Genomic DNA, 72,089 nt, shown 5'->3' on the forward strand with positions numbered 1-72,089 from the left:
GGAGGAACTTCAACAGGACTTTGTTGAAAAAACAAAAAGCAAAACAAAACAAAATGCAAAAAATTGTAGCCAGTAAGCAACATTAATTGTAAATGTTTTTCTCTAAAAGTTTATCTGAGATCTAAAATCCTTAAAGTACTATGAAGTAATTTTAAAAGATTTTAAACATTTTAAAAGATCATCCAATAAAAAAAGTGTTAGATATAGCCTCATATTTGAAATAGCAGTGCCACCTTGTGACAAGATATTTCAGTATAATTCTATTCCATATTTCCTTATACTTAACCAATCCTCTTGACCTATATAACATATAAAGATATGATGAGAAAAATAAGGTACTTTGGTTCCTTTAGGACACTTTAAAATAATTTATTAATGAAAAAGAGTCAACTTTTCTTTATTTATTAACCATTAAACTAACAATCATCAACACTTTTAAGCAACCATTATATTCAAAACATTTTCCTAGGCTTTACAAAAACTTTTAAAAGAAATAGTAATTGGTTCTAACTATTGCTCACAGAAGCAAGTAGAAAGCCTGACAAAATAAGCTCAAGAAACAAAAAAAAAAAAGTAAATAAATTAAAAAGCAAAACACAGTATTTATCAGAGTACTTTAGATAAGAACGGTATTCTGGAGAGGAGAGAAAATTTCTTTTATCTCACAATCTTTTGCTTAGAATGAAACAAATATTTTAATAGAGGCCAGTTAGGAAGGACATTTCATTTACCTTATTTTAGTGTTTTTGTTTTGTTCTATATTTCTATTCCATTTCCCCAGGGATAAAAGATGCAAAAATATTCTGAAAATTTAAATTTATATATAAAAATGCAAAGACCCCAATACAGCGGTGTGTGTGTGTGTGTGTGTGTGTGCGTGCATCCACATGCTGGAGGCCTAAACTAATGGGCACCTTAAAAACTTTTTAATCTTTTCCAATGCATTTTTTCTCTCAGCATGTACTTGTTATATTCAAAAGGAGATATTTTAAAAATCTACATATTAAAAATAATATGTCCTAAGGTGACTTGAAAACTATAGTGAGGTTTAGTGCACATGATTCAATCCAAATCAACAACTAGATTGAACATTTAATAGACAATAAAAGGAATAACAAGTATATTTATCTTCCTGTTGTGCAAGTTACTTTGAGAAAATTCTAGCTAATAGCAAGGGAAATTGCCCATTCCTCTGTCTTAAATTCAAACTCTATTTTTCTCCCATCTGGAGGGCCAGACTAGATTATTAGGTATGATGAGGGAGCATGAGGCAGGCTGAGGGTTAAAGTAAAGCTAGCACTCCCCCACCCCAGGTGGGATCTGTATGATATTCCTTGGACACTCCTGGCAACAAGAACAAAGGAAAGGGGTTTAAATGCTTGCCATGGTGATGTGGGAAACTAAGACAAATGAAAAATTAAATTCCTTACTGCCTATAGCCCATTGGCAAGTCCTTGAAACTGACAAAGTGACCTCTCTCTAGGAGCTCAGCTTGATGATCACTTGCTAGAGTCAAAAGAGAACCTTAGCTTAACATTATACCAACTTCGAGGATCCTGGAAGTCAACTTCGCTTGTCTCCACTCCCCCAAGATATAGGCTGGCCATCATACTCCAAGCTTATGGCCCCCTGATATACATCTGAAGGGTCTCATGACTGAGGTTTCATTAAGTGGTAATAAATAGGGTTTCCCTAGCAACAGCTAGCCCCTCAAGGTCCTGGAAATCTTGCTTCCAAAATTCCTTAGAGACTTATTCTATCCTTGAGCCCCTCCCAACCTAAGGATTATAATGAGTTACCATCATGACCCCATGCAGCTCTTTCTGCCTATGGGTCCTGTCCCAGTGCTTTAATATAATCAACTTTTTGCACCAAAGATATCTTCAAGAATTTTTTCTTAGCTGTCAGCTCCAGACTCCATGAACCCCACCATCACCTCAAAACTTCATCAGCTAGACTAAAGAGCTCTAATTTTGGAGAGAAATAGGAAGCAATACCAATGAAAACTGTGTCTAGTTCTCTTCTTCATCCCAGTCAATAGCATTATAATTTAATCTTTTACTACAGTATCTAATTTGGCAACCAAAAAAGCAATCAACAAGAGTAAAAGGGTACGTAAATTGGGCAAAAACTGTTTCCTTAATTAAATTTTAAGCTTTGTGAAAACAGCATCTTGGTGTCTGTGACCCAGTGTAGGTTTAAACAGTAATAAATATTCATTAAATTAAAAATTTTAATTCCTTCATTAATGCTGTTAAGATAGTAATTTCAAAACTTTTGGAGTGGTTTTATTATGCTGGTGATAAGATATTTAGCTATCATTAGCCTTAAAAATAGTCTTATCCTCCAAATAATTTTTATAGCAAATAGGTATTTATTAGACACTGAGTTGCTTATAATTCATGTCTAATCATAATTTAAAAATAATCAGAGAGGGGGCTGCCTGGGTGGCTCAGTCAGTCAAGTGTCCAACTTTGGCTCAGGTCATGATCTCACTGTTTGTGGGTTTGAGACCTGTGTCAGGCTTTGTGGTGACAGCTCAGAGCCTGGAGCCTGCTTCAGATTCTGTGTCGTCTTCTCTCTCTGTCCTTCCCCTGCGCGCACTCTGTTTCTGTCGCTCTCAAAATATAAATAAACATTAAATTTTTTAAAAAATAATCTAAGAGGAACTTTCCCCCCTAAAGACTGCTAAATATAAATCCCTTCCTAAATCTACTGATATTTGAATACAGAAAATTAAAGAGAAGTACATTTTCCCCCTAGGCTAGATTAAGTGGAAATGAGAGAGATTAAAGAAATTCCTCATTACATAAGTTGTGAGAAAATAGAACATTTTCCTTTGGAAATTTGTACATTGATGAGCCACTTTCCCTCTTGGCAGTAAAAGACATTTATAAGTAAGCTGGAAGACAAAAAAAGAAACAGTATACAAACTAAGAAGACAAAGAATGAATCTAGAGGTGAAGATTTAGGGCTGGTTTTAATTATTTCAATTTGGATTTCTTCAATATTTTGTTTGTTTCTTTTTATTAGTATTCACTGATACCAAAAAACATATTTATTTAATATCTAGCTCTATATATGTCAATATAAAAATTCAAATGCAGGGCACCTGGGTGGCACAGTCAGTTAAATGTCCAACTCTTGATTTTGGCTCAGGTTATGATCTCACAGTTTGGGAGAAGGAGCCCCATGTCCTAGCTCCATGCTGGGTGTGTAGACTGCTTGGGATTCCTTCCCTCCCTCTCCTTCTGCCCCTTCCCTACTTGTGCACATGTGCATGTGTATGTGTGTGTGTGCATGTGCTTTCTCTCTCTCAAAAACATTAAAGATTCAAATGTAAAAAAACAGTATATACAATTTTTAAATTTAAAATTAATATTAAACTTTGGCTTATTTTTAATTTGCCTTAGGGAAAGAAGTGAAGAAATATTTATTTAGTAGTTGAAAATTAACAAGGATATTGAATTTCTATTTCAAAATTTAGTCATGAGCAATCATCTGTGTCACAAGTAATGCTTATTCATATTTTTAGGATGAAGTAATAACAGTAACAGAAAAAGAAAAAAATTGAACAAAAACAATACAACAGTGTTTTTAGTTTTGAGCTTTTTTCTTATGTGGCTACTTGGAAACATAAAAGAATACTGTGTTATATATATATCACATATGACTGGGTTATATAAATATATCCAGTGTAAGATTAAGTAAAATTAAAATAAATAATACTGGACATATTTATAATGCCAAAAACATTAATATAAAAATAGCATATAATAATGACTATAGTATCAATAATTTTTTATTAAATTATTTATTTTTCTATGAAATACATTATGTGCAGCATGGAATGGGATGTTTTGAAATTGGGAGAGTTAAATGATGAGATTGAGCCTCATATATGTCTGAACTATATACCTGCTGGAATCTATCTGGTTAGTTTTGTGCTCTATTTACACATTGCTGACTATCTGCTGTCCTCTAAAGTGATAATGTTATAAAAATGGAATCAAAAGATATCTCCTGCTCCTTGTTATTTCTGAATGTCAACATAACTTTAACCAGCTGAAAAAGATAGATGTTCACTATTGGCTTAACCTCCTGCATATGTTAATGGAATTATATTTTAGAGTCATGGGGGCATATTAAATAACTTTTATAAGTAGTCATTCATAAATTTCTTACATCTTCTGTCAGAAAATTAAAGCCACTTTCTAACATAATAAAGATGATGTTAAATAATGGTTAATAACTATATATTTACAATTTTCAGGTAGAGATGGTGAGGGTAAATTATTCAGAGAAAATATCTTTTGCAGTAGAGATGAGATTGTGCAAGAAGGTGTGAGAAACCAAAGGAAGAGAACAAATCAAACCTCTATGAAGAATCAAGTATTTTTCAATATGGACAAAAGGTCTGTGCAATTTTCACTAAATTTGTCAATTTTAGGAATTAACTAACAAGTTTTAACAAATTTTCAGAAATTAAGTAATAATTTTTAACCTAAATATTGAAATTTGTTATTAGTCCCACTGATATTATAATGACAAAACCCTGTGTCAATCATTTTATGACAATATCACTTCTCATACGAATGGCCCAATCTTACTTCTACACAACATATTTAAAATATGTTAACCTTAGTATTAATAGCTGAGAAGAGTACCAAGAAGATTTGCTAAATTTTACTTCCTTTTATATCACACTTCAGAACACACTTCTCACCTTTTCATATATCATTCACTTATTCCTTAAATTTGCAAATAAGTACAAAGCACTAATGACTTATGACACAAGGTGTCTAGGTTTGAATGATGCATCCAATTGGCTGGGACAGCAAAACGAAACAGCTAATTACGTAACTGTTTACTACTGTGAAGAGAGGAGAGAAACAGGAATGGGCTATATGGAGGACACATGAAGAACATGCTCGAGAAGCAAGTATAAAGGTCCTGAACTGGAAGACAAAAATATGACTTTTTAGGTACATACATTAAAGCCAATGCGACTGAAACATAAAAACTGACTGTGTCATGGAATGAAATATATGAGTAATCTGGTCAAGATTGTACAGAGCTGAACAGTTGTGCTATAGATTTGAGTCTTTATCCTCATAGCAAAGAGAAACTGTTGAAGACTTTTAAGCAGCGATTGGTATGACAGATTTGCATTTTGAAACACATCAATCCAGTGTTAATAAAGCCAACAGTCATCCACTACTTAATCTTAGACAGAGAATAGTCATGTCAATGTATGAATATATGAGGCACAAATTTGATGTCTCTACTAGACATTAACTTCAGATAATAGTTAAGACTGTGTAACCACAGGTTGTGTGCATTAATTAAAAATTATTTACAAAACACCGTAAGAATATAATTAAAAATGAAGTTTCTGGGGCACGTGGGTGGTTCAGTCAGTTATGTGTCCGACTTTTGGTTTTGGCTGAGGTCATGATCTCACAGTTTGTGAGTTCAAGACCTGTGTCAGCCTCTGTGCTGACAGTGAGAAGCCTGTTTGGGATTTTTCTCTCCCCTCTCTCTCTCTCTGCCCACCTTCTGAGACTCTTAGTTTCTCTTTAACTTTTTCAAGATATAATTTCTCCACCTTAGTAGTTTGAGGCTAACAAGATGACAGTCAACATATATTCCTGATATAATATAACATGATTCTAGATTCTGCCCTCCTTTGCAATCAATTTCTTACCAAAATTAAACATGAAATCACCTGAAATTCAATAGATAATATTTAGAACATTAATTGACCTTCCTGACACTTAATAAAAGTATCTGACTCTGAAATAAAAAATTTAATTCTAAAAACTTTCTTTTTAATTAAGTTGTATCTGTATAAATAGTTGCTGTAATTTTTCCTTTTTCTGTGCAGAAGGTTTTTTGAATATATCAAATGTTCAAATCTATATTAGCTTCCTATAGCAAGGCAAACCACTTCCTCTACACTAACTTGTCCAGGTAATAGCAAAAAGTAACTTTGAAAGTCATATTTGTATAATTGGATGTATTCATAACACAGCTGCAAATCTCTTAAAGTTGTTATAAACCATGCAACACCACTTCTTTCTGACAGTTTGTTGAGCATTTAAATGGAAATAAGAGAACCTAAGCTATCTATTTCAATTCAGCGAGCAATTCTGCAATGCTTAAAAATCTAAATGCCACAGTACTGTGAAAACACAAACTATCAAAAATTTATACAATTAAATTATCTTCTATAAAAATAACTGTTTTCAAGCATTTCGTAATCTCTTTATAAACATACATTTCTTTTATAAAATAATTTAAGCTCCATAATACCCATATTATGTGTATTGTCTTCAAATTACTTTTATGTTCTGATTGAATTTAAGCTTAAATTTCTAAACATGGTTATTTGAAACTGTTCCTCTTCCGCATAGGATTCTTATATAGGATGCTTCCAATGTGCCACTCTACAGTTACTGCCAAGGTCACCAGTGGCAAGGTAACCAGCTGTCTATTCAACTTTTCTGCTCCTGTGCCTCTTATTACCTTTTTCCCTATTTTAGCTCCTTTGTTTTTATTACATTAATAAGCCCTAATTCTGACCTCCAAACCCATTTCTTATCTCCTTTATTAACTCCTTTTTCCAATCATTCACTATTTCCCTTCCCATCTTTTCGACCCCCTTTTCTTCTCTTCCTTCCCTTTCTCTCCTCTTTTTACTCTATAAATATAAGTAAAACTCCACGTAAGACCACAACTACACTTATATATTGAAAACTCCTAAATACATATTTATAGCAAAGATTTTTGTCATAAAGCCTTAATCTGTATGTCCAGTTGTTCTCTGAACATCACTACCTGGAGACCCATGTGTTCAAAGCTGAATTAATTATTATCTTTATCCCATTTCATTCACCTCCAATTCTTCACCCTTTATTCAATTCTTTATTGACCACCAATTTTCCATTCATATTCATTATGCTTCCCATTTTAGTGATGGCACCATCTATCTCCTAAACTAAATCATAAATTTACTGATTATTCTTCTTTTTATTTTTTTTTATTTTTATTTATTTCTAGGAGAGAGAGAGAGACAGCGTGAGCAGGGGAGGGTCAGAGAGAGAGGGAGTCACAGACTGAAACAGGCTCCAGGCTTTGAGCTGGCAGTCAGCACAGAGCCCGACGCGGGGCTCGAACCCAGGAACCGTGAGATCATGACCCAAGCGAAAGTTGGACGCTTAACCGACTAAGCCACCCAGGCGCCCCTACTGATTATTCTTAAAGCATTTCTTCTTCACCATCCGTATTCCATTTCATTCTCTTAATTCCACTTCCTGAATACTTTTAAGATCATTTCCTTAACTTATATCCTCATGATACTGTCTATACTTAGGTTATCCCCATCCTTTACTAGCAACATCCTGACTAGTTTCCCAACTTCATCAAATCATCATCCTTACAAATAACACACTAACAATTCATTTTTTTCATTTTTTCTTTTTTTTTAATAATAGTTCTTGGTTATCTCCTTTATCAAATCATAGGTATTTAAATATACAGAAAACACAGTAGTCTTTGGAGAATGAACACTCGTGTGTTGCTAAACATTTGACAGTGAATCTATATACTTACTACCTAATCAGAGGTCATGCAATTGCTGACAGAAGCACAGACACTGGTTTCTCTGAGAACATGTCTGAGTTGTAGTGCTGGGCCATAACCATCTTCTATATTTATCCTTCACTTGCCATACTTCTAAGAATTCTCTTCTACACCATTTTGGTGGCATTCTTGCAATATGCCATTGCTAGCTGCATGTACACTGTCTTAGAATTTCAATGCTCAAGTATATCATAGGTACAGAATATGGATGGAACATGATGGGGGCTTTAAGCCATCAAACAAATCTGCTATGGATCACCTTTAAGCAAATCTCCAACCTTTTAAGAAAGTATGTGTTACATATGAAATTTAGGATCATCTTTCCATCTTTGTGAAAAATGCCATTGGAATTTTGATAGTGATAACACTGAGGTCTGTAAATTGCTTCAAGGAGATGGACATTTTAACAATATTAATTCTTCCAGTCCATGAACTTTCCATTTATTTGCTTCTTCATTTCTTTCACTGATGTCCTGTGGTTCTCAATATACAGGTCTTTCACTTGCTTGGTTAAATTTATTCCTAAGTGTTTTATTGGTTTTCATGCTATTGCAAATGGGATAGCTTTCTTAATTTCTCTTTCAGATAGTGCACTGTTAGTGTGTAGAAAATGCAACTGGTTTCTGTATACTGACTTTTGTATCTTTCGACTTTACTGAATTAGTTTATTAGGCTTAATAGTTTTCTGGTGGAACTACTATGATTTTCTATCTATAAGATCATGTCATATGCAAAAAAGAGACAATATTACTTCTTCCTTTCTAGTTTAGATGCCCTGTATTTCTTTGTCATGCCTAATTATCCCGGCCAGGACTTTCAGTACTGTGTTGAAAATAAGTGACAAAAGCAGGCATTATTGTCTTCTGGTCTTAGAGGAAAAGCTCACAGCTTTTCACCTTTGAATATGATGTTAGCTCTTTGCCTGACATGTATGACATTTATTTTGTGGAGGCACTTTTCTTTCTATATTTAATGTGTTGTATTATCGTAAAAGTCTATTGAGTGTTGCCCAATGTGTTTTTAATTTATTGAGATGATAATTTGTTTTTTTAAACTTTATTGTTTTTTAATGTTTTATTTATTTCTGGGAGAGAGAGAGAGACAGCGTGAGCAGGGGAGNGTAATTTGTTTTTTTAAACTTTATTGTTTTTTTAATGTTTTATTTATTTCTGGGAGAGAGAGAGAGACAGCGTGAGCAGGGGAGGCTCAGAGACAGAGGGAGACACAGAATCTGAAACAGGCTCCAGGCTCTGAGCTAGCTATCAGCACAGATACCGACATGGGGCTCAAACCCATGAACCGTGAGATCATGACCTAAGCCGAAGTCGGACGCTTAACTAACTGAGCCACCCAGGTGCCCCAATAATTTGTGGGGTTTTTTTACCCTTCACTGTGTTAATGTAGTGTGTCACATTTATTGATTTAGTATATTGAACCATCTCTGCATCACAGGTAGAAATCCCACTTGGTCAGAGTATGTGTTCCAAAAGGGTGCACTGTTAAATTCTGTTTGTTAGTATTTTGTTGAGGTTTTTGCATCTGTGTTCACCAGGGATAGTGTCCTGTAATTTTCATTGTTTTGTGCGGTACTACTGTCTGGCATTGATATCAGAGTAATCCTGGCTTCATAAAATGGGTCTGAAAGTGCTCCTTCCTCTTAGGTTTTTTGGAAGAGCTTGAGAAGGATTGATGGTAATTCTTTTTAATGATTAGTAGAATTTACCTGTAAAGTTATGTGCTCCTAAGTTTATCTGTGTTGGGAGATTTTTGATTACTGATTCAATCTCCTTACCTATGATTAGTCTGTTCAGTTTTCTCTTTCTTCATGACCCAGTCTTGATAGGTTATATGTGTCAAGGAATTTTTTAATTTCTTCTAGGTTTTTAAATTTCTTCTAATTTGTTGGCATATAATTGCTAATAGTAGTGTCTTAATATCTTTTGTATTTTGTGGTATCAGTTATAATGACCTCTCATTTCTGTTTTTATTTGGTTGAATATTGTCTCTTTTTTTTCTTAGTTACTCTAGTTAAGTTTGTCAATTTTGTTTAATTTTTTAAAAAAGCTCTAAATTTCATTGATTTTTTTCTATTGTTCTCCTAGTCTCTATTTAACTTATTTTTGCTCTGATCTTTGTTATTTTCTACTTTCTTCTTACTTTGGGCTTAGTTTGTTCCTCTTTTTCTAGTTCCTTAAGGTGTAAAGTTAGATTGTTAATTTGAGATATCTCCTTTCCTTAAAGTAGGCAATTATTGCTAATCTTTCCCCTCAGGATTGCTTTTGCTACATCGTATAAGTTTTGGTATGTTGTATATCCATTTTCATTTGTTTCAATATATTTTTTATATCCTTGTTGATTTCTTCTTTGACTCATTGATGGTATGGAACCACAAAGACCCTAAACAGCCAAACCAAACTTGAGAAAAACAAAGCTGGAGGCATCACATTTCCTGATTTCAAACTATATTGCAAAGTCATAGTAAATCAAAACAGTATGGTAGTGGTATAAGAACAGGCATATAGACTGATGCAATAGAATACAGAACCCAGAAACAAACTAACACATATATGGTCAACTAATCTTTGATAAGGGTGCCAAGAACATACAATGGAAAAAAGGATAGTCTCTTCAATAAAAGTGTCTGGAAAATGATATCCACATGCAAAAGAATGAAACTGGATCCCTATATTACAGCTTTCACAGAAATTAATTGTAAATGAATTAAAGACTTAAATGTAGAACCTGAAGCCATAAAATGACTAAAATAAAACATGACATTGGTCTTGGCAATGGTTTCATGGATATGACACCAAACCACAAGTAAAAAAAGCAAAGGTAAACAAGTAAAATTACATCAAATTAAACATCATTTGCATAGCAAAGGAAACAGTCAATAAAATGAAAAGGCAACCTACAGAATGCGAGAAAATATTTGCAAACCATATATCTGATATGAAGTTACTATCAAAAATATATAAGGAATTCTTACAACACAACGGCCAAAAGAAAACAAACAACCTAATAAAAAATAGCAAAAATCTGAATAGACATTTTTCCAAAAAGGGCATATAAATGGCCAACAGGTACATGAAAAGTGCTCAATAATACTAATCATCAGGGAAATGCAAATTAAAACCATAATGAGATATTACCTCACATCTTTTAGCATGTCTGTTTTCAAAAAGAGATAACACATGTATGAAGAAAAAGGAACCATTATACATTGTTGTTGGAAATGTAAATTAGTACATTCACTATGGGAAACAGCATGTGGGTTCCTCAAAAAATTATAAATAAAATTACCATGTGATTCAGCAATTCTACTCCTGGGTATATATACCAAAGAAACAAAGTCAGTATTATAAATGGGTACATGCTTTCATTTTCATTGCAGCATTACTCACAGAAATAACCTAGGTTTCCATCAATGGATGAATGGATTAAAAAATATGGTATATTTCTTGTCATAGAAAAGAAAGAAAAACTGCTATTTACGATGACATGAATAAAACTAGAGGACATTATAGTAATTGAAATAAGCCAGAGAGAGACAAATACTCAATGATTTCTCATATTTGGAGTCTTAAAAAAAATAAACTCATAAGAAACTCATAAGACAGTAAAATGGTGGTTATCAAGGACTGGGGAAATGCGGAGGTGTCATTCATAGGGTACACACTTTCAGATATAAAATGAATAAATTCTGGGGGAGGTCTATGTACAGCATGGTGTCTGTAGTTAATATAGTGAATATAGTATTTAAGTATTGTATACTTTAAATTTGTTGAGAGTAAATCTTAAGCATTCTCATCACACCAAAAGCACAAACTATATTAGGTTGATAAGTGTATTAATTAACTTAATGATGGTAATCATTCCATTTTTAAAGATCAGCTCAAGTCTTTTACTTTGTTCCATGTGTCCAACATTTTTATCACTTGTTGACTTAGTTTAAGAGTGGTGATTTAATTCAAAGTCTTAGTTCACATGATCTTGGATAGGCTCCCAAAATGAGTCTAGATGTCAGTAAGGGTTTGTCTGCCCCTTGAGAACAAGATAAGACTTGATAACACTCCCAATCCACCTTACCTTGGAAATCCAAAGCCATCAGGATATCTGTTAAAAGATAGTAGGGAGGGAATGAGATTGTGTGCTCATGATCATCTCACTGGCAATTTTAAGTCTCTTTCCTCTTTCAGTCCCTAATTTTATTTCCCTTCATAGAAAAAAAATTACCTCCTTTCTAGCACAGACTAGAAAAACACATTTACTCTGAGGTCTTGTCTCAAAATCTCATTCACTATCTGCCAATGGTTTTTCAAGATATCTTCTTTTTTTTTAATTTTATTTATATTTATTTATTTATNCACACTGTTTTCCAGAGGGGCTGTACCAGTTTACATTCCCACCAACAGTGTAGGAGGGTGCCCGTTTCTCCACATCCTCGCCAGCATCTAGAGTTCTCTGATTTGCTCATTTTAGCCACTCTGACTGGCGTGAGGTGGTATCTCAGTGTGGTTTTGATTTGTATTTCCCTGATGAGGAGAGATGCTGAGCATCGTTTCATGTGTCTGTCAAGATATCTTCTTAAAGAGGAGCATTTTATCTATGAGAGATTTGAGATGCCAGATACAAAAATAATACATTTCCAACTCCTCATAACTGTCTTGTTACTCAAGTTCTATAATTTGGAAAGTTATCTTTTAACTGTAAAGTAGGCTCCATGTAATGTAGGCCCTATCAAGTAACATCTTGCCCAGCATCCTGAGATCTATAGAGGAAACTGTCTTTCCCAAGGTCCTACCATTAATATCAGAGCCATACTGCCTCTTGAGCCTCTGGATTCTCATTCTAGTGTTCTTTCTATTACATCATACTGCACTTATATTCCAAATAAATGCAATCATTATTTTGGCAACTCACTGAAAGAATTTTCTTTTACTTAATCAAATGATAAAAATTCAAAGTACTTGAGTGCCTGGGTGGTTCAGTCAGTTAAGTGTTCGACTTTGGCTCAGGTCATGATCTCATGGTACATGGGTGCAAGCCCTGCATCGGGCTCTGCTCTGACAGTGCAGAGCCTGCTTCTGAGCCTCTGTCTCCCTTTCTCTCTGCCCCTCCCCCACTCTTTCAAAAATAAACTTTTTTTGAAATTCAAAATACTTAAAATAAGATTTAAACTTATGTTTTTCCTTGAATATTTAAATTAATAGTAACCACTCATGGATCAGATGTTCATTGTGAGTTTACATTTAAAAAGTGATTATGTATATCTATAATTTATTACTCTTCCAAATCATAGTTCAAAATGACACAGAGTAATACAATTGCTAAATTAAATTTATCAGTGCTGTGATGTCAATTTTTATCTGTTTACATTTTTAGTTCAATATGTGTAAATTTAATTTAAAAAAAATTAAAAAGATACTTAAGGGGGGAGAATCCATTGAAGTAATTAAATTAAATTGGTTAGTATCGACCTAATTTACCAAATGTTTATTTTTTATTTTTGAGAGAAAGAGAGCGTAAGTGGAATAGGAGCAGAGAGAGGGGGCAAAGGATTCAAAGTGAGCTCCCCACTGGCAGCAGAGAGCCCAATATGGGGCTCAAAATCATGAACCAAAAGATCACAACCCGAGTTCAAGTCAGAGTTCAACCGACTGAGCAACCCAGATGCCCCAGTATCTACTCAATTTATATACATTATTTATTCTTTCTAGTCAAGATAAGAAGGTTTTATTATAATAATAACTATAATTTGTTGTACATTCATTGAGGCAGGTACTGTGGCCTGTATATATCTCATTTCTGTAACTTCTCTCTAAGTTAGGTATTTTTTAGAAAAATTAACTAAGAACACTAAGGTGCAGAAAGGTTATGGAAAATGCCTACAGCCACACAACAAAGTAGCAGGTATTAAATTCAAACCAGTCCGTTTTATCCAAAACCCAGACTTTTACAAATGGGAAAATTGATTCTTTATTTATGATTATCAATATCTTGGTACTATCTATTTGTATCTATTTGCATGTAGGTCATTTTTCAGAGGTTGCATGTTAGTATCTAATGAAGAACTATAGTCTCTTTCAATTACTCATCAATTCAGTTAACAGATAATTATTTAAAGCCTATTTTGTAACAGGCACCATGTGATGTGCTAAAGATTTAGTATATCCTTAGATGTTAATAGATATTTGAATAATTATAAAGATTTGTCCTCTTTTTAACTTTTTTAAAATTTTATTTTTAATGTTTCTTTTACTTATTTCTGAGAGAGAGAGAGAGAGAGAGAGACAGCATGAGCAGGGGAGGGTCAGAGAGAGAGGGAGACACAGAATCCGAAGCAGGCTCCAGCCTCTGAGCTACCTGTCAGCACAGAGCCCGATGCAAGTCTCGAACCCATGAACCATGAGATCATGACCTGAACTGAAGTCAGATGCTGAACCTACTGAGCCACTCAGGTGCCTCAAGATTTGTCCTCATGATAACATTTTTAGGAGCTATTCTCAAATGATGTATTTCCCAAAATAGATAACTTGAAATGCTTAATGCAGTGATAAATTTTGAAAATCTTTTTCTAAGCTGTCTGATATATTTTCCCCTTATAAACTTTGCCAGTTCCTCATTTAAATTTTTTCATCCAAAATCTCTGGAATAATGAGAATGCAGTTTTGCCTGACCTATACAAGGACCCAGTCTCCCAATTATACTGAAACTATTTTCTTAGATTTTTTAATGTCTCCTAACATATAGGTTCATTTTTGCACAGTATTAAACTTTAAGCTATAAAATCTAGGACAGGGTGACAGGAAGACTACCTAATTGGCAATATATCAGCATTTTTCTGGGTGACATGTAATGATGGACTTGGTGGCAATAAGAGCATGGGCATAACTGACCTAGCAGCATGTAAAGCACTCATGTAACACAGATGATTTAACTCTATGAACAGCCAATATTCTCAAAATAGATTTTCCTCATAAAATAAAGTGGCCATTTTTTAAAGGTTTAAATCCATGTGTTAAAATACAGATTTGATTTTTAATCATCTACCAAGGATGGGCTAAATGATATACATTTGTTCCAAAATCTAATATGACTTAGGTTTCAGAGAAACTCTTGTTTTTGGGAATTGTCTAGAACCCACACAAGGGCCTCCATTTAAGCTTTTGCACCTCAAATACAAAATGATACAAGGTATTATCTGAGATGTGAGAAAAAGAATACAAAATCCTTATAGGGATAATTCTAATATACTTCCAAATCTTTTTTAAAAATTTTTAAAAAACGCTTTATTTTTGAGAGAGACATAGAGACAGCGCGAGCAGGAGAGGGTCAGAGAGAGAGGGAGACACAGAATCTGAAGCAGCCTCCAGGCTCTGAGCTAGCTGTCAGCACGGAGCCCGACGCGGGGCTCGAACCCAGGAACTGTGAGATCATGAGATCATGACCTGAGCAGAAGTCGGACGCTTAACCGACTGAGACACCCAGGCGCCCCTAAATATCAGTGTCACCATTTTATGGTATATACAGAAAAAGAACCATTGTCTCACATATATCCCTGGATGCCCCACCATACAAATACTCATCCTTACTGCCTCAAACTCTCTTGTAGGCCACTATTCATGTACCTGTTTATCTTTTCAGAGACCTTTTGAAGAATGTTGCCCTTTACACTCAAATGGCAAGAGTAGGCTCTGGCCACACTTGTGTTTTACTGCCATGATTCTTGATCCTCTCCTATACAATTCAGTCATTACTAAGATTGGGAGAAAATAGAGTAAACATAGGAGAGGAGGAATTCAAGACAGTAAATTTTATTTTCGCCATAGTTCAAAGAAAAGGCACAAAATCAGATAAACACAATTTCTTCTCAGAAACATCTCATTCCTAAAGACTAAGCCATTCATCAAGTTCACTCTTCACTAGGAGTGCCTATTTCTTTAAAGTGCCATATTACAGTTCTATAACAATCATTAGTAAAACCCAACTCTGTCTGCCATGTTGGTCATACTGTAGAATCATGTGTTTCTAAATCCCCAGTATGCAGTGGGACAAAGATCTAGGATTTTCCGAAGTCTGTGTAACACTCTTAGAAGATTACAACAGGACTACCTATGTTTTAACCTGAGATTGATCATGCAATAGACAGATTAGTCTATGCTTGTGGCTTTGGAAACGCTGAAATAGAAAAAACATACATAGGTTGGAAAATTTTATATTTATATAAACTTTCTCCTTGTATTTATAAGCATCTGTTTCTTTTTAAATAATTATTATTACAAAAGAATGTGGGTCCAAAATGGCTTCAGTAGTTAGTGATTCTAAAAGATTGAATCTACAAAAAAAAGCAAATAATTCAGTGAAGAAATGGGCAAAAAATATAAACAAACACTTTTCCAAAGAAGACATCCATTTGGCTAACAGACAACATGAAAAGATGCTCAACATCACTCATAATCAGGGAAATACAAATCAAAACCACAATGAAATACCACCTCACACCTGTCAGAAAGGCTAAAATGAAAACTCTGGAAACAACAGATATTGGCCAGAATGAGGAGACAGAGGCACACTTTTTCAGTGCTGGTGGGAATGAAAACTGGGGCAGCCACTCTGGAAAACAGTATGGAGCTTCTTCAAAAAATTAAAAGTAAAACTAGCTTATGAGCCAGCAATTGCACTATTAGGTATTTATCCAAAGGATACAAAAATGCTGATTCAAAGAGGCACATGAAACACCAGTGTTTATAGTAGCACCATTGACAATAGCCAAATTATGGGAAAAGCCCAAATCTCCATCAACTGATCAATGGATAAAAAAGATGTGCCATATATATATATATATCATTCTTTTCAATCCAAAAGAATGAAATCTTGCCATTTGCAACAACATGGATGGAACTAGAGTGTATTATGCTAAGTGAAATAAGTTAGAGAAAGACAAATACCATATGACTTGACTCATATGTGGAATTTAAGAAACAAAACAGATGGACATAGGGGACAAAAAGCAAAATAAGATAAAGACAGAGAGGGAGACAAATAATAAGAGACTTAAATACAGTGAATAAACTGAGCGTTACTAGAGGCATATTGGGAAGGGGGATGAGCTAAATGGGTATTGGGGAGGGCATTTGTTGGGATGAGCACTGGGTGTTGCATGTGGGTGATGAATCACTAAATTCTACTCCTGAAAGCATTATTACACTATATGTTAACTAACTTGGATTTCAATAAAATTAGAAAAAATCAAATCAAATAAATAAATAAATAAGAAAAGAAGTTTGAATCTATCACTGGCTTTGGCACTCTAGTTCAGGTGACCTTTGATATTTAGAAATAAATGTGAAGTGAAAATAAGGATTCTTCTATTATTTTCAAGGGTATACCTATTATGAAAATGTCTATGAGGGCATCAGGGTGGCTCAGTAGGTTAACTCTCTGACTCTCGGTTTCCACTCAGGTCATGATCTCATGGTTTTCTGAGTTCGAGCTGCACTGTGCTGACAGTGCAGAGACTGCTTGGGATTCTCTCTCTCCCTCTCTCTCCCCCTCCCCAACTTGTGCTGTTTCTGTCTCTCTCAAAATAAATAAACTTAACAACAAAAAAAGAAAATGGTTATCTTGTCTCTGTCTCTCTTCCTTTCTCTCTATCTATCTCTGTCTCTGTTGTGGATATTATGTATTCACTTCTAAATTTAGAAGACTATAATTTAGCATTATAATATATCCCTCAGACATACACTTTTTCTGGTTCCTATCCTCCCAATTTGGTTTTATTAGTTAAATCCAAATTTACTGTCTTCAATATTATGTGTATGTAAACATCTTTCATTCTGAGCCAGGTTTTTCATTATCTTTTGTAGACAAGGGTTTTTACTTTTCCAAGTTAATTTTTAAATTTATTTTTACTTGTTTGACATTCTTCAAAATCTACTGAAGTTTTCTCCGACCTCCAACATTTCTCTCTAATGCTTTTTAATCAAACTATTCACATGATTAAAACTGTCAGATAATGCAATAACTTTATTTTTGTAAAAAGATCCAACTCACAAATCCCACTAATGTCCTGATCCAGTATTTACTAGTTTACTTTTAGTCTGGTGGAACCCTACTGTCCTGGGACTTTTTGTCATTATATTGAAAATTCCCTTAGTTTCTTTTTGGTATTTAATTCTATCTCAGAAATCTTATTTTCCGCTTTCTGGGTTTACTACCTCCTTTTGGTGAAAAAAGTTATATTTCAGATTTTCACATGTGATAAATATCTATTCTCTCCCACAAATCATGACTGATGGTTTGGCTAGCTACAAAATTCCAAGTTAAAAATCATTCTTTTCAAGATTTTAAAGATGTTATTCTACTGTGCTCAAGCTTCCAGTGTTGCTATCAATAAAGTTTCTAATAATAGCTAAGATTAATTTAGCACCTCCTATGCACCAAGTTCTAAACTAGCTTACTTATTTCTTATAACAAACTTAAGAAAAATAGTATCCTTAATGACAGATAAAGAAATTGATATCCAAAGAAATTAAGTAGAGTGTCTCCTTCCCCCACCTCAGTTTTCTGAAGTATTACAATATGAATTGCTCTCAATATTTCAATTTTAAATCTATGTACAGTCCTTGTATGCTTGAACTCACAATTGCCTTTTTCCTGTTTTCCCTATAGTCTCCTCAAAAAATCACTGCAATTAAATGTTGAGATTCCTGGAATAATCCTCTAATTTTCTTATCTCTTCTATTTTCTGTCTCTTGTCTTTTTCCTCTATGTCCTAAGATAGTTCCTTAATTTTACATTTTAAATTTTCTATTGATTTCTTATTTTACCACATTTTTAATTTCAGAAATCCTATTCATATGTATAAATATATTTCCATTTCTTTTTGTGTGTCTTACACATTCTAAAATTTTCTTTATAGTATTAATTTCTATTTTTGTTACATTTATTCTTATGTTCCTTATAGTTTTGTTATTGTAAATCATGTTTTTAAATTATCTCTTCAAAATTTGTTGGTGATTTTTACGAATGCCATTTATTTTGTACTGCTGTCTTTTGTTTATCTTCTTTGCTTCTTTTATAATTACTTAACATGGGCCATGTGGCATTCAGGTTTTATTTAAGTTTATTTAATTATTTTGAGAAAAAGAGAGAGTGAGAGGGTAGGGGCAGAGAGATGGAAACAGAGAGAATCCCAAGCAGACTCTGCAATGTCAGTGTTTAGCCTGACGCCAAGCTTGAACTCACGAACCATGAGATCATGCCGTGAGCCAAAATCAAGAGCCAGACGCTTAACAGACTGAGCCACCAAGGTGCCCCTGTCATTTGGTTTCTGATTAGTAACAATTTTTATTATCAGTAGGTCTCAATCCAACTACAGGTTTGTATTTGAATGTTTGGGTTTAGGGGGCCCATGTCAGCTGGGACAGCATCATTTTGTATATATTGTCTCAGGACACTTTTTCATCAAACTAATGAATGGATAGAGAAGAAGTGTTTTATGTATATACAACTGAATACTACTTGGTAATGAAAAAGAATGAAATCTTGTCATTTGAAACAACATGGATGAAACTGGAGGATATTTTGCTGAGTGAAATAAGTCAGTCAGAGAAAGACAGATACTATATGTTTTCACTTATATGTGGAATTTGAGAAACTTAACAGAAGATCATAGGGGAAAGGAAGGAAAAATAAGTTACAAACAGAAAGGGAGGCAAAACCATAAGAGACTCAAATAAACAGAACAAATTGAGGGTTGATGGTGGTGGGGAAAATGGGTGATGGGCATTGAAGAGGGCACTTGTTGGGATGAGCACTGGGTATTGTATATAAGGGATGAATCATAGGCATCTAATCCTGAAGTCAAGACTACACTTTATGTTAGCTAACTTAAAGATAAGTTATTGAAAAACATTAAAAAATATTAAAAAAACAAACACAACAAAACAAAACAAAAAAACAGTATTTTGTTGAAACATTCTCTTTCTCAGAAAACTTCTACTGAAATATTAGTCCTTTTTTGCCACCCTTTCTAGGCCTTTTTTGTTGAATGCATACACATTTCTTTTCTAGCTTTTTACTTTTAGAAAAGCAGAAAATATAGCAAATGATTTTTGTCTCAAATGAAAATTATTTTCATTAAAGGGGAATTTTACTGGATATAATTCTGTTTTTTAAATTTTAAAACATATTAATACTCTTGACATAGGAGAGCATTTTTTTTAATGAACTTTCTTCTACTAAGCCAGCATTATTATAAAAATTATTAGTTCTTGGCAGATTGAGGGGCTTTGTTTAGTTTTATAGTATGTTTGAGGTGTCACTTGATTGACAGTTAAATCAAGGGATAGTTCTATTACTTCCATCCCCAATGACATAAAAATAGAAAGCAGGAAGCAGGTTGTCATTCAAAATCAATTATTTCAACATATGACAATAGAAGTCTGGAGTGACAACTGACAAATAAAAGTTCATGAAAATCTGAAACAATTCAAAGACTGGCAGACCTATATGATACTGGACTGAAGAATTCAGTTTTGTTTAAACTGCATAGCTGGGAGCTGGTGGGAGGAGGGAAGCAAGCCAAAACGGTAATATACAATAAAACTTAATAAACTAATTCTTTATTAATATAAGGAATGATAGTTCCTAGGATTTCATTATCTTGCATAGTGATATCCTTTATATTCAGAAATATCAGTGCTGGTATCAATGTATCAAACCCAATAGAAAAATCTTGACAGAATATACATTCTGTTGTTAGTCTTACTCTACCTTTCCAACCTATTTTCCATTAGTATCCCATAAATCCCCTGATCTCCAGCACTAATCAACTGATCTATTCACTGCCATAGTCTTCAGTCCTTTGTGCTTTTGCTATACCTTTTTTATTCTTGGTATATCCCTCCCTGCTTTCTCTTTCTTACAAATCCTCTTTATCCATATGAAGATCTTCCTTTTCCATAAAGCTTTCTCAGAACATTTCAGCACATGCATTATCTCCCTCCTTTGAAATCAAACAACCTACTATCCACACTCGATTATGAATAATTTTAACTATTTTTCTCTAGTTTCATTAATGTATCATGTAGTTATATTTTGTTTTCTCAATGATACTATGTACTTAAACATGAAAAATATATTTCAAAGCACCTAAAAGAGTGTTATGCACTGAATTAATATGTTGCATTGATTGATGTGTGTTTTCATTATAACATACAATATTGTTTAATCTTTATTTGTAGCTCTTATAGCACATGTGAAATTACAATATACAAAGCTGAGGCTGAAGTTTCTGATAGAAGAATTCCTACAGATAGTACCTAAAACTGAATTAGAAACACTATACTCAAGATAAGGATATTCTGTCAACTTTCAGTGAATGTCATACAGGTTGAACCTGGCAAAATTTCAGATTAGTATAGATGTTATTTTCTGCTCCAATTCCATTGGGTTTTTGGGGGGGGATTTCCCTCTTTTTGAGTTAGATTTTAGGCAAATATCAAGTTGCCAGCCCTCAGCATTAAGAGACATATCTTTAATGATGAGATAAAGAAATGTGCATTTAACCAGAAATAGTGGTTAGTATGTTATATACAATTTCTCATTCAAAACACCAAACTAAAAAATCATATTCTAGTTTCACTTTACTGATGAGGAAACTGAGTTTCAGAGATGCTGGTGAGGATGTGGAGAAACAGGCACCCTGTTGGTGGGAATGTAAACTGGTGCAACCCCTCTGGAAAACAGTATGGAAGTTCCTCANTGTATTATTCCAATTATATGACCTGGAAAAGGCAAAACTATGGAGAAAGGAAAAAGATCAGTGGTTTCCAGAGGTTAGATGAGAAGGATGGATAAATGGGCAGAACACATAGAATTTTTAGGGCAGAGAAACTATTATGTGTGATACTATAACAGTAGATACATGTCATTATATGTTTGTCAATACCCATAGAATATAAACCCCAGGAGTGAACCCTAATGTAAACTATGGATCATAATAGTAGGGACCATAAGAGTATGTCAGCATAGCTCATCATCTATAACAATGGTACTAATTTGGTGAGGAATGATAACAGTGGGGTGGGGGGGTGTAGGAAGAGATGGGAACTGTGTATTTTCTGCTCAATTTTGCTATGATATAAATTGCTCTAAAAAATAAAGTCTATTTTTTAAAAGGTAAAAAAAATAAATGCCCACTGAATTATGAAAATATAATGATTTCATGACTCCAAACAAATCTTTAAAAATATCAAATAAAAAATAATGAGTTGGATTTGACAGATTGGCACTTATAGAGAAATAGTAAGTGTCATCTTTTATTCTAGTGTAAGTGGTGCTATACGAATATAATCCTTTCAACAAACCTATTTTTACCTAAGTAGGTTATGTGTGTGGCTCCAAGCCACACTTTTTTTTTCTCCTCTTGAAGGTTTAAGTTCAGGGACAAGAAGAGCAAACAGACTGTGTATTTGCCCATCTGTTCCATTTCTTGGGAAAGACCTTTAAAGGTCTTTTAATATATCACTTTCCCTTCTGTTTTCGTTAAGTAATGTTTGTATTGGAGTTCTTAGATGATTTCTTCTAAAACCTCAGGATTTTCTACAACAAACTATAAGCTACATCTGATGTATCTAGATTTTTCTGCTTTATATGTACTTTATTATTATTTTTTTGTAGAGACTTGTAAGGGCAAACAAAAGTTGAGATTCACTTAATTAAACTAGCCCTGAGTTAAAAACCTGAAAATTTTTTCCCACTCACTACCAAATTGGAAGAAGGAATTTATTTTAAAATATCCAGAAGAATAAAATGCAAATGTTCAAAAATTTTAGTTTAAATACTCAGATATTTTACTATCACTTGCAAAAACTATCTCATTTATCTCTTTATGTCACAGAAAGTGATTTCTTTAGAGATCTGGTGTATTGAACATAAGTGTCTTTTTGGAATCTCTTATCATGTATTGGTCCAGCATCTAGCTGTACTTTATTTGGAAGTTTAATGATAATAATGATACTAATAATCATAATGTTGACATTACTCTGGAAAATCACTGATATTGCCTCAAATATTCTTTGTGATCATATTCTATGATGATGTTTAGTGGTTCAGTTTTGATGTAGAAGTGAAAGTCTAATCATGAACAATAATTTTTCAACATAGTTATTTTCCCTTCCATAAGACGAGAAATGACTCAGTATTCACATGCAGAATTGCTTCTATACGTAAAAATAAACATCTAAAGGAAGAAACTGTTAACACTTTTCTAAGTACGATAAATCATTAAGAACATAAGTGGATTTCAAATGTATTATATCCTCATCAGTGTGGCATCATTTTCCCTGTTTAAAGAATATTAGGTTGGAGGCTCCTGGATGCCTCAGTGGATTAAGCATCAGACTCTTGATTTTGGCCAAGGTCATGATCTTGCAGTTTGTGAGTTCAAGCCCTGCATTGGGCTCTGCACTGACAGTACAGAGCCTGCTTGGGATTCTCTTCTCTCACCCTCTTTTTCTGTCCCTCCCCCGCTCTCACTCACTGTCTCTTAAAATAAATAAATAAACGTTAAAACTTTAAAAGCAGACTACTAGGTTGACATATTAGGGGTATAGCTANTAGACTCTCGATTTTGGCCAAGGTCACGATCTTGCAGTTTGTGAGTTCAAGCCCTGCATTGGGCTCTGCACTGACAGTACAGAGCCTGCTTGGGATTCTCTTCTCTCACCCTCTTTTTCTGTCCCTCCCCCGCTCTCACTCACTGTCTCTTAAAATAAATAAATAAACGTTAAAACTTTAAAAGCAGACTACTAGGTTGACATATTAGGGGTATAGCTAACAAAAAAAATGGACTGCTCTTATAACTTGAAAACATGATGGGATAAATAGCCAGGAATGACATTTCTGGGTCATATGTAGTTCTATTTTTAACTTTTTGAGGAAACTCCACACTGTTTTCCATAATGCCTGTACCAATTTACATTCCTAACAGCAGTGTACAGTGGCTCATTTTCTTCATATCCTTGCTAACATTTGTTATCTTTTCAATAACAGACATTCTAACAGGTGTGAAGTGAAAGTGAGATATCCTTATGTTTTGATTTGCACTTCTCTGATGATTAGTGATGTTGACCACTTTTTATGAACCTATGGGCAATTTGAAGGTCTTCTTTAGAAAAATGTCTATTCAGGTTTCTTGCTCATTTTTAAATAGGTATCATTGTTTTTGTTATAATAATAATAATAATATTGCTTTTGAATTGTAAGAGTTCATTATATATTTTGAACAAGTAAACTCTTATCATATATTTGGTTTAGAAATATTTTCTCCCATTCTGTAGGTTGTCTTTATTTCATTGACTGTTTCCCTTGCTATGCTAAAGCTTTTTAGCTTGATGTAGTCCCACTTATTTATTTTTGCTTTTCTTATCTGTGCTTTTAGTGTTATAGCCATGAAATCATTCCAAGACCAATATCATGAAGCTTCATCCTTATATTTTCTTCTAGGAGTTTTATGGTTTCAGGTTCTACATCTAATTCTTTAATTCATTTATAATTAATTTTTGTGTTATAAGATACGGGTCCAGTTTTATTCTTCTGCATGTGGATATAGAGTTTTCCCAGCACCATTTATTGAAGAGACTGCCCTTTCTCCATTTTGTGTCCTTGGTGCCCTTATCAAAGAATAGTTGACTATATATATATATTCCATCAGTCTATGTGCTTATATTTATTCTGATACCATACTGTTTTGATCATTATACCTTTGTAATATATTTTGAAATCAGACAGTCTGATGACTCCAGCTTTGTCTTTCTCAATACTGCTTTAGCTATTTGGAGTCATTTGTGGTTCCATGTGAATTTTAGGGTTTTTTTCTATTTCTTGAAAAAACATTATTGGAATTTTGATGGGGACCTTATTGAATCAACTGACCATTTTGGGTAGTATGGACATTTGCCTAAATATTTATTTATGTTGAGAGTGCAAGTGAAGGAGGAGTAGAGAGAGATAGAGAGAGAATATCAAGCTGACTCTGTGCTGTCAGCACAAAGCCCAACAAGGAGATCAGTCTCACAAACCGTGAGAGCTGAAATCAAGAGCCAACACTTAACTGACTGAGCCATCCAGATGCCCCAATAGTATGGACATTTTAACATTAATTTTTCCAATCCAAGAACACAGGATATCTTCCCATTTATTTATGTCTTCTTCAATTTCTTTCATTAATGTCTTACAGTTTTCAGTGTATAGATTTCTTTCACCTCTTTGGTTAAATTTATTCCTAAGTATTTCATTGTTTTCTAGCCTGTTACAAATGAGATTGCTTTCTTAATTTTTGTTTTTGATAGTTCATTGTTAGTGTATTGAAATTCAATTGCTATTTGTATGTTTATTTTGTATCTTGCAACTTACTAAATTTATTAGTTCTAATAGGTTTTTTTTTTTGTGAATTCTTCAGGAGTTTCCATATATAAGATTATGTCATTTGCAAAAAGAGACAATTTACTAATTTTCTGATTTGGAGGCCTTTTATTTTTCTGTCTTGCCTAATTTCTCTGGCTAGGACTTCTACTATGTTGAATAGAAGTGGTAAGAATGAGCATCATTGTGTTTTTCCTGATTTTAGAGGAAAATCTTTCAGCTTTTCACTATTGTGCATGATGCTAGCTGTAGGTTTGTCACATATGGCTTTTATAACGTTGTGGTGCATTCCTTCCATACCTAATTATTGAGAGATTTTATCATGAAATGATGTTGAGTTTTGCCAAATACTTTTTTGCTTCTATTGAAATTCCATGACATTTGTGACCTAAAATATCAGGGCTAACCAGGAATTAATTTAATTTGGAAAGAACTGGGGAGGGAATGAGAAGAATCACTAGCACTCCTTCTCAAAAATTGATATATTTTTCTTTCTTTTATTCTCCTTTATGATATCAATTTATTTTATAAATAATTATTGAGCTTTTATATAATATGTGCCAAATACTGTCTTGACTCAAGGATTAAATAAAAAACAAAATAAACATTGTCCTATAGTACTATGATGAGTGATATAAAGAAAAATATAGAAAGTTATGACATAATAGAGGATTTGACATAATCCTGGGTAAATGCCCATGTATAACTAGTTTTTGAACTAAAATGTGAGTGTTGAATATGATTTAATGAAGGGATGAGGTGAGAAAAAAAAAAAAAAAACCTTTCCAAGTAAAAGAAGCAGAATGCCCTTTGAGTTGAACTCAAGGAGAAAAAAAAAGTTGAGGAAAAATAAATCTTGATGAGTAAGTAAAAAGTATGTCTAGGGAAAAAAAAAATTTGGTGAGGGTAGTCTTCAGACATAGACAGGTTTTATAGCCCTGCTAAAAATTTTGGCCTTTTAAGGTAAGTGGTAATGCATTGGCAGAATTTTGGAAAAGTGGTAATGGTGGTGTTGACGGTGGTTTTCTCATCTGAAAAGATCACCATGGCTGCATGATAGAGAATGGAATGATTAGAAAAAGGCTACAGCAATGATGATGCTGCAGTCAGACTCTCCATAATCAATAGAACTTGAAGCTCTAGTGGTCTGGTATTCTAAAAGTTAAGATTTCAACTAATAGACATCCTTGATGTTTCATGCTCCTGGACAAGTTCTTTAAGCTCTATACAAATATACTGTTACCCCATGATAGAACCCCTTCTGAATATTCCTACCTTATGCCCTTAATGTTCATCTTCTCTTCCCTTGCTGGGGATATAAATATCATTACTTGCCATTATTACCTGACTACCCCATCATTACTTATCATGGACATTCTAGTCCCCTGCTAACCACCAGTTCATTCTTAAAATGAACCTCTAGATATAATCTTATATAAAAGCATGTAATTCTGATATGTTACAAAACTGGTAAGAGGTAGTCCCAGTGCCTGGCTTGTGATTATTCTCCCTGTTTCCATCCTGAAAGGCATTTGTTGTAAACAATAAAGTCTGACTTTAGTGGTAAGCTTGTGGTCTTTCTCTTATACTAATGTAGTTAAAATAAAATATTTTAGTTATTTAATAAAAGTATGAATAGATGGTGGCAGTAGAGAGACAAAATAACATAGTCAGGACATATTTAGGAGGTAGAATAAAACGTAATGATTGATTGGATGTAGGAGATATAAGAGAAGGGGATTTCAGAGATGAGACCCAGATTTCCAACTTGCAGAACTGAGTGAATGCTGATTCCAGTCACTGATTTAGGGAACTTTTATAAAGAAAAGGAACCAGCCATACTAAACTCTAGATTATGGGCATTCCACAAAGTATAGAGGCAAACATCCAAAAAAAGTCTCCAAGATGAAAAATAACATGGCATATTCAAGAAAACAAACAAACAAAAAAGCCAACATGGATGAGGGTGTGAGATTGCCAAGGGAAAGAGCAAAGCTGAGTTTGGAAAGCTAGGTTTATACCAGAGAATGTGTGGTTTTGTAGGTTATCAACTGGGATTTTATTCTAAATTCAATAAAAATTTGAGTTTTAGACATGAAGGTGGTAGTTTGATTTAAAGTTTATGAAAATTCTTTTGTGGTTTTTAGTAAAATAGACTGAATAAAACAGTAGAAATGGATCAATCATTTTGGAATGCAAGTGAGAGATAAAGGTGATCTGGATGAAGAGGCATATGATACAAATTAAATGCAAGAAATCAAGAGATAATTTGAAGATACAATTAATAGACATGCTAAGGTTTATGTGAGGGGATTGAAGAGTTGTTGAGAGAATTAATACAAGTGAAGAGAATGGCCTTTGGTAGAATGAAGTACACTTTCTTTATTATGACAGGAGAGAAGAAGAAAATAACAGGGACAAGTACAGATAAATTTACAGGTAAAAAGAAGAGAAAGTTTCAAAATTATGGCTTTTATTTTATCATTCGAGCATAAGAAAAACAACTGAGAGTTATAAGACTCAGATGAGATCCTTAACCAAATTACACATTTAAAGTCAAGGTGAAGGAGAATGAATAGCTAGCGGATCAGAGCATATGGTATATTGAAAGCCCTAAATAAACATCCACCTATACTAGGAGTTAGAAGATGAAAGAAAAAACACCCACAAAAACATCAAGTTAAAGGCATTCCAAAGGGAAAGAGAAAAAAAAAATAGAGAAAGAAGATTCCTGTAAGCTCCATATAGTTAAGAATGATAACTTGCATAACTTAAGCTTATTTTTCTTAACTTATTAACTGTAAAAGGACTTTCATACTGTTAAAATCACTCAAATTTTCTAATTCTAATTAATGCAAATTCTAAAAATTTTCTAATTTCTAATTCTAATCTAATTAATGATGATTCTATGGGAATCATCATTAAATCAACTATCCCTAACTAATTCTTAGAAATAGTTGATGGAAGAAATACAAAAATACATACTGGGCAAATGGTATTAATGGCAAGAGACATACTTATCAGGATGCCTCTATGAATTCTTCAAAATTCCTTTGAAAAATAAGTCATCATGAGTCTTCTAAAATATAACATGATGTTGATTGTTAACTACCTTATAATTATATATTAAATGTATGCTTTTCTGAGCTTTTCAAGTTGATTACTCATAGCTTTTATAAAAAACTAATGAAGTATAAGAACACACACACACACACATAAAAAGAAATACACTTGGTTATTTCTGAGTATGTGTATTTACTTACTTCAAATTTTATAATTTAGATTCAGCATGAATTGCAATAAATGGATCTTCAGCAGAGTTACTAACAGAAAAATGAGCATTGCCATCCCCAGAAACATAAATTTTAATTCCTGTACAATTGCCATCAATTTTGTCTCCAGAAATAACATCACAATATGTGCCAGCAGGAAGACCAGTTTGCAAAGTTAAAGATAATGGCCTGCAAAATAAAATTTAAGATTTAACTTGAATTTAACACAATTAAAAGCAAGAATTCAGACTATCTCTAAAAGCTTAGCTTTGTGCCGTAGAACTCTAAGCAGTGAAAGTCTCAGTGAGAAGAAAATCCCAATACAAAGACCTCTCCAGTAGATGTGAATCTAGTTTTCTAGGACTAAAAGTAATCTTACAAAAGATTTAGTAATTCCCTAGTCAACAGTGAATATTACCACAAAATTAAGGTTGAGGAATATTAGTAAAGATTTGAGTGAATTATCACCCTTCCATAAAAGCAATTCCTGTGGTAAACACAAATTTTTAAAATTTGTTCTCATCTAAACTTAAGAAAATACTAATTACTTTCAAAAATTTAAATTTGATTATTTCTTCAAAATATTTTTCGCAATATAGTAAAAGTAAGAGGCTAAAATGAATTTGGGCTGGAGATAAAAATAATCTGGCATTTTTGTGAAGTATATGGTTTTAAATATAAAGCTGTCTCATAAATTTATGGGGTGCCTGAGTGGCTTAGTGGGTTAAGCGACTCTTATTCGGCTCAGGTCATAAAAGACTTTTGACTTCGGCTTAGGTCATGATCTCACTGTTTGTAAGAGTAAGCCATAAGTGCAGCTCCTCACTGACAGAGTGAAGCCTGCTTGGCTCTCATCTCTCTCTTTGCCCCTCACCCCACTCTCACATGCTCTTTCTCTCTCTCTCTCAAAAATAAATAAAAATGAAAAAAAAGAGATCTCACAAATTTATTTTGCTTCTCCCATCCAGAAAAGATGGTAATTAAAGGACTAGCCATGGCTTCTTTTGGCAAGAAAGAGAGATCTTCAATTTATTTTTTGTAAGCAAAATATAATTTAGGCTAGAATGAGCTACACATGAGTGAAAACTGGCATTGGTCTGAGACATTTCAACTGTTTGCAAAGACATCTTCTAAGCTGTAGTTCTATATATTAGGGAATCAATATACTAGAGACAGAGATAACCAATGGAAGCCAGTAAGAAGTCTCAGAGTTAAAACTCAAAGATCTCCTGAGGCAGATCAGTGACCGACCATAAGATACATGTTCTTTATACATATGCTTTAAAAAATATATTATTTGTCAGAGAGATCAGGAAATGAAGAAAGAAGACCAAAAACTAGACACAAGAGTACTTGAAAAAAAGAGCTTAAAAAAGGTACTTCAGTACTGAAGCAGTATTTTTCCATTGTTTGAAAAGGGGAGGAAAGGGGAAAAGGGCTATGGCATGTTCTTCTAGTGATTTCACAACTTTTATATTAATTACTCTGTGTATTTTGTGTGGGGTGTATATGTGGGAATACACATGTGCATCATATCTGCACATGATATGCACATAAAATAACTTCACTTAGAACAGAAAGACATCATAAGGAAGAGATCAGAAGAATAAGACTCATGATTTTTCTTCTGGTCCTTTTCAGATTCTTGTGTTTTTCTTAACCCACTGACTAAATAATTTTTCAGATATAATAAAAGTAAGTGTGCAACAAGAGAAAGTAGTAAACCAAGATCATACTAGTTTAAATCTTACTTAAAATGTTATTTCTAATTGATATCTACTTACCAGTCATCATTGTTAAAGACAATAAATCCTCTGTTTCCTCTTCCAAAAGCTACTTGATTGCTACCATTATCCCACCAGTTTGTAAAAGGTTGACCATCAACTACATTACGGAACATAACCATGTTCCTAAAAATAAAATACCACATATAATGCTGATGAATACTTTTAAACAGTTTAAAATAAAATGTTAAGAATGTTTATTATTAGAATCGATCTCTAAATAAGAATTCCCACCTTATTTGACGCCATCGATGTTCACAGACCCAGTCATTGCCACAGGTAGTGTCTGGATTAATAGTAACTTCTTTAATTACTCCATTATTATTTGGTGGCCCAACCCAATCATTAACATCCTTAATTAAGAAAAAAAGAAAAAAGAAAAAATTTTTAAAAGCTTAGATTTTTAACATTTCATGTATTTGTCCCTTTCTTCTTTAGTACATAGACAAAACCCATCTGTCTTACTATGTCTGCAACGTCTTCATTTAGAATCCAACTCCTTCAGTATTTTTATAGCCCTTTACCAAGTCCTCACCATTTTCTTCCCAATTTCTAATTCTCTAGTGCCATATATTAAAGGTCAGATTTTTTTCTTTACCTTTTCACTTTCTTTCCAAGGAATTGCTATGGTTAAGCTTGAAAAGAAAGTGAATGACATTGAAATGACAAGGACCTTAGTGTCAGACACAGCAGAATGAAAACATAGATTCTATTACTATTAGTTAAAAAAAAAATTAGATAACATTTGAGTGCCTGGGTGTCTCAGTCGGTTGAGTGCCATACTCTTGATTTTGGCTCAGGTCATGATCTTATGGTTTGTGAGTTCAAGCCCTGCACTGTGCTCTGTGCTGACAGTGCAGAGCCAGCTTGAGATTCTGTCTCCCTCTTTATCTGCCCCTCTCCTGCTCATACTCTCTTTCTCTCAAAATAAATAAATAAACATTAACCCAAAAAAAGAAAAGAAAACATACATAACATACATAACTTCTCTGTGCCTAATTATGTGAAAAATGTCTTGAATATGATAATTGCTGAATAAATATTCACTTCTTTCATACTTACTTTTGGATAAATGTGCTAATCAATACATCACAATATTCTTTACAAAATTGATCAAATCTTTAATCTTGTGATTTTCTGACTGGTACTTTTAAAGACAGAAAAAAAACCCCAGAAGAAACTAGGTAAATATCAGTCTGGTTCGTAGTTAAAAGCATTTTTACTTTAGGTATGAAGTTGCTGTACAATGCTGCATCTGCAATCTTCAGTAAAAAAAAATTCCACTGTCTTTCCAAATACATTCATTGTTTTATTTCTTAGTTCCTAAAATTGCTACTCAATACCACATGTATTATCCCAAATATTTTCCTCATCTTTACCTTTCCAAAAATAGTCTACAAATTTCTCTTCTTTAACATATGTATTTTCCTTCCATTTATAAGATACTTTCCCTATTTAACTTCAGTTCAACTGAATAACTTCTTTGCATTCCATAAAACTTTTTAAAAAAGTATTTAACAAATATTTATATTGTTCATACTATGGGTAGGTGCTGTTTTAAGTTCTTTACAAGTATTAACTTGTAATCCTCATATCAACTCTATGAAGTAGGTACTTATGAGAAGTACATATTTTACTTACTATATTCTTAAGGTTTTTTTTGGGGAAGAGGTATGTTTGTCATATTTCTGATATAGCTTGCATACTCTTTGGCAAGAGAGACCATAATATCAACTGCCTTGCTAAAGGCACTCTGCATCAGGTTTACACTTAAATACTTTATGAATAGTAAATATAATAGCATCATGTACAATTACAACACAACTGTCTTTCCTTTCTTGGGAAAAAGGTATTTTGGACAACATAAAAACTTACTCTTCCATTTTCAAAATATCTTGGCCAACGGAAGCTTGACATTACTCGTGTAAATCCATATGGATGAGCAAGCATAAATCCAACTGCCATTTTGTACAGTCTGAAGGTTACAAAATGATATCATCATAGAAGAAAACAATATTTTTAATGTCATTAAAACATAGGTAAAAAAAATGGGGGGGTATTTCCTACCTAGGGTCCCAGAATGTTAGAATAGATGCTCCTCCAGCTCCATGTCCTCGCTGATTGTCATGATTGTCCACAAAGACAAGGGCTCTGTCAGAAGGCATGAAACCCCATCCTTCTCCCCAGTTCCTATTAAAACACATATACACATATATGTATTCTTTTCCAGTAGCCTTGGGGTAACCTAAATTTGTATTTCTTTTGGTATAGCATCCCCAAATGAAATTCTTTCTCTAATTAAATGATTATTCTATAGGAGGGTTAAAATATATATATATAGAGAGAGAGAGAGAGATACTATACATTCCATGTATGTATATATGTATAGACTACTTGTATTACATTCATGTTACAGGTATAAGATTTTTGTTATAAAAAGTCCTTTTAGGGGTGCCTGGATGGCTCAGTCAGTTAAGCGACCGACTTCAGCTCAGGTCATGATCTCATGGTTCGTCGGTTTGAGCCCTGTGTTGGCCTCTGTGCTGATGGCAAGCTCAGAGCCTGGAGCCTACTTCGGATTCTGTACCTCCCTCTCTCTCTGACCCTCCCCTGCTCAAGCTGTGTGTGTGTCTCTCTCTCTCAGAAATAAATAAAAAACATTTTTAAAAAGTCCTATTAGAGGTTTCAGTATAATTTAGATGACACTTCAGAAGGATCAACATCCATACCATATCATACAGAATGGAAAACTGGGTTAAAAATCAGGTTTCAATATTATTGTTATAATATAAACATTCTAATATTTGAAATTAATTAATTGATATAATATATGTAAACTCCATAGTATAGCCACATTTTAGGTACTTTATAAATGATATAATCATTTAATAATAACATGGCCTTCACATATTGTATGCAAACACTGGTCAAATATAGTAGAGTTATATAAGACATAGATTAAAGTCTCTAGATTATATTTGTGGTTTCTAGACATCCTCTTAATTGACATTCTATATAATAAAGATGATAAATTGGAATTTGGGGAACTATAACCCTTATATTAGTAATTGAATCCATAAAAATTCTAAATAAGTTCCAAAGAAGATAACTCAGATTGGGAAAATAAGACTAATACATCTGTGAAATAATTTAAAAGACAAATCATATTTCATTTACTTTAAGTAAGCCATCTTCTCTCCATTCCACTTGCGCAGAACTGTGCCTAATTTTGCACCATACTTGAATTCTGTCACACGGCCATTTCCAAAGTACTCATTGCTTTTAATTGGCTCACCACCAAGATCAATTACCTAGTAGAAATACAAGGGAAATATTACTTTAAATAAGAACTTTAAAGAATTGTAACCAAAAGGTTAACATTATATAGAAAATGGCTTGAAACTATTTGTGTTATTTGAAATACCAAAAATGGGTTTCTTTATGTCAAGATTCTCTTTTTATTTCTAAATTATATGCTACAATATTAAAAATAACATAATGCAAAGTGGTCTGTTGTCCTGTGAGAATGTTGACTTAATTTAGTCTTGCACATAAATGATAATAACAATGGCTCATACTTACATAGCACTTGATATCTGTCTGACAATATTTCTAACTGCTTGATAAATATTAACTCATATAATTCTTGGACAAAGAAAAAGACATAACTATTATCATTCATCCCTTTCCTTCACTTGAAAAAGAATGCTACATACAGAGGTTAGTCAATTTGCCCAAGTTAACACAGCTAATAGTGCAATTGCCAAGATTTAAACTCACAGTGGCTCAAGACAGAAACTATGTTATTATCTGTCTTTTCTAATGGTCTCTGGGGAGATGGTAAATGACATAGATGTCTGCAGCCTAAATAAATTCTCTGCACTTCCATAAAACCTCTTGTGATAAAGAGTTAGATGTTAGATGCTGTTTCAATGAAAGAAGTTTAAAGAACACTCTTCTATATAAATGATACAGCCATTAAACTATATAAATTATATCTTTAATTAAATCTGCCATTTATTTTCTAATGAATTAAATTATATTATTTCATACAACTATGAAATACATATACATATATGTATTGATGTACCTCCTGGTAAATGAAGGGTTTACTTCCTTCAGGGAACCAGTTTGTATTTAGATTATGCAGTTTATCCAAAATTGCCTTCATGTCTCCAGGCCACATGTGCTTAGAAGCATCAATTCTGAACCCTGCTACACCAATGTCAATGAGGTGGTTCATATATTCAGCAATCTTAGAACGCACATAATCTTTCTCCAGTGCAAGATCAAGAAGACCAACCAGACGACAATCTCTGACCTATTGAGATAAAAATGTTGTGACCAATACATAAAACAGCACATTAACCTGACAATCCATTTTATTATTCATTCATCTATTCATTAACAGGTATTTCTATAGTGTCTTCTTTGCATTGGGAACTGGAGATACTGACATTCTAGTATGGACGTACCTTTGAAATATTTTCTAGTGTAAACATGTAGTATGTAGGAAATAAAGTAGATGAGTTTTTTGAGTGGGACAAATTTAATTGAGAAAAATATTTTAAGTACTGATTTCAGTTTCTAATTTTTAAAGAGTCAAATTTGGAATCCTTATTTTCATAAGGAATCTAAACCAGCATTTTAAATGAAGATCAAAAAACTCTGTGAGGATAATTAAAGGCACAGATAGCTCTTTTTTCTGATCACTGTATTTTTTTTCTTTAATTACCTGATAGGAGTCATTATAATTCTCAATGTCTCCACTTCCAGTTCTACATTTACCATCATTAAAATCCCAACCAGAGAATGGGACTGCTGGAAAATCTCTATTCCCAGGGTTGAAGTAACTTCCACAAGTACTGCTTGTTCCTGCAACCACACCATTCCCGGTCATATGATTAATTACAGCATCCACATAAATATGCACCTGAAAAACAAAGTTTCTATTTTAGTTTGACTTTAGAGAGGTAAAAATCTATAGTATTACCGACTAAAGTTTACAGCATGTTAATCACACTCCAAAATAGGTCTTTGTTATTTTTTAACTTATCTTCCTAGTAAACCAAAAGTCAAGTGTGAAGGGAAATCAATGTGAACTGAATACCTATTTGCATTCTACCCTCTTGGTAAAATATTTACATGTATGATAAACTGGTAGAACTAAAACTACCATAACTGTGAAAAAATACAAAGAGCCTTTTTGGGGGAACAGATAAAAATCAGCGAAGACAGTAGAAAACATTGGTTTTTGAAATTTGCATGCATCATCCTAAGAAAGCAGCAGCTAGCCTCTATTATCTATTAGCATCTGAAGGGAGGAAGGTAAATCTCTCATAATATAACAATTTACCATAAAAAACCTACAAGGAAGAAGACCCAGAATTGTAGGCACGTATACAAGTCATATAAAAATTATAGCAAATATTGCAACTGGAATTTCCAATTCCTAACTAGAAAAGTATTCCCCAGAGATGCATTTAGTTATATTTGCCTTATATGTAATTTTGGCTTTAAACTTTGACTGAAATTTTCTTTAGTAGATAAATGGCACATATACAAAGATTTACAAAAGCTGAACATAGGTAACAATTAAGTTTTAGTTATAGCTTAAGTGTAAAGTAAAATTTAAAAAAAAACTATGGAAAACATTCTGCTCATAAGGAACAGGAGACAGGAAAGATAAATTATTTTCCTGAATAATATTTTTAGAGGAAACTTTAATTCACTTACACCAACGTTGTTACATCTAGTCACCATGTCTTTGAATTCATTTTCATTTCCTGATCTTGTGCATAACTTGTAGCTAACTGGTTGGTATCTTTCCCACCAAGGTCTGAAAGGGCTAGTAATCACAACATTTTCATTGGGTGGAGATATCTACAAATAAACAATAAGTATTAAATTATGGGTTACTTTATATCATCAGATATTCTAGAATGGAGTCAGTGATCTAAACTTATTTCTGAATCTTTGCATTTACAGTTACATTTTTAACTACCACATTGGAAATGTTCTCCTAAAGAAAGTTTATATCAGAAATAAAACATAAAGTTGTCAATAATACTAAATTTTTTTCTTCCTTAGTAAACTGTTTTAGAGTACTTATTTGTGCAGTAAAATGTTTCAGCTTCACAGATACAGATCATAATACCATTTACCATTGCAAACTCTGCAATTTATACTAAAAATAATACCCACCTGAACCCCTCCAAATCCTTTGGGAGCTAAGTATTGCTCACATTCAAGAGCAATGTCAACCCAGCGCCACTCAAACAGATGGACAATAGATGTCCGTCCAGGTTTGGTATTTGGGGCATACTGAGCCCTGCAGAATCCAATGATTGAAAGCAACAGCAAGAACTTCATTTTGCTTTGAAGTTGTCAGTGTTCTTTGCAGCACCTATTTATCTTCCTGTAAGAAACACATTTTACTAAGTAAATATTAACATGAATAAATACATAGAGCATAAAGTGTTTATTCATGATCTGAAAAGGATTATCAATAATAATATTAACAGGCGAAGAATATCTAAAAACACTTTTGCAGGAAAACAATCTAAATGACCTTTTAGAACTTAATGTTTTCTTTACTGAGGGAATGTTAACCTTTTTCAACATTTGGCATTTTATATGTAAAGAATCCTTAATCAAGTATTATTTAATTAGGATTAGATTTTCTTTCTTAAGTCCTCACAAATAGAAGGAAAATCACAATCAAAGACAGTTGAATTTATAATCAAAACATTGCCTTAACTATCTATTTGCAAACATTGTAATGTTTCAATTTCAAAAAGAAACAGGATATTCAATTAAGTTCTGTTTTTATACCACCAACCCTAAGTTTAAGTTATTTAGCTTCTTAAATTAAGATTTAAGAAACTATTTGGAAGTTGAATGCTCATGAAATAAAGAAATAGACACTTTTCCCCACTCCATCAAAGCATATGCTTAATGCAATGGCTATAGTAGTAGAGTTTTGTTCCCCCCTTATAGGCAAATATCTCATACCTGATATGACACTAAATTAATAAATTCACATTCTCTTTCCTTCTTGATGTAAGTAAAAACCTATGAAAGAGAATAATAGTACAGGTGGAAAATACTTACATTAATCCAACAAGCATTAACTGAATGTTGCTTTTTGTTTAAGCATGTGCATGATATCAGTGATGAATAAGACAGGCAGGATACTTGTTCTCAAGGAACTTACATTCTAGTGTGGAAAGAAAATATATGAGTAGATGATGGTGATGATACAATTGAAGATATCAGTAAGAACTAGTATGAATTAATAGTAATAAAATAGAAAGTGATTTTGCCATTACGGCATTTTAAACTAGATAGGAAAGATTTCTCTGTGGAAATGATTTTCAGCTAGGATTTGAAGGATTAGAAGGAGCCAGTGATTTGCAGATCAGAGAAAAAACAATCTAGAGGAAAGTACAACAGAAAAAGCCCAAGGAAAGAAAAACTCAAGTGACATTAAAAAAGTAAATAAATAAATAAAAGTCAATATAGCTAAACAATATGTTATAAAGGGAAGGGCAAAATGATACGAGGTTCGAAAATTAGGCCATAGCATGTAGGATCTTGTAGAATATAATGAAAGAGAGAGCCATTGAGTCTGTAAGAAAGGGAGCTAAGAACCTGGTGTACTTTAAAACAAAATCACTCTTGCTGCTGTGAAGAAACTGGTTATAGGAAAACAAGAGTAGAGGTAAGGAGGTCTGTTGGAAAGAGGTGAGTAGCTTGGATTAAGAGCACTGACAGGATATATTTCATAGGCAGAAAGGTAATAGGTTTATGGATAGACTAGAGCTGAAGAATGAAGGAAAGAGAGGGGTGCCTGGATGGCTCCGTCTGACTAAGCATCAGACTTCAGCTCAGGTTGTGATCTCTCCGTTCATGAGTTTGAGCCCCACTTTGGGCTCTGTGCTGACAGTTCAGAGCCTGGAGCCTGCTTAGGATTCTGTGTCTCCCTCTTTCTTTCTGCCCCTCCTCAACTTGTGTTCTGTCTCTCAAAAATAAATAAGCATTCAACAAAATTTAAAAAAAAAGAATAAGGGAAAGAGAAAAATTAAAGAACTAGGTATTTGGTAATGATACCATTCATTAAGATAAGGAAAAATAAGGAAGTACCAGCTTTTGGAAGGGTTACATAGAACACTATGGTCCATAATTATTTCTTTAGCAACTCTAATGCTCTCCTTTGGTTCTTGTTCCAACTCACCATGTAAACATTATGTGTCCTACTTTGTTAGTCAGCTCAAGTTGCTATAACAAGATTATCACAGACTGGGTGATAACCAACATCAAATATTTATTTCTCATAGTTCTGGAGGCTAGGAAGCCTAAAGTCAAAATGTTGATGGAGTCAGTGTCTGGTGAGAGCCCCCTTCCAGGTTTACAGATGGCCATCTTCTCCTTGTACTTTTATATAGTGGAAACCAGTAGAGCTCTATCTCTCTTCTTACAAGGACACTCATCCCATCATGGGGCTCACTTAATGAATTCATCTAAACCTAATTACTTCCCAGACTTCACAACCTTATCCCATCCTCTGGGAGTTAGGGTTTCAAAATGTAAACTTGTGGGGGAGGAGACACAAACATTTAGTGCCTAACACACATCCATTGCAAAACTAAAATTTCCTCATATTTCACAAGTAATTTCATTGCTTCATAATTTTCTAAGTGTTTTCCCTTCTATGACCACCTTCCATCATCCTTGTACACTTAGTAACTACTCTTCCTCCTAGATACAGTTGAAGCAACATCTTTTAAGCCTATCCTGCTATTCCCAGGCATAGTTATCTCTAAGATAGCTTTTTAACATATATCACAATATTAAGTTGTATTTGATTTATACTGTAAATATAAGTAATTAAGTATTAAGTATTTACAGGTCTTTCATTCTGGACAAAACTTCTTAATGGTAGGCTTACCATATAATATTCTTAGAAACTAGGAAAACAAATAGCATAATGGCTTATGTGATCAACAAATTGTTGTAACATAAGCTCTAAATTCTAGGCACTGTGCAAGGCATTGGCATAACTTGGGTTACGACCCCAATGATTTTTTTAAATAAACAAACAGTTGGAAATTATGTGATACAATGTAATCTTAGCAAAAAAACCCCACCCTTTTTACATATAAAGGACTAAAGCCCAGATAAACTGAGTAAGTTGTCCAGGCTCATATAGTATATAACAATCCAGAATTTGGTAATAGATCCTACCACAAATCAATATTCTCTATATTACACCAATATTCCTCATAGTATTCTAGAGGTGTGACATCCAACATGGTAGCCACAACAACATTTGGCTATTGAGAACTTAAAATATTAAGTCTGAACAGAGATGTACTATAAGTATAGAGTATACTCCAAAGTTTGAAGAAAGAGTGTGAAAAATTAATATAAATATTAATATTCTTATGTCATTTATATGTTGAAATAATATTTTGTGATGCATTAGGCTAAATATAATTTATTATTAACCTTAATTTCCCCAGTTTCCTTTGGTTCTTTTAATATATGGCTACCCAAAATTTTCAAATTACATATGTGGTTTTCATTATATTTCTAATGGACAGTACCATTCTAGAGACAGTGTTAAGTCAGAGAAAGGACACATCTGTATACAAACATAAGTAACAATAAAATGAAGAATATGATTACTATTTTAAGATACAAGTAAAGTGCTTCAGGATTTCATTGAGACAAAATAATTTGTGTTGGATGAGAACAGAGGAAGATACAGTCAATTCGAAGAATGGGTTTGACTTTAACCTTTAAATAAAACAGAGAAGGTAAAATAGCTCTGACTAAGAAAAACAAAAACAAAAACAAAAATGAAAACAAATGTAGGAAATGGGCAAAAAAAAATGGAAGAAACCAATATAGTTTTGTAGAACATTAAATTAGGTGCAGGGGAGCCACAGGAGTTAAGGGAGGAAAGTCATATTGGGATCTCTTAAAGTCAAGAAGAAGAAAGTAGTATTTCTTCCTACAGCTATAAGAAACTATTTAGAAAGGTGTTCTTCATTTGTTTCTTTGTTTTTTAAAAGGAAAGTAACATGATTAGAGCATTTAGAATATATCAGATAGATTGAGAGACAAAGAGAACTGAGATAGAAACAATTGAAAACTTGGGCTGTAGTAAATGAAGTAGTGAAAATCTGAGCTAGGATTATAGCAGTAGGAATGAAATTGGGATTATAATAAATTGTGTTAGAATCAGTGAGGCCCAGTGAATGACACTGCCTGTATCCAAATATTTTTGGCGTCTCTTCCTTCATAGGCAATGGAATTGGTTTATAACTTGTTTTGTCCAGTGGATGTCAGCAAATAAGACACAGGCAGAAGTTTGACTGGCATTTGCACATTGGATCTTGATCTCCTGAAAAACTAAGACCATGGTGTTGTTTGGATAACTAGGACAAATTACCACATGAAGAGATCTAATTGTTCCTATCATTCCAACCATCTGAGTTGATCTACCAACTAACTGTAGTTGAATGATTACTCCAGGGCAAAAGCAGCAGAAGAACCACCTAGCCAACACATAAAACTGTGAGGCATAATACATTATTACTGTTATTCAGCAATAATTCATTAATATAAAAAGAAGAGATGTAATAGATTTGGTGGAGACCAATCCTACATGAGATGGTAAGTAACTCGATATTGGAAAATAAAGAAAAGGAAGAGTCAAAAGGGACTCTGATTTAAAACTTAGTGAACCAAAGAATGACAATGCAATTATCATTCATAGTACAATCCAGAAGCAGACTTGGTTACGGAAACTGAAGAACTAATACCAGGATATACTGAGTTTGAAGTATAAAAATTTATTAGAAATGAAGAAAGAAGCAGACAGATTTGGGAATTTTCAACAAAGCAATGATAGTTTCAGAAATGGGATACAACTGATATTTAACAACTGATTTGGTCACAGACACTGATCAATCAGAATAGATACCATCTCTAAGCAACTAATATATATAAGTCAGTGAACATGAATGAATAATCAGGCCTGGAGAGTTGGACACCTGAGAGTTGACAAAGTACCAAGAGAGCTATTGAGTCCAAATTTACAATTTTGGGTAAAGCCTAGCAGTGTATATGAATAGGCAGACAGGAGGGAGCATATACAGAGGTGCCTTCATAATAGGGAAAGGACTTCCATTACCGGAGAGAGGTTTTCAAAAAAAATAGGAAGGAAATTTTGCAAGGAGGACAAGAGACTAACTGGATGTAGATGAGCATTAGAATAAGAATCGGAGAGAAGACTGATGAGACAGTGGATGATATAGGGCTGATGATGATAAAGAGGTGGGTATTAGATAAGAGGAGCATGGTTTGAACTTAAGGTTCATATTTGACTTAAGGTTCCAAATGTTAAAATGTAATGGTTAAGAACATGACCTTAAAAGTTAGACAAACTGCAGTTTAAATTCTGACCTTGTCATTTATCAACTGTGTGACCCTGGAAAATAATCTCTTCACCTATGAAATAGAAAAAGCAGTATGTACCTCATAAAGCTGTCATGATGATTAAATGAGTTAACACCAATAAAGCTGTTATCCTGTACATGGCTACAGTAAAAACTCAATATCTTTGGTTGCTGTAATGTTGTTATTACTGTTTTGTTATTTTAACTGCTGGTACTGTTCAAACTGCTTTAAACTCATGCTCTCTTTCTACTTCTACTTATTATCACTTGGACATTCTCTCTTTTCATTCCACTCTTTCCAAACTCTAATCATATTTTCTACTTCTCAGAGCTATTTGCATATCCTCCCCCTACCCCACAGAGGAATAGATAGTGACAAGAAGGAACTGGCAATGTTTTTTACCTGCTATTTTTTCCATTTCTTTTCTTTTTCTTTTTGTTTTAACCTCTTTAGAGCTTCTAGCAGACACATGTTAATTTTGAAAAAACTTTTCATCACTGCCTCATCAGTTAACTCTAAACTAACTGTTCTTTTAATAACAAGTGTTTTTCACATGTATGTTAGGATGTCATTTTAATAAGGGATAACTTGCAGGCGCAATTTAAAGAATTTAAATTACATAGGTACATCCCAGCATAGGTACAGTAATCTTTATCAAGGGTCAGTAATTTTCCTATATTTTCTCATTTAATCTTAATTTTCCTCTCAATCTAAAGAGCTAAACTCCATTGGCATTAAAACAACTAAAGCGTGCTTATGTTTTGTGAAGTAAAATCTGCAACCAAATCCTTGACATCTTTGACATCAATAACAAAACAAAACAAAAAAAATAAGAACTTGAGATAGTTACTATGCCTTCTTCTCATTATGGATTTCCTAAAACTGTTATCCTCAGAGAAGCTATTCACCGATATTAGTACTGATATTAATGCTCTGCTGCCCACATCTCATATTTCTTGGATTGCTTTACAAAGAAATTTCCTTTTAAAGTTTTAAGGGCTACTATAATAAGTCATATGAGATGTCTTGGGAGTTCCTTAAAAATATGAGCTAGAACATTTGATAATATCCTACCAACAAAGCAAGACTCCTTAAAAAGTATTTATATCTGAAGTGCCAATAAACCTTTTCAAATGTTAAAAAGAAAAAAATCTATTAACTCAGACTTCTCCATAAGTTTTCAAGTTTCTGATGTTCTGAAGTATTTTTTTCAATCAGTATTACATAAAACACACTTGTTATTTTATTTAATGTCTACAATATAAATGATATCATAAGGCTTGGAAAAAATTCAGGATTTCTCTTAACACATGAAATACCATAAATTTAGTCATTTAGCTTAAAGTCTACTTAAATCATATCACATTTTAAATAGAATAAAGAAGCTGTATTAAAATGTTAAGTAAAAAGTAATAGTCAAAAAACCAGTATCTATTTCTATAGCTCCCTTTCTACCTTTATAAATGTCAGTTACCTATATAAGTATAGATATATACCTATGCCTAAATAACATACTTACATAGTTCTTTCCCCTTTTCCAAAGCAGCCTCGCATCTCAGGTATTTACTAATATATTTTTTTAACATTTGTAAATAAATTAACATTAACCAAAAATAAACAAGTTATCTACTCTTGTCATTTGTAGTTATTAGCCTAGATACTTCATATCTGTATAAATATCTTTATAGCAAGTTGTTTAAAGTATTATTAAAAATTTAATGGAAATAAATGTCCTATCTTTGCTTGATATTTTGTCACTTTTATTTATCTCTGTTTTTTTTCTATTTTTCTAGTTTTCAATATTCTAGAGCTTTTGATAGTATTATTAATATAGTATTTGTTCAAGTTAGTGGTTTCTCTTACTGAAAAAAGTCATAATTCTTCAAAATTTTATATTGAATCATGTACAATTTTCTTAAAACAGTATCCTGTCACCTATGAGCTCTCTACCTCCATTTAAAAAAAAATTAAAGGAAAAACAGAAAAATGAACCTGAACACAGGATAATAAATCACCTGTGAAGTTAGAGAAAAGAAGGCAAATATAATCATATAATCAAGTTTGCCTACCAGATTCATTAAATGAGAGAAACATTTTGAGCCAAGACTCAGACACACTTCAAACAGAAACAGTACATTTTGTGCTGCTGGAAACTGAAACTTGAGTTGTCAACAAACCTAAAATAGACTGTGAAACTCTAAACCATATCAAATCATATGACAGAAACCACTTATTTCAAGACAAAAAATGAGGGGTAGGGACTATAATACTCATAAAACATTAAGATAACTTACCACATCAACTTCTTTACACCAGCAAACTCTCAAATTGACAGATCAGTCTTTACAATCATACAGTAACAGAAATTGTATAGTTCTTGGTTTGCTTTCTCTTCAATGAGAAAAAATGCTGAATTTAGGACTTTATAGATTTTCTATAATCCTCTTCTTCTCAATAGGTGCTCTTACAATGCTGTTCCAACTCTCCAAACCAAATCTGTAAAAAGGAAAAACTCTGTGAGCTCCACAATGACTTGATTAGCTGCTATCACTCCTGATTCCCACGAAAACCACTGTCTTCCCTCCTCTGCTCAGTTTGCTTCCCTGCAACCTCTTCTAATAACACTGTACCTTTTCAGTTATTTGTTGTTTTGGTCTTACTCTCTCTTTCTCAGTATCATTTCCCAATCTTCATTAGTCTTTTTATTTCCTAAACCATTTATATCAATCTATAAGAAAATTTGTTTTCATAAGATAACCTTTAAGACGCAGATTAAAATGACTGTGTTTTATTACATAAAAAAGTGTGACTAGGATGTAAACAAAGTCCCCAAACCAAAAACCTAATTTTGCATCTGAGTTGTGCCACCTAATATGTGAACCTGAGAGAGAAGAGAAGCCTATATTGCATTTAGGTCTTAGTTGGAAAATGTGGGTAACAGTATTATTGACAAATGTGATAAAAATACAAAAATAAATAAAACCAACTAACAATATGCATTGAGTGTTACTATGTGCCTTTTCCATTTAATACCACTTTGATTCCTTACACAAACATAAATGCAAGATAGAATTATGATTATACCTAATTTTAAAGAAGGAAACACATTAAGTAAGACAATTTTTCTATGGTCAAATTTTAGTAAATGCTGAGACTGAAATTCAAAACCAGGCAGTTTAACTCCATAGCTCTTAGCCATTACTCAGTCTTATCAGTCTCCGTCACTGAGCTGTAATAAAAGTCAAATAAAATCCTTTATGTGAAGACATTTTAGAATCTGGAAATTTTTGTTTAGATAATACTAATAAGTTTATAAGCAAAGGTAGTAAGGGTTATTAGTTTCATATTTCCTGTTTATTAAATTTTCACACTAAACAAAATTAATATTTCTCTGTTACAAATGTTTTAATTCCTGATTTCATACCCACAGAAGGTATTATTATTCATAAATATTCAGTGCTCCTCCATGAAGGTTATATATACACCTTGTCCTATTGAATTTGGGAATTTTCATGTCATTTGCTTTGGCAATAAAATACAAGCAGAAGTAATATGTTTTACTCTAGGGCCTCAGTATTAAAGTTTCAGTGGCAGATTGTAAAGTGACTAATATGAAAAGTCCCCTTGTTGATCTAAGATAAACACAAGAAACAAACTTGGCTACGGTAAGCCACTGAGAATTCAGGTTTTTTGTTACTGCAGCATAACCTATTCTATCCTGATTGACACAACCATTAAGTTCCTGTAAGCTCTATATGACATTTCTTTTTTCTTGGGATGTAGGAAGAAAAAATAAATGATTAGATCAGAGAATATTATATTGAAAGAGACTACTGGGATAGTTCAATGGTTTTCAGATTTTGAACTCTAAGTAATCAGTAGAATTTTTAAAAGATTGTATTAAAAAAGACAAACCTATGGAGGACCAGTCAGCCTGCTAGGAGAACCTGGCACACCATCAGACTGGTATAGAGCAGAGTTTGGAGGCAGAGGAAAGACTGGAACTACTGAGGCAGGCTCCCTCTCCAGGACACCTATGCAACACTCTGGGATTTTAGCAATAGGAGTTACCTCTCTGGCAGAGGAGGTGAAAAGCAAAAGAAGTGACAGACTGCCCAGCTGCATGTGGGTTGCAGCTGGAGGGGCTTGTTTCTCTCCTGCAGCACCAGAGTTCTAAGAAATGACTTCCATGACTTGGAGGAAGGAAAGAAAACGGAAGGAGGCAGACAAGGAATATCAAATGGCATTTAAAGAACTCATTTCCTTCTGTATGCTTCAGGATTTCAGCTGTAGATCCACTGGTGGACCTTTTGAAGTGCCCTACACTAAGATCCACTTAATGGGCTGTAGGCACCCCCAAAGTCCCACATCGCCCTGAAATCTGCTGACAGCTCTTTTTGCACACTTCATCCTAACAGCCATCTACCATAGGAGAAACCAAAAACTTGAGCTATAGAGCCATCTTCTGGACTACAAAAGAAATTTTTCTAATTGTTAGCCTGTTGAACTATAACAAGCCAAATTACACAAATTCTTAAGTAGGAAAAGTGCTGCTTCAAATGTAAAATCAGAGGAATATCTTGTCAAACACAATGAAAAATCAAGGTAATATGATATAATGGAAAGAAAATAATTCTCCATATACTTAACTCAAAGGCACAAAATACTGAGATACAACTGTTAAAGAATTCAAAATAACTTTTATGAAGAAATTCAGTGAGCTACAAGAAAACTGAGAAAGGTAATTAAATGAAGTTGGGAATAAAATTAATGAACAGAAGGAGTTCCTTACCAGAGACTGAAATTTAAAAAAAAAGAACCAAACAGAGGTGCCTGGGTGGCTCAGTCAACAGACTCATGATTTCTGCTCAGGTCATTATCCCAGAGTCGTTGGATCGAGCCCCACATCAGGGTCCATGCAGAGCACATAGCCTGCCCAAGATTCTCCCTCTCTCTCTCTTTCTCTCTCTCTCTCTCCCTCTGCCCCTCTTCCTAGCTTGTGCTCTCTCTCTAAAATAAATAAAGTGAAAAATTAACAAACAAATTCTAGAGCTGAAGAAGTAAAAGAATGAAATGAAGAATGCATTAACGAGCACAGATAACAGGGAAGATAAGATGGAAGAAAGGATAAGTTACTTGAAGGACAGGAATTTAGAAATGATTCAGTTAAAAGAGGAGAAAAAACTAAGATTTTTTTTATTAAAAGCAAAGAGGGGTGCCTGGGTGGCTCCAGTCAGTTAATTGTCCAACTTCTGCTCAGATCATGATCTCATCATCCCCATGTCAGGCTCTGTGCTAACAGATCAGAGCCCAGAGCCTACTTCATATTCCTTGTCTCCCTCTCTCTCTGCCTGTCCCCTCCTTGCACTGTCTCCTGCTCTCTCAAAATAAATTAACATTCAAAAAGTGAAAAAAACCCTATGAGTATTATAAGATTGTATCAGAAAAGCAAATAGAATAATTAATGTACCAGAAAAAGAGAAAGAGAGGGGGTGAGAGAGTTATTTAAAAATACAATAGGGGCACCTGGGTGGCTTGGTTGGTTGAGCTTCTGACTTCAGCTCAGTTCATGATCTCATGGTTCATGAGTTCAAGCCCTGCATCAGGCTCTGTGCTGAAAGTGTGAAGCCTGCTTGGGATTCTCTCTCCCTACTTTGCTCTCTGCATCCCCTCACTTATGCTTTCTCTCTCTCTCTCTCTCAAAAATAAATAAATAAATAAAACTTAAAAAGAAATTTATATATAATATATATTTGTGTAAATATATATATAATAGCTGAGAACTGCCCAAACGTGAGGAAGAAACTGAACATACAAGTCCACAAAGCTAGAATGCCCTATTATTTCAATGGAAAAAGACAATATCCAAGACAATTTATTAAAAAAAAACTGTTAAAAATCAGTTATAAAGAATCTTAAAGGCAGCCAGAGGTATCAAAGGAAGTAATCTACAAAAATACTCCCATTAAACTATCTGGACTTTTTACCAGAAACTCTATAGGGCAAGTGAGAATGTAATGAAATATTCAAAGTACTAAATGATAAAAATTGACAGCATTTATTTAATGAAAAAACAACCTAATTAAAAATGGTACAACTAAATAGATATTTTCCCAAAGAAGACATCCAAAATGTCAATAGGTACATGAAAAGATGATCAAAATTACAAACCAATCAAAACCACAATGAGATATCACCTCACACTTGTTACAATGGTTATCATTAAGAAGGCAAAAGATAGTAAATGTTGGCAAAAACGTGCGGAAGAGGGTACCCCTGTACCTTGGTAGGGATACAAATTGGTTCAACCACTGTGGAAAACAATATGGAGCTTTCTTAAAAAATTAAAAATAGATCTAAAACATGACTCATCAATTCCATTTCTGGAAATGGAAATAAAAACAAGATTTCCAAGACATACATCTGCACTCCCATGTTTACTGCAAGCATTATTCACAATAGCCAAAATATGGAAATGACGAGTCCCTCAATGAATGAATGGAGAAAACATTGTATATATATACTATGGAGTATCATTCAGCCAAAATGTGTTTACTCTATCTTTATTCTTCAAAATTATTTTCTCTGGGTAAAATTACAGAAGTATTTTATTTCACTACTTTGAGTATATTCTACAAACACCTGGCTTCCTGTGATGCTATAGAGAAGTCAGATGTCAGTCTAATTGATATTCCCATGGAGGATATTCTTTTTTCTTAAAATTTTTCTGCTTTAAAAATATTGTCCCTGTTTTATGTCTAAATATGGGTTTTAAAAAATTTATCCTGTGTTCTTGGAAGTATCTGTGTGTGTGTCTTACCAGATCTAGAAAATTCTAAGAGCATACTTTATATACCCATGCTCTCCACAATACACTTATTTATTTTGCTTCTTTTGGAACTACAGTTGAATATGATAGTTTTCACTCTATCCACCCTGTCTCTTAGTCTCTCTCCTATATTGTCCATCTCTTATTATTAGCAGTCCCCCAAAATGAAATACTTAGGTCTAACAAGATATATTCAAGAACAATATGAAGAAAATTACAAAAGTCTCATGAACAAAATCAAGGAAAAACTAAATAAATGCAAAGCTATTCCATATACATAGGTAAAAAGACTCAATATTGTCAAGATAGTAGTTCTTCCTAATTTCACTTGTCGATTCAATATAATCCCACTAAAAATACAAATAAGTTATTTTGTGGATATCTACAGATTTTAACATTTATATGGAGATTAAAAAGAGAGAAAAACACAATATTAAAGAACAACAGTCAGAGGATTGACACTCCTGACTTTAAGACACTATAAATCTACAGTATTCAGGAGAGTGGTATGGGGGGCGGGGGGAGACAAATCAATGGAACAGAATAAAGATCCTAAAAATAGATTCACAGCTATAGTCAACTGACCTTTAACAAAATAGTAAAGGCAAAGGCAGTACAACGGAGAAAAGACCATCTTTCCAACAAAACATACTGGAGCAACTGGACATCCCCATGCCCAAAAAAGCAGGGTAGGGGTAGTATTCTAGACACCGACTTTACACACTTTTACAAAATTTAACTCAAAATGGACTATAGACTTATATGTAAAATACAAAATATAAAACTCCCAGAAGATACTATAGAAGAAAATCTAGATAGTCTTGGATTTTATGATCACTTTTTAGATACAACATCAAAGGCACAATTGATGGACGAAATAATTGATAAGCTTGATTTTGTTAAAATTTAAAACTTTTATGTCAAGAGAATCAGAAGAAAGCTACAGTCTGGGAGAAAATATATGCATAAGATATATCTGATAAGGATTATTACACGAATATACAAAGAACATTAAAAAAATCAACAAAAAAATGAACAATGCAATTAAAGAATGAGCAAAATATCTATATACAGATGGCAGGTAAGCATCTGATAAAATGCTCAATATCATATGTCATTAGGGAGTTGCAAATTAAAACAACAAGATATCACTACACACTGGTTAGAATGACAAAAATCTAGAACACTGACAACAACAAATGCAAAGGAGAATGTGAAGCAACAGGAATTCTCATTCATTGCTGGAGCAAATGCAAAACAGTACAAACAACTTGGGAGGCAATTTGGCAGTTTCTTACAAAACTAAACATACTTTCACCATATAAGCCAGCAATCATGCTTCTTGATATTTATCCAAATGAGTGGAAAACTTATGTCCCCAAAAAACATACATGCAGATGCTTATAGCGGCTTTATTTATAATTGCCCAAACTTCAAAGCAACAACTTATCCTTCAGTAGTTGAGTGGATAAATGACCATGTCACATCCAGATAACACAAAAATTTTTCTGTGATAAAAAGAAATGAACTATGAAGCCATGAAAAGACACAGAGGAGCCTTGTATGCATAGTACGAAGTGAAGAAACTCAATATGAAAAAGTTACATACCGTAATGGAATATGATATTCTGGAAAAGGCAACAGTTTGGAAACAGTAAAAAGATTAGTAGTTGTCAGAAGTTTGGGGGAAGGAGGGATAAATAGGTGGAACTCAGAGAACTTTCAGAGCAATGGATCTATTCTGTATGATAATGTTGGATATATATTATGCATTTGTAAAAACACATAAACTGTACAATGCTAAGAATAAACCTAGCATAAGCTTTGTGTGATAATAATGTGTCAATGTAGGCACATTAATTATAATTAATGTACCATTCTAATGCAGGATGTTGATAGTAGGGGAGATTTTACATGTGTGAGGGCAGTGAACTCTTTGTAGTTTCTCTCAATTTCGTTTTGAACCTAAAACTGCTTTAAAAATAAATACCATTAAAACTTTTTAAATAAATAAATACCTTTTAAAAAAGATACTAGGCCCTATTCTCTAGAACCTATAAATGTTTTTTTTATTTGGAGAAAGAGTCTTTGCAGATGTAATTAAGTTAAGGATCTTAAGATGAATAGAGTAACCTGAATTATCCTAGTGTGTCCTGAAAACCATCATATGTATCTTATAAGAAACAGGAAGAAAAAGCTAATGCCATGGAGGTATAGATTGGAGTGATGCAGACACAAGTCAGGGAATGCTGGTAGCCACTAAAGCTGAAAGAAAGGTTTATTTTATCCCTAGAGCCTCTAGAGGTTGCATGGCCCTGCCAACACCTTCATTAGTGAAAATATTTTGGATTTCTGGCCCCTAGAATTGTAAAAAGGTAAATTTCTGTTGTTTTAAGCCATGAAGATTATGGTAATTTGTTACAATAATCATAGGAAATGACTACAAGCATGTGCTCTTTTGTATATCGGTAGTTGTTTTAATCATGTTATTGTGGATTTGGTATGGTGAGGTCAGACTCGTATCAACAGAGAGAAACCAGGAGGTTTTGCAATTTGTTATGCTCACAGTACCCTGAGGAGAAATAGGACACCACACAGGGCCACTAAGGAGAAGCACACCAGTTGGTCACCAAGCAGAGAAACGGAAGGAAACTATGTGCAAGTTCCTTTTTTATGGTTTCTACAGGAAGAAATGGGTGAAGCGGGGTAGGCAAGTTTAGGATGTCTAGTTTTAATAATTTCAGTAGGTTCTGGGGTATAAAGATACTTCTGATTGTACTTGGATGATTAGGGAAGGTATACGCAGAGTGTGAAAATCTGATAAGGGAAGTTGTTTCTGATGTGGACTTGGGATCAGATCCCCAAGAAGGTCTGACTCACCTGTAGTCAGGGCCTCAAAATTGAATCAGACAGCATTTGTAAAAATATATTACAGTAATCTGTTTCTTTATATTGCTGGGTGGTAGTCTATTATACACATGTACCATCATTTGTTTATCTAATGTGTTGATGGCCATTTAGATTGTTTATGTTTTGGCAATTGTGTATAAAGCTGCTGTGAAAAAAGATAAACAAGACTTTTTATAGGCATGTATTTTCACATCATATGGGCTAATACCTGGATGTAAAATTGTTGGTTCTTATTATATGTAAAGTTTATAACGATAGCCAAGCTATTTCCAAAATGATTGTACCACTTTATACTCCCACTAGCAATCTATGAGTAATCCAGTAAAATTGTTTTTTTCCTAATGTATAAATCTGAGTTTAATAAATGTATAGCATATACCCATCTTAACCACAATATGCAATATTCCATCACACCCCAAAATACCCTCATCTCTTTGTAGTCAATTTAACCACCCACATTTAGCCTTTGGCTCATTAGGTTTCTGTCCTATAGTTTTATCTTTATATAATTTCATGAAAATGGAGTCACACACTGTATGACTTTTTGAGTCTGGCTTCTTTTATTGAACATGATGCACTTGAGATATATCCATACTGTTACATGTATCAGTCATTAGTATTTCATATAGAGGTATGATAGTTGAAGAACATTTTGCATTGTTTTCACTTTTGAGAATGATGAATAAGGCCACTACAGATGTTCACATACAGTTATTTTTTATTCAAATTTCTATATTGTGGTAAAATACATATAACAAAGTTTATCATTTTAATTTTTGTTAAATGTACCATTCAGTGTAGTATATTCATAATGTTGTGCAACCATCACCACCATCAACCTCTACAGCTTTTTTCAACTTGTAAAACTGAAACCCTTTACCCATTAAACAGAAACTTGAGGGGCACTTGGGTGGCTCAGGCCATTAAGGGTCCAACTCTTAACTTCAGCTCAGGTCATGATCTCATCCTTTGTGAGATCAAGCCCTGCATTGTCAGTGTAGAGCCTGCTTGGGATTCTCTTTCTCTGCCCTCCTTGGCTCATGCTCTCTCAAAATAAACAAACACTTGAAACAAACAAACAAACAAACAAACAGCCAGAAACTCTCCATTCCTCCTTCTCCCTAGTTCCTGGCCACTTCTATTCTGCTTTCTGTCTCTATGATTTTGACTACTCCAAGTATTCCATATAGTGGAATCATACAATATTTGTCGGTGACTGCCTTAGTTTATTATAATGTCATCAAAGTTTATCTCCACATGACAAAATTTCATTCTTTTTAAAGACTGAATAATATCCCCTTTTACGGATAGACCACATGTGACTTATCCATTCGTCTATTGATATACTCTTGCGTTGCTTCCACCTTTTTGGCTATTACAAATAATGCTGTTATGAACATGGGTGAACAAATATCACTTTGAGAACTTATTTTCAATTTTCTTGGGTTTATATCCAGAAATGGAACTGATGAATCATGTGGTACTTCTATTTTAAATTTACTAAAAACTGCCACACCATTTTCCATAGCATCTATCCTTCCCACCAAAAATGCACGGGGTTAAATTTTGCCACATCCCCATAAACACTTGTTTCTTGTTTTTGTTTTGATAGACATCCTGAATGTGATGTGGTATCTATATGCATATTAATCATTTGTACATATTCTTTGGAGAAAAGTCTATTCAAATTCTTTGTCCATTTTAAGAATATATTTTTAATGTTTTTATTTAATTTTTGAGGGAGAAACAGAGCGTGAGCAGGGGAGAGACATGGAGAGAGGGAGACACAGAATCTGAAGCAGGCTACAGGCTTTGAGCTGTCAGCAGAGCCCAATGTGGGGCTTGAACTCGTGAACCATGAGATCATGACCTGAGCTGAAGTTGGATGCTTAACTGACTGAGCCACACAGGAACCCCAAATTCTTTGCCCATTTTTAAGTTAGACTGACTTTTTTTTGTTGAATTTTAGGTGTTCTCTATGTCTTCTGGATATTAAACCCGTATCAGATTTATGATTTGCAAATATTTTCTCTCATTCTGTGTAAATTTTTAAAAATTTTTGTGAAGTCCAATTTGCCTATTTTTTCTTGTTACCTGAATCTTTGGTATCATATCTAATGAATCACTGTCAAATCAAATGTTGTGAGCTTTTGTTGTTTTAGGTTTTTTAGTTCTTTCTTAAATTTAGGTTTTTGTTCCATTTTGAATTGTTTTTTTAAGATTTTTTTTAATGTTTTATTTTTTTCTGAGACAGAGAGAGAGAGAGTGAGCAGGGGAGGGTCAGAGAGAGGAGACACAGAATCTGAAGCAGGCTCCAGGTTCTGAGCTGTCAGCATAGGGCTCGATGCGGGGCTCGAACCCACAAACCATGAGATCACGACCTAAGCCAAAGCCGGACGCCCAACCAACCAAGCCATCCAGGCGCCCCGCTGAATTAATTTTATATATCTTAAGTAAGGGCCCATATTCAATCTTTTGCAGGTGGATATCCAGTTCTCCCTCCATCATTTGTTGAAAAGACAGACCTTTCCCAGTGAATGGTCTTAGCATCATCCTTGTCAAGAACCATTTGAACATGTATGTAAGGATACATTTCTGGATTTTATTCTATTCCATGGGTTTATACATCTGTCTTTATGCCAGTACCACAATGTTTTGATTACAATAGGCTTATAGATTTAAAAAAAAATGTTTATTTACTTATTTTGAAAGAGAGAGCATGCACACACAAGCGGGGAGACAGACAGAGACAGAGAGAATCCCAAGGTGGCCCCACATTGTCAGCACAGAGCCTGATGTGGGCTCAATCCCATGAACTGTGAGATCATGACCTGAGCTGAAATCAAGAGTTGGAAGCTTAACTGACTTAGCTACTCAGGCATTCCTGGTAGTAGGTTTTGAGACAGAAGAGAGTCCTCTAGTTTTGTTTTACTTTCTCAAGATTGTTTTGGCTACTCAGAGTCCCTTGAGATATGAATTTTAGGATAGGATTTTCTATTAAAAAAGAAAAGCCAGTGGGATTTTGATAGAGACTGTATTGAATCTATAGATCACATTTGGGTGTATTGATTTAATACTATTAAGTATCCCATTCCATGAAAATAGGAAGTGTTTCAATTTATTTATGTCTTTAACTTTTTCAGCAATGTTTTGTAGTTTTCATTGTATAAATTTTTCACTTCTTTAATTCCTAAGTATTTTATTCTTTTTCATGTTGTTATAAATGTAATATTTTCCATAATTTCCTTTTCATATTGTTCATGAGTATATAGAAGTGCAACTGATTTTTTTAAAGTTTGTTTATTTGGAGAGCATCTGGGTGGGACAGAGAAAGAGGGGAAGAGAGAAAATCCCAAGCAGGCTCTGCACTGTCCACACATAGCCTGATACAGGCTCAAACTCATGAACTGTGGGATTATGACATGAGTCAAAAACAAGAGTCAGATGCTTAACTGACTGAGCCATCCACGCATGCCAAAATGCAACTGATTTTTGGATGCTGATTTTGTATCCTAGTACTTTACTAAATTAATTTATTAATTCTTAACAGGTTTTTTTAATGGAAACTTTAGGGTCTCCTACATATAAGATCATATTTACAACTTGATAAAATAAAATTTAATAAAATAAAAAGTCAACAAAGAGCCTAAATAGACATTTTTCCAAAGAAGATATACAAATAGGGAACTGGTACATGAAAAGATGCTCAACATCACTAATCATCAGGAAAATGCAAATCAAAACCACAAAGAACTAATACCTCACACCTGTTAGAATGGTTATCATCAAAAAGATAAGAGAGATAAATGCTGGTAAAGATGTGGGGAACAAAAAGAGAATCCCTATACATTGTAGATGGGAATGAATGTAAATCAGTACAACCATTATGGAAAACAGTGTGGAGGTTCCTCCAAAAACTAAAAACAAAATTACCATATGATTCAGCAATCCCAGTAATTTGTGACAACATGGGTGAGCATGAAGGGCATTATAGTAAGTGAAATAAGCCAGACAAAGAAAGAAAAATACTGCACAGTATCACCTGTAAGTGGAATCTAAAAAAAAAAGAAAAAAAAGTCAAACCTACAATCAAAGAGTAGAAAAGTGGTTAACAGAACTGGAGGATGGCAGAAATACAAAAAAGGTTGGTAGAATATAAACTTGCAGTTATAAAATGAATAAGGTCTAAAGATCTAATATATAACATGATAACTATACTTGGTAACAGACTATAATTGAAATTTGTGGACAGAACTTAAAGGTAAATATGTCAGATGATGGATATATTATTTAACTCAATTGGAGGGGGGGGCAGATTCTTTCCACAATGTATATGTATACTAAATCATCACACTGTACAGTTTAACTATTAAAATTTCATTTCCCAATTATAACTCAATAATGCTGAAGAACATATCATTTGTAAACAGATAATTTCACTTCTTCCTTTTCAATTTGATGCTTACCCACCCTCCACCCCCTCCCCTGACTAGAATTTCCAGCACTATGTTGAAGAGAAATGGTGAAAGTGGGAATCCTTGGCTTGTTCCTGACTGTAAAAGAAAAATTTTCCCTGCTTTTCAGCATGGAGTATGATGTTCACTGTAGGGTTTTCATATATGGCTTTCATTATGTTGAGGTAGTTTCCTTCTATTCCCAGTTTGTTGAATGTTTTTATCATGAAAAAGTATTAAATTTTGTGAAGTGCTTTTGTGTATCATTTGACATTACCATGTGGTTTCTCTGTATTTTTTTTTTTTTAATTTACTTAATTTGAAGGAGAGAGCACACGCATGACTGCAAGCAGGAGAAGGGCAGAGAGAGAAGGAGAGAGATAACCTCAAAAAGGCTCCATGCTGTCAACCCAACATCGGGCTTAAATTGACAAACCGTGAGATCATGACCTGAGCAGAAATCAAGAATTAAATGCTTAGACTACTGAGCCACTCAGGCACCCTAGTCCTTCATCCTTTTAATGAGATGTATTACCTTGATAAATTTTCATATGTGGAACCATCCTTGCATTCCAGGAATAGATCCCACTTGGTCATGATGCATAATCCTTTTAATATGCTGCTGAATTCAGTTAGTTAGTATTTTGATGAGATTTTTTTTCATCAATGTACATAAGGGATATTGGTCTGTAGTGTTTCTCTTGTAGTGTTTTTGGCTTTGCTATCAGAGTAATCTTAGTCTCATAGCATGAGGCAAGAAGTGTTCACTCCTCTTCAATTTTTGGGAAAAGGTTAGGAAGGATTGGTATTCTCTCTCCCTTAAATGTTTGCTAGAACTCAATAGTAAAGCCATCAGTTCCACAGCTTTTCATTCAGATTCTGGTTACCAATTCAATCTCCTTACTAGTTATAGTTCTATTTTTGTGTAATTTAGTCTTAGGAAGCTTTGTACTTCTAGGAACTTGTCCATTTCGTCTAGTTATCCAATTTGAGTAGAATTTAGTAATGAGTAGAATTTAGAATTTAGTCATTAGTAGTCCACACAATTCTAAGTGTGTCAAGCAAGTTCATGTTTTTGAACAATCAACGTTTGGTTTCATTGATTTTATTACTTTTCTATTCTCTATTCCATTTATCTCTATTCTTTGTTATTTCCTTCCTTCTACTAGCTTTGGACTTTTCTTTTTCTAGTTCCTTAAGTTGTAAAGTTAGCTTGTTGGTATATTTCTCTTTTTTTTAGTGTGATTTATAACAATTCTCCCCTTAAAAATAACTATCCCCTAGTTTTGGTACACTGAGTTTTCAATTGTCTCTTAAGCATTTTCTAATTTTTTTTTAAATCTTGTTTCAAACTTTATTCCCAGGCTTCTTCAGCTTAATTAGCTGCAAAGAATGAATTGCGTATAAGCAAAAACTGAAAAGAGCTGCAGTGTCCAAGGGGCTTGGGCTTAAAAATATTAGAGATTTAGATTCTATCAGTTCCATGAACAAACTTTTTAAAAAGCAGTCATAATATAAAATAGCAGCTCCCAGTAACTTCTTCAAGTTTTATCTTCTTCAGAAGCTGACTCAATTCAGTTTGCTTCATTCTTGGAAGCTTCATCAAAATTCTCCACAAGATCTGGAACTTCATCATCATCATCCTCTCTGGTAGCAAGTGGTGCCTTTCCATCCACAGATTGTTTGGGCAGAGCTTCAGCCAGCCTTCTTAAACTAGTCAGACTGTCTGCACCAAGCTGGTTTAAGATATTGGGTAGCATTTCTGTCAGCTGCTTTGTCTCAGCATGGCCTGTAATGGTGAAAGTGTTCACTGCCAGGGATGCCTGAACTTTAAGGTTGTGGATCACTGTTCCTTGGTTTGTAAACATATTCACTTCCTCAATACCAGAGATATTGTTCACCCCTAACTTCTTTAAGGAGAACTAAGTTTTTTTTATCATCTGCTGTAGCTGTTCTATGAACCACCTTCTTCTTTCGGCGAGCAGTTCCTTTCCCACCAATGCGCACTTTTGCTTGCAGTTTGGCAAGTTTCTCCTGGTTCATGATAGTCTCTTTCATCTTGTTGGAGCGGAAATGGGACCGTGTGGGGTACTAGGATTGGCGCTCAGGGGGTCTCGGGTGGACCAGCTGAAATTAGGCGCACACACGCGGGGATGCAAGATGGCAGCTACAGTATTTTCTAATTTTCTATGTGATTTCTTTTTTGAGCCACTGGTTGCTCAAGAATGTTGTTTAATGTCATTGGTAAAGTGAATTTTCCAACTTTTCCTCTGTTATGGATTTCTAAACTTAATCCTGCTGTGGTCAGACAACATACTTTTATGTATCTTTTTATAAATCTATTGAAACTTAATTTGTAGCTTGATATACGGTCTACCCTAGAAAATGTCCCATGTGCATTTGAGAAAAATGTGTATGTTCTTGGTGTTAGGTAGAGTGTTCTGTATATGCTAGTTCTTGTTAGTTTATTGTGTGAGTCCTCTCTTTCGTTAGCTTCTGTCGCACTCTACCCATTATCATAAGGGGAGTACTAAAGTTTTGAACTATTATTGTAAAATTGAATATTTTACCCTTCAATTCTGTCAGTTTTACTTCATATATATTTTGATGGTCTGTCATTAGGTGTATAAAAGTTTACAACTGGTATATCCTTTTGCTGTATTGAAAATTTTATTAAAATTTAATGTTTGTGTCTCTTGCAATCTCTTTGATTTAAAGTCTATTTTATCTGATATTAGTAAAGCCACCCCTGATCTTTGGATTACTATTTGCATGCAGTATCTTTTCCCATCCTTTCATTTTATATCTCTTTATGTCTTTTGATCTAAAGTGTGTCTCTTGTAGACATAATATAGTTGAATCAAGTGTTTTCCTATATTCTCCCTACTGTTGTGTTTTTAAGAGTTGAATTCATTTATAAAGTACTTACTAAAAAGAGGGACTTCTGTCATTTTGACTGTTTTCTATATGCCCGATGGGTTTTTGTTGTTGTCATCATTTCCTGCTTTACTGTCTTATGGTGATTTTTTTGTAGTCACATGTTTACTTTCTCATTTCCTTTTGAGTTTATACTGTAGCTTTTGTGATTACCATGGGGTTTACATTTAACATTCTAAACTTTTAATGCTTACCAACTTCAATAACATACAAAAACTCTGCTTTTACAGTTCTGTCCTCTCTTTTCATTGTTGAAGTCCCCCAAATTACATCTCCATACGTGTGTTCCCCAAAATATAATTATTTTAAATGTCATTAGTCTCAAATTGTGTAGAAAACAAAATGTGGAGTTATGAACCACAGTTACAATGCTGGTTTATAAATTAATAATTATTTAAAAATGTATTAAGTCTTTTAAATCATATAGAAAACAGGTGTAAACCTGTTATAAACCACTATTATAATGTTGGCTTTTATTACTGCCTATATATTTTCCTTTAATGAGATCTGTATTTCTCCAAGCAGCTTTGAAGTGCTGTCTAGTGTCCTTTAAGTTCACTCTGCATGACTCCCCTGAGTATTTCTTGCAGGGCAGGTCTAATGGTAACAAACTCTCTCAACTTTGTTTATTTGGGATTGTCTTAATTTCTCCTTTCCAAATTTGTTAAACATTTATTTAAAAAATTTTTTTTTAATGTTTACTTTTGAGACAGAGACACAGAGCATGAGCAGGGGAGGGGCAGAGAGAAGAGAGGGAGACAGAATATGAAGCAGGCTCCAGGCTCTGAGCTGTCAGCACAGAGCCCGACTTGGGGCTGAAACCTACAAACTGTGAGATCATGACCTGAGCTGACGTCGGACACTTAACCAACTGAGCCACCCAGGGACCTCTATCTAAACATTTATTTCTTCTTGAGAGACAGCGCACGAGCAGGGAAGGGGCAAAGAGAGAGGGAGACACAGAATCCAAAGCAGGCTCTGAGCTGTCAGCACAGACATGAACTCAGAAACCATGAGATCATGACCTGAATTGAAGTTGAATGCTTAACCAACTGAGCCATCCAGGAGCCCTCTCCCTCATTTTTAAAGAATGGTTTTGCTAGATATAGGATTCCTGGTTGAGAGTTTTTTCTTTCAGTATTTTTATCTATCAGCCCATTTCCTTCTGTTCTCCAGAGTTTTGAGGAAAAAAAAACAACAACCTGATAATCTCATTGAAGATCCCCTGCATTTGACAATTCACTTCTTTTTTGCTGTTTTCAAGACTCTTGTCTTTGTCTTTTGAAAGTCTGATTATGGTGTATCTTGATAGGGTCTCTGAGTTCATTTTACTGGAAATTTATTGAGCTCTTGGATCTCTATATTCACAATTTTCATCAGATTTAGGAAGTTTTCAGCCAGTATTTTTCAAATACTATGTCCCTTCCTCCCCTTTTCTGAGACTCCCGCAGTGCATGTACATCCGTTTGATGGTGTCCCACATACCCCTTAGGCTCTGTTTATTTTTCTTGAATCTTTTTTGCTTCTGTTCTTTGGACTTGATCATTGACCTATCTTCTGGTTTGTTGATTCTTTCTTCTACCTACTCAGTCTTCCTTGGAATTCCTCTAGAGACCTTTTCATTTCATTTATTGTCCTTTTCAGCCAGGTTTGTGGTTTGTTTGGTTTTTTTTCTCTAGCTTTCTGTGCACCTTCCTTTAATCTTTTGAGCATCTTTATAGTTTGTTTTAAAGTCTTTGTCTTTTAAATGCCATCAGGTCTACTTCAGGAACAGTTTCTGTTTTTCATTTCCTTTTGGATGGATCATACTTTCCTGGGTGGTTTTTTTTTCCCCCCTATGTCTTCTGGTTTTCTGTTGAAATGGCATTTTAACCTTACAATATCTTAGTTCTGGAAATCAGTTTCTTTTCTTTTCCAGGATTTACTGAGGGTTTTGTTGTTTTTTTTTTTTTTTGGTAGTTGTTGTTACTGTTTTTTGTTTGTTTGTTTGTGTTTTGATTGGTTTTGATGTCTCTATGCCAAGGATTAGCCCAAGGTATAACACCTACGGTTTTCTCATATCTTGTTTGAATCCTTCCCTGGGCATTTGTGGTCAATTTCTAATTTTTCCCATATAAGCAGTTTTTGAATTACCTAGTCTTTAATGTCTAGCTCCCAAAAGGGGGGAAAAAAAGAAAGAAAAAAGAAAAAGAAACAGGGGAACATAGGGGGATCAGTCTTTTTATACTCTTGGAAGTCATTTCACAAGGGGTTGGGGGACTGATTACAACGTTAAGAGATAGAACAAACATGGTTTCTCAATTCTTTGCACCTCCATGATCAAAAGCATAAATTAGCCATCAGCACTGATTCCCAATATTCTGAGGTGAAAGTTCTTTTTACCTATACTGGCTCCCACTGTGTGAAAGCTGCTCCAGGAATACATGCAGAGCTGCCTGCTATATGGTTGGGGTTGAGAAATGGGCATCTGCTACTCTGTTAAGAGCTAACTTTGAATAAAATTAACTTCAGTTTAATGTCAGAACTTTCCCCTGTTAAGTTGCAAGGCTTCAACAGACTCCAGAGTTCCAAAATAGTTACATCAAATAAATACTACTAGTGCAATTGTCATCTAGATGGGGAGATGGATTCCTGGTGCTTCCTACTCTACCATGTTTCCAGTATCCTTTCACATACAAATTTTTTTGTGTGTGAACAGCTTTTTGTTCCTCTTAAATACTCCTTAGTATGATAGCTAGGTCACATATAAGTGTACGTTTAACTTTATAACAAACTTCAAACTGTTGCAAAACAGCTGGACCACTTTGTACTTCCATCAGCAATGTATGAAAGCTGTAGTGCTCCATTCTTGGCAATTGTTGGTATTATCGGAATGCATTTTAAGCCATTCTAATAGGTGTGTAGTACTATATTATTGTGGCTATTTTACAGTTGTCTGAAGGGCTCATTAGCACATCATTATGTGCATCTTTTCATGAGCTTATTTGCCATCTGTGTTTAGTAAAAGATCTTCAAATTTATTATCCTTTTGCGGGACTTTTTTTTAAACTGCGTTTTGAAAGTCTTTTATATATTCTGGATAAAAGTCAAATGTATGCTTTGCAAAAATGTTTCCTAGTCTGTGGCTTGACTTTTTATTTTCTTAGTGTCTTCCAAAAAACACAAGATTTTTATTTAATGAAAGCCAATTCTTTCTTGCTTTCCTTCCTTCCTTCTTAGGGGGCTGTACATAAGAACTGGTCTAAGCAAGGTCATGCAGACTTCATCCTGTTTTTCTCCCCTAGGAGTTCTACAGTTTTACACTTTATATTTAGGGCTATAATTCATTTTTGAAGAATTATATTTTTGTGTAAAGCAAAAGCAATGTACTGAGGTCTTTATTTTTTAGTTTATGGATGTCCAATTATTCTAGCATCCTGAAGTGACTGTCCTTTCTTCACTGAATTGCTTTCTCACCTTTGTAAAAAAACTACTGCACATGTGTGCATCTATTTCTGGACTTTTCTGTTGCAGTGATCTATGTGTCCATCTTTTTGCCAATACCACACTAACTTGATTAGTTTGTAGTAAGTCTTAGAATTACATAAAGTTATGCAATTAAAATTCTTTTTTCAAAATTGTGCTGGCTATTCTAGTTCTATTGTTTTTCTAAAGAAATTTAAATCAGGTTGGCAGTATCACAAAATACTGTTAGGATTTTTGAATAGTAATGAATCAATCAGGGGAGTTGATATTCTTAAGAATCATGAGTCTTTTGATTCATGTACATAATATCGCTCCCCTTATTTAGATCATCACTTTTCATTATCAAAATTGGTGAAGGGTTGTAGGTTTAGTACACATTATGTAGACTTATACTTACTTGATACTACTGCATTTCATCTTGTTCTCAATCTTGGGGGAAAACATTTAGTGTTTAACCATTGTCAGGATGTATGTAGGCTTTGTAAACACTATTTACCAGATTAAGGAGGCTCTTTTCTAGTCCTATTATTATTGAATTCTTATTAAGAATGTTTATCAAATGCTTTCTTTTCATTTATTAAGATGATCATATGCTTTTTCTTTCTTTGCCTGTTGATATGGATTACCTAATTGGTTTTCAAAGGTTGGACTAGCCTGCATTTTCCAAGAAAAACTGCATTTGGTCATGATTTATAAAATTCTTTACACATTACTTGATTCAACTTAATATTTTGTTCAGGATTTTTGCATCTACACTCATGCTAAATATTGGTATGTCATTTCCTTGTAGCCTGTCTTGTTTTAGCATCAAGGTAATACAGGACTGTCATTCATTCATAAAATGAATCTGGAGGTGTTCTCTTGTATAGAATTGTTGGTTTCTTCATTTAATGTTTAGCAAACGTCACCAGTGAAGCTATCTTGGCCTTCAATTTACTTCGCAGGAAGACTTTTAACTAACAAAATAAATTCATTAAGTAGATATAGGATTGTTCAGGTTACCTACTTCTTGAACAATCTTTGGTAGTTTGTCACTTTAATGACATTGACCTATTTCATCAAAGTTGGAAATTTATGTAAATATATTTTCAAAATATTCTAAATATTTTCTTACAACTTTGGGGTTTTTTTCTTGGTAATTTGGCTAGAACTTTTTCAATGTTCTTGATCTTTTCAGGCACTGGTTTTGTTTACAATATTTTTTACTGTTCTGCTTACAATTTCACTGATTTATGCTTATTTTTAATATTTCCTTTTTCTGATTGCTCTGGGTTTAATTTCCTCTTCTTTTTCTAATTACTTAAGGTAGAAAACGGAATCATCAATCTGATTTTTCTTCTTTTCTAACATAAGCAAATTCTCATTAACACTTTTTTTGGTGTATTCCACAAATTTTTTATGAATTTTCATTTTCATTCAGCTCAAATACTTTTTAATTTCCCTTAAGAATTCTATCTTAGTCCAGGTTATTTACAAATATTATTTAATATACAGAAATTTGAACATTTTTCACATTTTTCTGTTACTGACACCTAATGTAGTTCAACTAAGGTCAGAGAATATACTTTATATAATCTGTTAAGGTTTTGAACTTATTAATGTTTTATCAGTACCAAATTATGTGTCTTCTAAATGATTGTTTTTTAGCTCTTGAGATGGAAAGGAAAAAAATCTTACTATTTTTATCCATGAAGACAAGCTTACAGTTCAAAAACAAAAAGTATACTGTGATATTAAAATTCCATGTAGAATGATTAGTGAAAAAAATTCTAAAAATGTTCCTTTGGGGAAGACCTCTGAAAACATAGCTGCAAAACACTGGATTAGAGGTGTTCCACTATTTTATTTGGATTTAAGTTTTGATAAATGTCATACAGAAAAATGTAAAAGAAACAAAAAAAAATACAGACCCCATGTCCCAAGACCCAGATTTAACAGATATTAATATTTTACCAAAATATTCTTCAAATAACTTTTTGAAAGAAATGTACAATATATAGAGCTACCCAAACCTCAATCTTTCCCTTCTCTTCTTTTCTTCCACAGCAAGACTTTAAATGCTTCCATAAATAATAATGGTATTTTACAGATCTTTTTCTAAGCTCTGAAAAGTTTCATATAATAAATTACCTTTACTAAGACTTGCTTCTTGAATTCTTAAAACTTTCAAGTATCCTAGTATATCAGTGCTATATCATAATTTAAAAAATTAACATTTCTTGTGTAGTCAAATACCCCTTTTCTCATTTTCAGTTGATGTAGTTTTTAATGGATGTAATCCCTTTTAATCATGTTGTTCTAACATGTTTTAATGTTTTAATCAAGATGTTCTAACATGTTAATTCATCTTCTAGATTCATCCCAAGGCCTTAAAGCTTCTGCTTGTTGCATACAGGGTCTCCCTTTCCCAGCATTTTTTCAATATTTAATGAGTTTGAGCTATGTATTTTAGTTTTCTTACTAGCCTTTATGTGAATCCAACACCTCTACAATAGTTTGCTTTCAGGAAATGTCAGAGTAGGATACATACAGAGGATATGTAGTAGCTTAAGTTCTTGGAATGAGAACACTATTCCTCCTGAGATCATCAGTTCTCTTCTGCACCTAACATATGTGGTTAACTGTCACCTCTCCTGAACAATCATACTGAGGTCAATATTTTTTGTATATGTATTAGTAAGTTATAAATATAACAAAATATCTTATTAACTTACAGCTAAAGTTTATTAAAAGAAAAAAACCCTCCTCCATTACTCACAGTGGGAAGTATTCTCTTCTTATAGGGTGGTGAAGATCAAGTAATTACTATAAGCACACAATACAGTAGCTTTTGAATTTCAAGTGCTGAATAAATGTTATTTTCCCTTACTTCTTTTAAAAGCCTTGATGTACCTTGATACTGATTTTAAAGGAGTCTTATTTGTATAGCATATACTTTCCAAATCATCTAATGCAGCAACCTGAATGCTACCGCCTTTTGTCTGATTTACCTAATCAGGATTATGCTGATTCTCTTTATGTTACTAATAGTAGGAGGCAAAGCCATGCTAGGTTGAGATGAGGAGCATATACATTATTCTGTGCCTGACTCCTTAAATTTTATACCCTATGTGTCTCACTTCCCTCATACTTTTCCAAGTCTTTACAGAAGGCATAAATGGAAAACTACCACATGGAAATAAAAGTCGTGTATATTGTATATTGTAGACAAACATTTGATTTTGGCTGTCCAGTACCTACTTTAATTTATAGCACTGTGCTTTTCCTTTGGAAAACAAACCCTTTCTCTTATTTCATGTGATTTATATGAAACTTCACTCCATATGCTTTAAGGGTAACACATATGACCCATAGTCAGCCCACAAGACTGCCAAATCCCTCCAGCAAAAGGAAAAAGTACTTACATTTTATTTGTAAAGTAACTAAAAAATTCAATGACAGACTAGCTGTTAGGGTTTTTGCTATAGGTTTAAATTATTAGTGCTCTCCATGATGACTCTTTAAAAAAAACTCATTGATAATGAATAATTATCACAATTACCAGGATAATGGTTAGCAGCTCCAGGTATTGCTCTACCCAGTTTAAAATAAAAAAACAAAAACCGTACAAGCCCTGGAAATCCTTTGAATTGGACCTATTTGGGTCATATGCTTAATTTATTAAATAGACACAATGGTGGGATGGTTGTGCATTATCCATAAACAGGTTAATTCCTGGACAAAGTTCTTAAACTTGTCAATAAGTCTGATGGTTCAAGTGTGGCAAGGAAGTATGAAGACAAAGGACAAGCTGTCCCCAAAATCTGCCACTTTGGCATACTGATTATTAAGAATGCTCTGCCCCTCCCCACCTTGTCTCCAGAAAGCAGAAAATAAATGAAAGGGGCTCTCCCTGAGGTATCTTTATCATCAGATATAGGATATTCAGAGCTAAGAATGTTGTATGAAAGTGTCTTGTTAGTTTTAGCAATTTACCATAGCTCAAATTCTATTTAGAATTCTTTACTATTTGAAACTCCCAAATTAAGTTTTGTTTATCTTGTCAATTCCTCATTGATTTACGTCTCTCTGTATTGGAGTAAGCAGTTAGGTTCTAGCAGAATACCTGGAGGGCATCAACAAGGAAGTCATGGCCAGCTATTGGGAAAGTCAGAAGCCTGTCCTGGCAAGCAGTCCACAAGAATCTGGATCAAACCAGACAAGCCCAAGATGGCATGACAGGAAACCTCTGACCAAATTAGTATGAAAAAGTATCAAACACTACTTCCTGCCCCCAGGTTATAAATATTCCACCCCCTAGTTAAAAGCTAGGGGGATAAAAGAAACCCAATCCCAAGGTACACAGCTCTCTCTTGAGCTCATTTGCTCTCACATCTCTAGAGTGTACTTTTCATTTTAATAAATTTTGCCACTTATGTTGCTCGTCCACTATGTTGTGTGCCTGGCCTTGAATTTTTTCTCAAGACGAGAGAGCTCTTGACATATTCAGGGTGGGCTGGGTTGAGGGCCCTGGGCCCAGAATCTCCCTGGTTCTCTCCAGTTCACCTGGCAACATCTGCCTAAAATGTATAAAGTCATACAACTTGGATATTTCTTGGAGACTCCATGTTATTATTGGGCCTCCATGTAATTAAAATTTATTTTTTTCCTACAATGAATTTGTTTCATGTCACTTCTTAGTCCAGATAATAGAATCTTGAAGGAAATTTTTTCCTCCAACAGTTGGCTAGTTGGCAGGATCAACTTTAACTGGCTGAAATACTGCTCACCCTGAGATTGCTGTAGCTGAGAAATCCTGGCACATCTGATAAACAGCTGGCCAAAGGTAAGATTTCTTACCATGTCCTCTTCCTGGAATCTGTCTGCAGCGTCTGGTGGAACGAGTGGCAAGAGTCCTTTTTATTTCTAAATTTAGATTAGCAAGAGAAAATATTCTTTGAAATAGCTCCTTGGGCTTAGCAACTCTGATAATTTGGTAGAGTACTCTTGGTTTTTACTAAGTGATTTCCTTCCAGATATGGTCACTCTATTATTATGCAAAGGAATCACTACAAGTTAAGAATACCAGCAAAGGCCCTTATAAGCCTGCTGTTCAAATTGGCATTACAGACTTCTGAGTTCACAATTCTCATCAGACTGGCCTGTTTCAACAAACTTTGCAGTGTGGGTCTCCCACGTGAAAACTGGATGAGGTTTTTCCTTTTTTCTTGCTTATGTCTTGAGAACTTGGCTTTGTGATAAGTGAAAATACTTTCTTTGGTCTCCACCACTCTGGAGGACGCACTTACTGGGGTGCCCCTTGGTAGCCAAGTAGAGTGGGGTTCTGAGATACTAAGTTGTAAGCAGAACTCTCTTTGTTCATCCATCCCACCTCTCAGAAAGGAGAGTCAAAAAAGGTCCCAGTCCATAGCAGCTTTTGTAGTTATTACTGCTGAGAAGTCTCATTCCAGTAGCACCTGCCTGGTGTCACAGATTAGTGGGTCGATGACTGGAGGCATCTCAGGTTTTTGTGTGTGATCAAAGACCCATCCACACTGCCTGTGTAAAAAAGGCATTTGGTTCCTTAGACAATTTTTGGGAATAAACTTTGGGCTCATGAGGACTATATCATCTATGCCTTCTCTAGGGATGCCCCTTACATCCATGGTCTAAGCCTAGAAAGTTGCCTATGAATCTTTCCATAAAAAGGCTTATTGGTTTAAATTGCAATTAAAATTAGTAAGATCTTGGAGTGCCTGAGTGGCTCAGTCAGTTATGCATCCGATTTTGGCTCAGGTCATATCCTTGTAGTTCATGAGTTTGAGCCCTGCATCAAGCTTAGTGCTAGCAGCTCAGAGCCCAGAGCTTGCTTCAGATTCTGTGTCTCCTGCTCTTTCTGCCCCTCACCAGCTCATGTTGCTTCTCTCTCTCTCAAAAAATAAACATTAAAAAACAAAAAAAGTTTTTTTTAAATAAATAAAATTAGTAAGATCTTATTCATCAATGGTCAGACAATAAATCCTTTAGATTGGCTATGTTTCAAAAAAAATTCTTTATAAAGAGACCTCAATTGTCTTAATAGTATAACTAACAGCCTTAGGGATTCCCTTGACAAGATGAAAGAAATTAGACTTAAGAAAATACTGATGTCTACATCCAAGGTAAATCCCTTTCTTAAAATGTGCCCCCATCTGCCTTTTTTAACTTCCTCTTCTGTACAAAAAGTACTTCAGCCTAAACTCTGGATTCAAATTCACAGGTTACTCGTGTAAATGCTAAATAAAATCCATGACATGAATTTAACAAAAGCACTGAAGACAGGTGATAGAGCTCACTTTCCTGTTTCTTAACAACTCCTACTTTCCAAAGCTCTGTAATCAGGCTCTGCCAGATTTAGGCATTCCTATGTAATGTCCTTTGCAGATGTATCCTGAACCCTCCCACCTAAGGGGAAAATAAATTTCATGTCCCTTGGACAGCAGTATATCTTAAAAATTACAAAGCCCATTTTAACCTTCACTATAAGATCCCACCAAATTTAGAAAGAAATTAGAGGATTAGTAGACATTCACAACCTCCCTACTACAGAATAAACAGACGACCTTAATTTTTCCTTGCCTTTCCACAAATGAACAGCAGAAAGCTGATATTCAGTGGCTAATAGAAGCCAAGATTGAATTGTGAAGAGGGTTTTTGTTGAAATAATTTATACAGAACTTTTTACAAAGATATAAATCTTCTGAATCCCACATTAGTTGGAAATCTCCTGATCTAAAGATGCATGTTTAGTTGAAATGGCTAATCAATCCTGATATTCTAGCTATAATTCAGTTCTTTGTGGGAATTAGAAACAAGTTTGCCTGCCAAATTTCCACAAAACCAAAAATGCAACTTAGAAGCAAATCGAAACCCCCCAGTCTCTACCAATCCCAAAACTTCACCTATTCCTCTTAACACACTTACAGATACTATAAAAGATCGGAATATTGAAGCAAAATTGTCCTGTATTTTAGAAAAGGAAGGTAAATTCTAAGTAGAAATTACCCTGTAACTCTTAGAAAAAAACACACACAACTTCTTTTTCAGTCCCTTTAAGTTATAAATCTTATATGTCTGAAGTGTAAACACAGCCCACAACTGCCAAAGTAAAGGAAAAAAAGAAGGAAGCAGGTCTTTTTTTGTTTTAATGCTTATTTATTTTTGAGAGAGACAGCACACAAGTGGGGGAGGTGTAGAGAGAGGGAGACACAGAATCCGTAGCAGGCTCCAGGCTTTGAGTTGTCCATACAGAGCCCAACGCGGAACTCAAACTCATTAACTGCGAGATCATGATCAATCAACTGAGCCACCCAGGTGCCCCTGGAAGCAGGTCTTTTGAAAACTAGAAATTGCAAAAAGGGCTCTCTTGCCCTGTTATCTCTTCAAATATTACTAACTATGAGGTTTCTGTATCTGTCAGTATATGTATCTATTTTGTATACATGGCTTTTTCTACCTCTAGTTGGTATTGCTAAAATGAATTTGTAAAAGGGCTCTACTTAATTTGCTTAAAGAAAATGAAGCACATAATTTTGAATTCCTAAAAATTCTCAAAAATAAAGAAGAAACTCAATCCAAATGAATTTCAACTTCATGTGATCTGGGAAAATATCTGGCATTAAAACTAAAGATTTTTGGTTTAATTAAAAAAGACATGTCTTTAGAGTTATCTGCATTAAAATAATACTTTTATTCTGCCTGGATTTACCAAAAACCAAATAAGTTCATGTAATCTCTACTGCAAAACTTGTCAACCCAAAATAATATAAACTGAGAATAATGTCGGACTTTGCAGACAAAGCTGTTTTTGTGGGCAACATACACATATTGGTTAAGAACAAGTAAATTAAGTAGATATAGATATAAGATAAAAAGGTTTTAGGTAAACTTTTTAAATATTGTCCCCAAATCTTTTTGGTAATCTGAAACCTAAAAGTTTTGCTAAGTGAGAAGTAAGGTAAATTCAAGGAATATCTAATAAATCATTCCCAAATATGATAAAGTAATGAAACATTAATTACCGAACACAGGTGTATCTACTTTTGGCTTCCTTATTACAGAGAAACTAAAGATAAATTTGGGTCTGATACTAAATATTTTCTTATGTTTTACTGAAAGATTATACTTTGAAGAATCGCCATTTCTTGAAATTATGAATTATGTTTCATGTCAATTTAATTCTTAGATCACCTAGATGAAACTTTAAGAATAGAGGAAATTTTCCTGCTCGACAGAAGCAATAGAAATTCTGGGCATCACAATGAAAAGATGACTGAGGTTTGTCTAAGATCTCAAAATCTTTACATCACCTTAGGAATCGGTGTACTACTACTACTACTACTAGAGTTAATATTTATTGACAATTTGACTATATATTAGATAAACATATATCAGATTTGTTTTAGGTATTTTTATATTCATCAAACCATCTCTAAACAACTGTATTATGATTATGCCTAGGGAAACTGATAGAGAAGATAAACTTGTCCAAGGTCATAAAGCAATTAAGCCTTAGAAACAAGATTTGATGTTAGAATCTACACCTATAAAACCACTATAATACACCACTTTTCAGTTATTAAGCTGAACTTCTGTCATTGCAGAAGAGTTTTATAAATTGAGTTTGTAAAATACTGTTTTTTTGGCCATACCTAACAGAATTACATGTTCCAAGGAATAATTTTATTTAGCTCTTAGCTCACTACTCCTGTCATAAATCCTAATAATTTCAAAATCCACTTATATATTTCTTTTAATAGCAAAATTTTTCAATATCTTTAATTCACATCTTTCCATGACCTTGCTGTCACTAAACTACCATGTCCACATCCTTGAACTTATAGTCACTAAATACTGTATTCTCTCTACTATTGTCAACTGCAGTCACCTTATTCTCTTATTTCAACCTCCCAAATTTCTACTTCCTACTCTTGTAAGTAACTCCAACATATCTTTAACCATACTGCAATCTGTAATTTATTATACCACTTCTCCATTGTGCCTCAACCTTCACTTTCTCACTTTGCTCTGTACCCAGATCTCTTTCTATGCCCCTTCTTTATAATCATTCCCTTGGATAGATCAACACCTTTTCATTTCTTCCACTTTGTTGTATTAACCTAGGGAAATTCCAATTCTAATTAAATTCAATTCTGTCTACTTAGTGATAGCACCAATGTCAGAATAGTTGGAGATAAATACAAAACCATTTGACTAGTCTCACTTAAATTAACAACAGACTTCAAATGACCATTTTATGTACCTTTTAGCTATCCTTCTAAGAGTCTATTTACTCTGCCACTCAAGTATCTATTTTACACCTTCCTTTTTTCCCCTCGATCCAATACTCTTTTCCTCTTTATGACACTGCTTCCTTCTTATTTCACTGAAAAAAAAACAGAACACAATTTCTACATGCTCCTACCAAACTATAACTAGACTTACAGTCTATTCTTCTCCTGTTGCTATCAATGTGATGTTTGCATGCCCATCTTTAAAACTAACTCTTCTATTTGTATACCATATCTGTAATTCCGGCAATCTTCCTTTCCCTCCTGCATCTTGTTTTGTTTTTTCCTCTACTGGGTTAGTCCACATTAACATGCTACAACCTCAATCTTTATAAAACAAAACAATCTTTATAAAATAAAAAACCTCCTTGATTCTGTATCTCCCTGGATTAGGAGTGCATTTTTGTGTTTCCCTTGAGAGCGAGACTCTTCAACACAGTTTTCTTCATTTCTCACTATATTAAATTCCTCTCTACTATTTTAAGACCTCTCATTTCTTCCATCCATCAAATCAGTTTGTCAGGAGGTCTGTTAAGAACAGATCTGATATAGTTGATCACTCTGTCCTACTTGAGATAACCTTC

At 33.9% G+C, this 72,089-nt stretch overlaps 1 protein-coding gene and 1 pseudogene across 1 annotated transcript; both read right to left on the bottom strand.

Moving 5' to 3' along the window:
* Positions 1–28,348: 28,348 nt before the first annotated feature.
* On the bottom strand, positions 28,349–43,973 carry AMY2B (amylase alpha 2B). Its single transcript, XM_077746081.1, has 11 exons — positions 43,897–43,973; positions 36,338–36,551; positions 35,870–36,016; positions 34,869–35,066; positions 34,224–34,454; positions 33,311–33,444; positions 32,201–32,323; positions 32,009–32,108; positions 30,368–30,486; positions 30,134–30,259; positions 28,349–28,538 (listed from the first exon to the last, which is right to left on the bottom strand). Exons 2-11 carry the CDS (start codon positions 36,503–36,505, stop codon positions 28,349–28,351), a joined length of 1,536 nt encoding a protein of 511 aa, XP_077602207.1. The 5' UTR covers positions 36,506–36,551; positions 43,897–43,973.
* Positions 43,974–57,163: 13,190 nt separating this feature from the next.
* LOC144216697 (transcription factor BTF3 pseudogene) lies at positions 57,164–57,863 on the bottom strand (annotated as a pseudogene).
* Positions 57,864–72,089: the final 14,226 nt, after the last annotated feature.

Source organism: Crocuta crocuta, unplaced genomic scaffold, assembly GCF_008692635.1.
Source record: "Crocuta crocuta isolate KB4526 unplaced genomic scaffold, BGI_CrCroc_1.0 scaffold48, whole genome shotgun sequence".
Lineage (NCBI taxonomy): Eukaryota > Metazoa > Chordata > Mammalia > Carnivora > Hyaenidae > Crocuta > Crocuta crocuta.

Excerpts from the sequence above, each read along its gene's own strand:
- AMY2B (XM_077746081.1), bottom strand. The coding sequence starts at position 36,505 with ATGAAGTTCTTGCTGTTGCTTTCAATCATTGGATTCTGCAGGGCTCAG. Across the intron at positions 32,324-33,310 it reads GAGAAGATGGCTTACTTAAA|GAACTGGGGAGAAGGATGGG; the intron begins GTAAATGAAATA and ends GTGTTTTAATAG. Across the intron at positions 30,487-32,008 it reads GATATTTTGAAAATGGAAGA|GATGTTAATGATTGGGTTGG; the intron begins GTAAGTTTTTAT and ends TTCTTAATTAAG.